Source organism: Patella vulgata, chromosome 9, assembly GCF_932274485.2.
Source record: "Patella vulgata chromosome 9, xgPatVulg1.2, whole genome shotgun sequence".
In the NCBI taxonomy this organism is placed as follows: Eukaryota; Metazoa; Mollusca; class Gastropoda; family Patellidae; genus Patella; species Patella vulgata.
Genome location: NC_065887.2, coordinates 27156043 through 27228131, shown reverse-complemented (window position 1 = coordinate 27228131; position 72089 = coordinate 27156043). Strand labels below are relative to the sequence as shown.

Genomic DNA, 72089 nt, shown 5'->3' with positions numbered 1-72089 from the left:
GTTAAATATGGAGTAAAGACTAGGATCTACGTAATTGAGACTACACATCCTTTCTAAGACCAGCGCATATGTAATCAAGAATTATATCAATATAAATTTTTCGGAATAAAAAGTTCAATGAAATCTCAATATTTAAACATCCCTACTAGTTATGTCAAATTTCTCAACTAAGCCACAGGATTTTTAAAGCTAAGTCGGTTATTGTGAAACTTCGATTTGGTTCTTTATCATTAAAATGTATCATACTTGTTCTTATTGATACAATTTAATCAACTTATATAATTACTTTCCCCAAAGAGTGACGGGGGTTTCGAATATGGAAACAACAAAGGTATAACATAGAAGAAAGTATTTCTTACGAACAATTTACCTATTTTACTTTTGCATTATGCCGATTTAGTTTGATGTTACTAAAAGCCAAATGACCCTGGATAATCTGTGCGATGTATATAGTGTATATTTCAATAACCCCTCTGATGAACGCAGGTTTTTAGCAGAACAGATCAGACATTTTGAAAAATATTACTTCCGATCTAGCAACTTGCCCTGTACTTGAATTGGTATAGGTATTCTTGGTGTAATGAACTGAAACTAAATAAAGTGGGCCCACAGACTCGACTCACTAGTCTGGGTCTGGCTACAATAATATATAGAATGACTTTAAGAGTAGATGTTTGACTAATTAGTACTATAAATTTAAAGGTTGTACCAGATTAGAGACATCTAATAAATCTCTTTTTACTATTTACTGCGGTTGTGGAGTAGTGAGTAGTGGTATAAAATGGAGTTGGTCACGACCACGTTATAATGATAACCTTTATTTGTTTTTGTTTTCGAAAACAACGCCAGACTCGACTTTAATTTTAACCCTATTTGATTTAGTTTCAATCCGTATAAGGAATGTCCTTCCCCACCTCCCCTTACTGAAGTAATTTGTCATATTTAGGCATATATAAAAGCAGTCAAGGGATCGAATATAACACGAAGGACGAAAACCAGCTTAATATAAATAAGAACACAAACAGAGTAATCGGCAATCTTAAAAATAGTTAATCTAGGAACTTTACTTATAGTGGGCATATTGTCGACAGTAACGCCCATCACCAGTCCAGTTACAGCTATTGTATGGATTATATGTGCTAAAGCTTGTGGTTGATTATACAGAACAGAGTTGTTTTGCAAATCGGTGGTGTACGTGATGCAGGTCATATTTAATGAATTTATTTCCACAGTTATGCTTAACCTTTAAAGCTTGTGAACCCAGACTGGAAAAATGTTTTAATCCTGATAAGATTGTGGTAAGAATTAAGTAGCGATACATTGACATAGGTTTTAGGCAGAGGTGGAATTAGACTCGAGTCCGAATTAAGTCGCATCAAAGTCCCGACTCGCGACTCGACTTGGACTCGTCAGTCGTGACAACTCGCAACTTTAAAGAGCTAAGGACTCGAGTTGCGTCGAGTGGACATAACTCTAAAATTATTGGCCAGGAATTGCGGACTCATTTGATGAACTTCCGATCTGAACGGGTTTGACTTATGATTTGTGAAGATTTGGGACTCGACTAGGACTCGGGGTGTGGCGACCTGCTCCCACCTCTGGTTTGGGGTTCTAAAGGGGGTCAGCAATCTCATTTTGTTTGTATTGGTCTATGATTCATTAGAACCAGAAACTATTTATCCCTCATTATCCAATATTTGTTCGTTTGAAGACTTCAGGTAATGCTTATTTATTGCTGCATGGCAATGAAAGAATCTTGTACATGCCGACCACTATCCAAAAGGACACAAGGTAAATGCCTACAACTGGCTAACCACGAGCAAAGATATTTTCTGTCCGGAACCAATTTTCAAAAGTATAAAACTACTCCATGTCTTTCTTGGTTCTTTGTTTTTATCTGTTCAATACAGTGATTGATGAGCTATCTAGCATATTACTTGTGTTGATGAGGACATGAATAGCGATAGAATACTTGTAATTAACTTTATCTGATCTCTCTTATAGCATCAGTCAACCCATGTCTTCAATAAACGCATTTCGCCATTAATCGTTCAATACCACATAATGAAATTCAGCTAACTCTTATTTCACAGAAGAAAACCGATTCGCTGCTAGGTACACCTTGTTCATTTTACTTAGATACATTTTTTTCTTGACGTTACTTAATTTACTTTTTTATGGTTTTTGACTTCAAGAGAAATTTTAAGGATCGTCACTGCATCAATATAAATTTTTTGCTATCTTGATTTTGTCGAGTTTAACGCTTCGTGATTATATTTATATATTAATATTTTCAATTTGAACGGCGTCCTTTTTTTAAATTATTCCCTAATGAAAAATAGCTCATTTGTATCATGGTGACAAATTATTCAGTATCATAAGCACGTTGTTAACTGTAACAATAAATGACCCTTTCTTGTGTATTAAATTACATTTTATGGCTAATGGTAGAAGATATTGCGAAAATTAATTACCCTTTGTGTATAGAAAGATATATTTGACAAACAAAACAGAAGAAATACCTAAGTAACCTGTGCGCCTTTCTTGCTTTCCTTCAACAATAAATAAGGGAATAAAAACCGTTACAATCTTTAAACCTTTATTTAAAAGTCTGGTTATAATTTAAAGAGTAACATTTTCAGTTGGATGAAATCTTCTGTATAATACCCAGGAACAGTTAGTTACCTTTAAGAATATATGTGGAATTCTTAAAGTCAAACACTGGGCAATGCAGGGAACAATGATAACAAAATCACAAATGTTTACTTGCAGGTAGTCGGTTCGGATCATGCACCCGATTATCATTCACACAATCAAACAGTCATGGCGACCTACCGCCCAACACAAGTATCCTTTTAATCAAAATCTATATGACCAGCAACTCCAATATATACAAGTAAAACTAATACAAAGCAGTTTGACATGTCGGGTTAACAGGATTATGATTTCTGGAAACCTTTTAAATGTAAGTCCCTGTACGGCATTTTATTCTTCAATAAGAAGAAAATACTTAGGATGGATTGAATCCCGAGATAAATAATTGAAGTAAAGGGGTTTCCTTTTGTTTGTGCTTATACAATCGGTATGTCTATGAAAACAAGGTTAGATTAAATGTAAATACGATGTTTTATCATTATGTACTTAATTAAAACTCCATAGATCAACCCACGTTCTGTCAACTATCTAGAAAGTAAGAGATAATGCTAATTCTGTTGTCAGCAACACCTTCCTACCATCGCATGTTTTTGAAAGCAACACAAACGGCCATTGATCCAGATTTGTGTGTGGAAGTTGTAGTATTTTGTCTTCTTTTCATTTGTTTGTTCTGCAGAAATAAGTGAGCCAAACTAAATATATTAATTGCTAATAAAAACGTGGTTTACCCCATCTATGGCTCAGCGTGTTCGATCCCTACATCGGCCGAGAAAGTTCATCGGGATTTTCCCGCGTGGTTCCCCCTTGCCAGTGGTGCAGGACAAAAGGCCTGGCAAGGGACAACGTTTAGTCGTTCGGATGGGACGAACACCCGACGTCTCGTGTACATATTGGCGTGCACGTAAAAGATCGCTTGGCAGTTGAAATTCGATATAAGAGTAGGCCGTAGTGCCGCTGTTCGAGCAAAATTTCCCTCATAGCACACCGTATGGCGTATTCCCGTCTTTATTAGCCCAGTCGGAATAGAACAGTAGACGTTAAACCACATTTCATTTACGGAATCTACTTCTTTCCGTTCAAATCTCTTAAACGCTAAGAAGCAACGCCATATAATTTATCGCCATCGATTTATTTTGGATTAATAGTATTTATTTGTTCATAAACATAAATGTATTTGTCCTGGACTTTGTATCTCATCCTGTACAAATTGGTTCAGATAACTTATGTATGTAAGGTTGTATCTTCCCTGAGAAATAGTATACCCTTTTCTCCGAATGACCTACCTTGAACGTGCTCTGCAGTCAAACATAAAAACAATTGACTTTCTGACTGTTACTTCATAACGGAACCTTGAATATGGCACAAACTATGATTGTTTTTAAATATTTGCGTTTGCGTTCAATATCTCTTCGCAATTGTACCTAGACCTCAGATCAATATTCGATTTGAAGATATCCAAATCAAACTACCCAATGTTCCACATACGGACGTCAACTCTCTTTGCAATGCGCAATGCAACAATATATGTGAACTTCCGTCTCCAAGCAAGGGCGGGTAATTCAAACTTATAGCATATTTATTTACTAAGCACATATATGACCCGAGGCCTATGTTTGAACGTCCGTTTCTATGCAGTAGGTGTCGGTCATTTTAACCCTAATTTTGTCTCTCTTTATTTTTTTGCAGTAAAGAAAGTCATTGAAAGCAATATGTGTGTATAGAATTAGGTTGGTGGGGGTGTATTTAGAGATTTTGTTTTATTTTCGTTTTCTACTTGTGATCCATCTTGGTTGATGAAGCCAGTATTAAGAATGATGTCAAGGTATATATTCCCAGACAGCGATATCACGACAGCTAAGTAATTATAAGATTTCATATCTCTGCCAATTAGAATTTACTTCTTGCCTTGTAGCCTTTGGGCTCAGTCATCAAACTAGTATGAGTACTAAATTAGCAAATGATCATGTAGATATGTCAAGTTGTAGCGGTGAAAACTTGTTTTTATCCAACAAAGAAAAAGAAATGAGAAACAAAGGCAAACCAGGTATTGCACAGAAAGTGGTACATTCGGCGCCTTGTATTCAAACGTTGAGTGAATAGAGTTCAGCAGTAATTCAAATTAAACAAACCAGTCCGAAAACAACGGTAAGATATTGGTTCAATATAGACCTACAGGAAATCGATCCATGACCTCTCAGGAATACCAATGCAAAGATTTAGAATTTTGCTGTAGCTATGTTCACAAAACTCATTTATAGATTTGTGGTAGACATAATATCGTTATAATAAATATATTTAAAAAAAAAGAGTCGATGCCGTCGACTTTTAACATAAATAAATTAACCAAACATTTTGACCATAAATCTTGAAAACGTCTAGACAAACCGTTTTACTCAAAAACTTGTTTGTTCTTTATCAAAGTTTCCCAAAGTATTTTCCGGAAACTGATGCTGATTAACATCAATATTCCGGATAAACGACATAAAGCGTTTAGGAATATAGAAAGAAACTAGGATTCATCATTTGCGATCTGCATGAACAGGTTTTCATTTAATCGTTAATTGACCAAAACTAATATTAAGCTGCTCGTTTTCATGTCTTTGAAACTTTTCTTGAATACAGAATTGTCAAAAGAATGTTCGTCTTTGCCAAGTGTAACTCATCAATACTTAAACTTTTTTGTGTGTTTATGAAAAGATTTTTCGGGTCAATTTATTGATAAAGGATATTAGAATTATACGTTGGAAATCATTTGAAAATGAAACACCAACATATTTAACTGCAAGCAGTTATTATTTAATAAGACAAGGCGCAATTTCCTTAGTTTGACGAGACACTCGGAAGTCGTTTTTTAATCGAATGGAATTTTCTTCACCCTTGTATCAAAGCACTGAAAAAGCTACATCCTGTATTAGTTTCACCCTAAAAATCAGATAATGCCAATCTATGATCTATGTTTAAACACCCATTTTTAATTAAATAATAACTCTTTTTTGTGGTAAAATGACTGAAAGGAATATTTGTGTAAGAAATTTGACTTTTTGGAGTATTAAGTGATTGTATATTTTATATTATATGAATCTATCATTAAACGTATCGTCACCTGAGGTATACATTTTTTTATTATTTTCAGACAGCGATATAACGACAGTTATGTTATTTTAAGCGTTCATGTTTTGATAGTTTATTATTTTAATTAAAGCGTAAGAAGTGAAAGGAATGCAATACAATTCTGACAAATAAAAATTAATTTTACTTCTTGCCTTGTAACCCTTTAAGCAACTTAATATTCGCTCATTCATCTAAATTTCTCAGTCAAGCACAAAAAGTCATCATTTCTGTGTATTGAACTAGTATGATTACTAAATTAGCAAGTGATTTTGTAGATGAGGCAAGGGTATACAAGGGTGGGGTGTTTTCGATGGCGCAGGACGATCACAGTCTAAATTCCCAACCACGCCAGGTCAGCAGCCCGCGGTTGTCAGTAATATTATATAATGACACGCGTTTTGTAAGAAGTGGCCTACGAACTGAACGGTTATGAGACACAACTGTGGTCAATGAATCTGCACGACATACAACAGTTGAATTCAAGACGCCATGGTATTACCATTGGGTTATGTCTTGCTTCGATTCAACCACGCCGTTCTTGAGACAAAATGTTCGTGATATATTTTAGTTATCACTACGGACAATCAAACCTCTACATTATAAGAAAGGTCAAAAATTCTTTCTAGTAATGTTATAAATAAGAAAGGAACATCCCCCTAATCTTCATATGAAAGGAGCGTCAACGTATGCGTCTGTCTGAGCTTAGAATATTTGTAACGTAACACTTTTTTCATGAACCTTCGACGGCGTCTCAGATATCAAGCCGTATAAAAAGACTGAAATGGTAAAGAAATATTTAATTCCAGTTAATCGATAGCCCAATCCATTCGCTTTTGTTAGAAGTAATGTAAAGTTGGTATTTGATTGCTGGGCTGAAAATACGTGACAGACAATATTTCTGCAAATCAAGGGATTTTGTAGTGAAAATCTCAAACGCGAAAAGACCACGCATTAACGTAATAGGCCTTACTGATATTCGGTTTAGCAGAAAGCACGGACATGTTTATTTTTTGCCCTCAGTTGTTTGTATTTGATCATTAAAGTGATTCGTTTCTACACTGAACCAGTTTACAAGAAGATCATAGAAACCCTGGATATAAAAAAAAATGTTTAATATCTAAAATCGTGTTGCTTGTATAAATATTATTAATTGTTTTATCAAGATCAATATCATGTTCTTCCCGTTATATCTCGACTTGTAGTTTAAGATTATAATAGTTGCATTTCTAGCTTGCGCGTCCAAGTTTCAATTTCTATTAATATTATTTCATTTTTATCTAGGATTATTAAGTATGGAATAAACACACTGACATGTAACAGTTTATAGATGTGGGACAGCCGGAGGACGCCTTGGCTCAGTGAGTAAGGCACTTTCTCACTTGCTGTCCAGGGAAACATTTCCTGCAGAACAATACAGAAAAGTAGAATGTTAAAACTCAATTTCAATCATAATATATTATAGATGTAGCTACTATTAAATACACCGTGATTGTGGGTGCATTCATAGTCCTAATATCCTACTGTTAATACCTTTGCCGTTTAGAAACTAAAAATAAACGATACTTTTATGAAAATTTTCGGGGAAAACCATTTAAAATGTTTTTTTAACACTTTGAAATTTTAAAAAAGTTACTACGAATGTAATACAAGAGACTATATTTAGCCATTAAACATGAAATCGCAAATCATGAATAGCATAGTGATTGATTTGGGATACAAGATTTTAATAACAACTATCTTAAACCTTTTAATACTTTTTCGGTTTCAATGTGGCATTGGCTAAAGTTTTCTAAACTTTAGTGCCTGCAACATTTCACTCATAGCACACTGCATGGCGTATGCCCGTCTTCATTAGCCCAGTATAGGAGCAGAACAGTATGGCGTTAAATCCCATTTCATTTCATTTATCTTCTTATCACAGTTGTAATGAATGGTATGACTTTATTAGCACTATGTCTTGAAGGCGTTGGGTCGTTATACATGAATTAGAAAGAACAGTCGAGTTTAATGATAAATGGGGGCTCGTTCCTTTACGCTCATTCAACAGACATTTTTTATTCAGTGATAAACGGTTTGGGTCGATCTTATGTCAAAGATTGCATACCGAGTCGTTACTATTGGCATTATATTTCAACGGCGTGCTCAAGTGCGGATTATATTGCTTGAATATCATCAAATTGTGAAGAGGCGCATTAAGCTGGAATTATATTCGAGTGTCTCACTAAATTCTTAAAGCTGTCGATAGTTTTTCCTTGAATAGAATGATGGATGTATAATGTGCTTGTAGTTTTTGAATTGGCGAAATGTAACAGAACGGAAGTTATATTACTTTACAAATAGTTGTTAGCACACAATTTTTTAGGTCAAAGTTTAAAAGATGGCGATATTCCGGACTGTCGGCATCATAATTACTTTAGCTTAAAGGGCATTGCCGAATTTGTTGACCCCATTCAGACTGGGCAAGTGGTACCAAATTTTCCGGAAAACAGAATATATATAGCTTTCCTTACTCGAAACAGTGTATATTACAGGAATATAATATGTTCTTCGTTCTTCTGCAGCGAGTTGGTGTTCCTTTGTGCCACGGAAATAGAAACCAAAGCCACGATGATAAAAGCACAGTAACGATGTCACAGGGTATCAGATAAAATCGGCTCTTAAGTATGTGCCCAATTACCACGCTTGGATGATTCATATCTACATATCCAGCCATTCGACTGTTGTTGTCAGGGGTTCTTAATAGATTTGCAACGTATTTAAGGGATTGCATTGCTTAATTGTATAATTGACTGGGTAATCATGACAACCAGTTATCACAAAGCCTGGAATTTGATAAATTATCGCCAAACACTCAAAGAAACTAAAAGACCCAATCTCTTCGAAAACTTAAAACAGTACTCTCTGATATTTAGACAGGGTGAATGTTTGTAAACATCTTACACACAGAATAAACAACAGAATTAAGCAGTTTTATTTGATAAAAAAATAATCGAGACTGCTCCTTTAAAGAATATTTAACATGATGGATAGCAAGTGAATATAAATATACATTTGGATTAAAACAAAATGATATCATTTGGAGTTTTAGAGTTAAATCAAAATTGCTATTATTATTATTATCTATGATATGCCGACTGTAGAATATGTTTATCAATATTTTCCAGTCTAAAAACTGAATGTTTATTTAACCTTTACTAAAAAGATCGGTTCTGAAGAATTTATATATTTTACTTCATGCCCTGGACCCTATGTTATACACTAATTATAAATCAAAACACATGCTTATCAATTATTGTTATATCATATATCCATTACAAGACCCGAAAACATAAAAGTTCAGGTTGAAAAAGTGTGCTAAATAATTGATTCTTAATGATTCTCGACCTCATCCAAAAGTCAAAAGGTGCAGTTCATGTTTTGAATAAGTTCTGTAATGGAACAACCCAATGGATGAAATTTGAGACGATCTAAGTAGCTTGATCCAAGCTAATATATATCATGTGGTTTTTGTTAAACAATAAATCTGGTTTAAGTGGGTTGAACATGAATAATAAATCAGATTTTCCATAGACCAATGTAGCCTGATCTTTTCAGATAGGATCTTTTAGAAGTTAATGTTAAGGTCGGAGATTGCTAAGTGATCCTCGCCTCGAGGTACTCACAGTCTAAATTGGCTATTTTTAATTGAAAGGGATTGCACGGCTGCTAGCTGCTTAGGGAAATACCAAACGTTTACCTTTATTGATATTCTACATAGATACTAATATTCTCTAGTTTATTTTGTGGACATATCATGTCGTAATGTTAGATTAAGTACATAAAGTGCGCTTCCATTTCTAATTTAAACTAGATTGTTTTCCAACAAGCTAAGTGGTCAAGGTTGCTGTTTGTTGCTGTCCGTACTGGTCGTGTTTTACATCCATACTGACCGTACAATTTTAGTAAAATCAAAAGTAACAAACCGTAATAACCAGTTGCGTTACTCCTAGTTGCACTGGTAGAGTTTATTTCCATTTCTGTAATGTCCACAATAACCTAATACACATAATGGTCAATTAAACTAATTAAACTATTAAAACAACTGTCTTTTCGTCTATTGAGTGCCTCGTGGATAACTTCCATTACCCAATATTGCAAAATGGACCCCCCCCCCCTCTGACATTTAGTCAATAATTATTAATTGTTAATTCAACATTAACACCAAAATACAAAATAGCACCATTACCTTTCTTGTAAAAAATGATTATTGTGAATCTATTACAAAATTTATAATTTCAACCGTTTGGTTTCTTATACAGAACACACAAATAACGAAAGAAACATATATAAAGACTTAATGGAATACAAAGCTTTGATTAATAAAAGATTGCTCCTCAATTCCATTTACACCTTCTGAAAAACATATATCAATGGGAAATTATTTTTCAGCTAATGTATAATCTTTACTATGAAGATGCATCCATCAATCATATTAATTTGATTTTAATCTGATTATATGACCTATCTTTAACGGGCATTTCAACGCTGTTTCTTACTGTCATGCGCAGAGATGCCTATATAGTTAGATGTTACAGAATTGGTATTAGTAGATCAGAGTCTGTATCGGGTAATTGATTAGAATATGGTAGATTACGAATTGAAAAACATTCGCCCATAATATCTAAGTGAGGCAATGGTTAATGAGCTAATAATATTCGTTGCCTCGTTAATGCGCATGTGAAATGTCATGCTAGAGTGGGGATCGGTGTTGGGGATGGGGAGATATGTCTAGGGGAGGCAGTGGGGGCGCTATCTATTCTTACTTTCGCTAACTTGTGTGATTAAAGAGTATCAATATAGGTATACTACTGCGTCTTAGCCAAGATCATTATTTTGTCAATTTAATGGAACTACGAATCACTTTGTCTGACCGACCTGTACCGAAAAACTACTTAAATATTGTTTATTTCATTTGAATATTGAACTATAGGATAAGCCTGCTAGATAACCTCTACTGGAGAAATAACATATTAAACAGTCAGACATATAAATGGGTTTAGGTTCCATATAATATGATCTTAATGATGAACCTTACACATTGTGCTAAATTATTTACTTTATGTATTGAACGTCAAAAGAAATGCCTCAGATTTACGATATAGCCCCGAGCTCCGTGTAATGATTTCGTGTGTATGCAAAGTTATGTACACTTCGTACAAAACAACCGTGTCCAATAAATAATGTTCAAAATCATATGACTTCTAGGTTGTTGTGACAACTACTGATCTTCGTTCAGTTTACCCAGTGACCTGTAGCTTAAGATAACCTAGATCACTGACCTATTGCTTTGTAAGTTTCAAAACAACATAAGGTCAGTATGGTGGCTGTTAGCGGCCTTTAAATTGTCATCTAAAATCGTCATCTAGGTCGACAGTACGACAAAATCAACAAGACAGCACGACAAAATAACCCGACAATAATGTTGCATTGTCTATTTGTCGCCTTCAGCTTGTTCACAATATTGTCGACATGTCGCCTTCTACTTATTCACAGCCGACAGGTCGACATAACGACATAATACAATAGATGACATTTGAATGGCCTTATGTTGTTTTGAAAATTACCGAACAATCCTTATTAAACCGAATGGTTAGCGCATGCGCGATGCATCATAGGGTCTTTGATTTCCCGGTTGTACGTGACAAGGAGTAGGGTCGCCTGTCCAACCTTGTGGGTTTTCTCCGGGTCCTCTGGTTTCCCCCCACTGCTAAAGACCCCTATGCTCAAGCGAAATATTGAAATAAAATTGAACCATATGTAAGTCCCGAAATGACCTAGTTTGTGTCGAATGGACGTTAAAACATATTTATTTCTCTCTTAAACCGAGTCCCGTTACACAAAGCGCACATAAGCCTTGCGTGCATCACGTGGACTATTCACACGTGATACGAAATCGGTTCAATGAGCGGCTTGCCTTTTGTCGCTCGGGGGGTATACTGTAAAGCTATTAAAGTGATTCATTGACACATTTAAGCATTTATGTTTGAACAAACTCATTTAACAGTTGCATGTTTTTTAAAGGTCTTGAAAAGGATAATTCATCAGTGAATGGCCTAAACATTTCAATCAGCGGCGGCTCATTAGATAACGATTTTAATCCAGAAAATGGTTTTGCAATCAAACTGTAAAACCAATGTAATTGGTTCACAATTTTCAGGATTTTTGAGTGCATGTTTGTTTTGCAAGAATACCGGGACATTGCTGTCATGGACTATACAATAGTGAACACCCTTACCAACAATTATGGCATTTTTATTAATGAAAATTTATCGTCATTTCATCTGTTACAGAAATATAGTTGTCGATAAGAATTGACACGAAATAAAAGTTTTCAAAAGAATTTCTCCCAAATACCAGAAAGTTTGGAAAAAACCGCAAGCAAGGAAAATTTTACTTTGATAACGAGGTTTCGATAACAAGAGCTATAACTCCTACATAACTAATTTGAAATTCCGAATTTTAATGAACATTTTATAATCAGTGCATGCGTAGTGTATTCTGTGGTTTTGGGCGCCATTTGCAATGAACAAGGAAACATATCCTACAAGAGAATGCGGAAAGTAATGGCTGATTCACAAACGACAAAATAATAATGAAAAAGGTGTAGAATGGACTAAGCAGGCGTAAACAGCTGTCGTTCAATTTGGACTCTTCGCGTTTTTCACCGAACATAATAGATTAGAAATTACAATACTTTTTTACAAATTGAATATAAATCACTTTATATACATTTTATACATTGTCAGATACGTCACGTCGTGTATACTGGAGTTAAAACGGAAGTAAGGCACTGGCAACATTCACCATTTGTCAAGAAATAACGTCGAATATAATACTGCAATTAGAACGGAAGTGAGGCAGTGGAAACATTAACTAAAGTTAACAGATAGTCTCTATCATTTAGACAAATATTCTATGAATATTAGTCTGGATGGGTTGTCAACATTTGGGAATAACTAGGTTATTGCTATTTTATCCGGTACGTTAGCATGTACAAAATCTACCTTTTCACTCAAAGGGAGGTAAATAGCCCTAAAACAAGATGTCGATGCCCATGAAATTAATTTAAGAATTGTCATTTCAGAAAAATCTCTTCAATACCCAACAATATCTGTCAAATTTCTCTCTTCAATGTTCTTACCTATGGTTTTTATTAAACACAATTCGTCTTCACTATTCACGTTTGTTTATAATACTGCATCAATTATAGGGTTTATTACGGGAAGGGACGCAACCATTTCTTGACTTTACATAAAAAGTTCCATTACCCATGCGTAACCGGGAATGTTTTTAATGTGGTTGATTATCTATCAAAATTGTGTCAAATGTGGACAACTGAAGACTAGGAAGTTCTGAGTCTCCGAGACTAAAAGACAGGCGGAGATAGGTGACAACGGTGACGAACGACTACATACCACTTTTTTATGTGGGCGTATAATTATATTCGAAACTTGATGCTTAAATCTGTATTGAATACATAATTGTTATCATCGTACAGGACCGGCGGAAGCAATTCTTGATGGTTGGGGCTACCATTCTAGGACTTAGGTGGGTCTAGATCGCCAGAGGCGCTTTCTGAGCAATTTCTGGCTAATGAAGTGAGATTTTATTTCTTTTCTAAATCCCTTACCATGCAAACAGATTCGATGGCCGTTTCCTGTGATGCTGAACTTGACCAATATATGCATAATAATACCAACGTTGTGGACGCTGTAGAGGTCACAATTTTTGTACAATTTTGATGAAACTGACAATGTATGTTTATTATAACCGAAAGATCTCGACAAAACCGTCTAGACCTCACAGTTTTTATTTGATTGGCAAAACCGTTCTAATATATCACCGTTACACTATAATTACACCATAATTTCCCGAGGCGACAATTTTTGTCCGATTCATGCGATGAAACTTAAACTATGTGTTGAGGATCAAAAGTTCTTGGATGAGTTCGACGTTGTTACGCATTCTAGAGCTAAAGCCCCTGCTTTTTGAGGGGTTGGGTGGCCGAATGGTTAGCACGCGCGCGCTGTATCATACGGTCTGTCATTGAGTCAACTGGCGGGGTTTCGATTTCCCTGTTGTACGTGACAAGGTGTAGGGTCGCCTGTCCAACCTCGTGCGTTTTCTCCGGGTCCTCCGGTTTCCTCCCACTGCTAAAGACCCCTACGCGCAGGCGAATTATTGAAATAAAATTGAACAAAGTGTTAGTCCCGAAATGACCTGTCGAGTGGACGTTAAACCCCATTTCTCTCCCCCCCCCCCTGCTTTTTACGCAAAATGTGAAATACCTATGAAGTTTTAGGCCCTCCAGGGGAGCTACATTTGTTGTCCCATTCTGATGAAAGGATGAGACCTATTGATTTTACCTCTTCCCAATACATTCCTTGAAAAATGTGGGCATATTTTACATGGCAACCGCTTGTTTTAACAACGGAAGTGAGATGGGGTTGAAATAAAGATCGACCGTTCAGTTAACTAATCGTGTCCCTCACGTCTATGTTAAAATCAGATCACATTTTATCTAACGGCATAATTACTTGCGTGCAATAACCTGGGGAAAGGAGTGTCAGCGGCCAATTTATTTGGGTGGGCTTGTGTGAGTCATATGGTACCTTTGTTTTCCGAAGCGCATCATACTACCACGCCATGGCAACGCCCGTTACTTTGGCATATTGCCTTATCTTACTTTATTGTAATTTTGACTTTGAGTCTGATTCCACCCCTCGGATCAAAATATCTTATTTTTATTTCATATGAAACTAGGCTATGCAAGTCAAAAAGTCGTGAAATATCAGATCGTTCAAAAGGCTGTCATGTTGTTAATTTGATTACTCAAACGATATTTAAACTACAACAAAGAGCTTCAAAACGAATAGAAGCGTTAGGGTCAGCATCCGTGTTCCAACTTTTTGAATTTTTGTTGATGCTGTAAATAATTTCTTGGACGAACAAATAATCGTTTTGTTTGTTAGAATATCTGCTCTTTCTACTGATAAAATAAATGGGATTTCATATATCTTGTAAATTCACTATCGATCTACCCAGGAATCCGAACGATTTGTATAAAAGTAATCAAGGACATTACATTTTAGATCATATAATATTTGACCTTGTTTCAAGACGGAAATCACCGTTTAATAGATCTAGGCCAGATTAGTCAAGAAACCAAAGACTTAGTCATCAAATACCATAAATGCCTTCTTTATAGACTTGATATCCAGTGCCCTTATATAATAAATACTTGGCAAAGTCAACGAATCTTGTATTAAAGATTTGTTGGGTTTCCCACTCCAGCCTTCTTAACAACGTCACGTTATACAATCAAGTGTTCGTGACCTAAACGACAACAATTAATTACTCAACAACCACTCACAATCACATCCTATATTTTTGGAATTAAAGATGGCCGTAGCTGTCAGTGTTCATTGGCACCTCTCTTTATGTGTGAAATCTAACATATTTGAAACATTTTAAACTTTCTGTTATCTCGCAGTGTTAAGTAAATTAACTGAGGAAGTAGCAACATATTTTGTGAACTTCCTGTCCTTATTTATAGCAACTGAACCTCAGTGTAAGAAGGAAATTGCCAATTGAAGAAGACGATTGATTTAACGAATTTAAAAATCTCACACTCACTAAAAAGAATTGGGGTATTTTGTTAAAGAGGTATACTATATGATTTGGATAAATAGCCGGCTGTTCATTCTATAATATACTCTTCAAAAAAAAAGAAACGCATAGGGACATTTCGTCGTCGGTATACCCTCGCTCTACCATCGCCTCATTGCAACAGGAACCGCGACTCGTCGCTGAACCAAACTGTTCTCCAGCGTTGCTGTGGACAAACCATGTGTGTCTGAACCCACTGAAGTCGGATTTGACGGTGTCGGCTTATTTCAAAACAATAGCTCTGGCTCGTAATACGGTTTCACGTAGGCGTCTATGGATTGTGTGGTCTGAGATTCTACGCCGTCCAGGAATTGCTTCTGCAGAAGAGGTCGCTGTTGAGAACCGTTTCCACAAATAACGTAACCGGATGTGACGATCAAGGGCAGGCGGGGTCACTCTTGTTTGGCCTGAGCTTAGGCGGTCACATGTTGAACGTCGCTGTCGGTACCTATCCCAAAGGCGAGAAATGGTACACTGGGAAACATTCAGCAGCCTGGCTACATCAGTCTGGTATTCACCTGCTTGTAACCGACCGATAGCATTGTTGCGTTGATCTTCATTCAGATGTGGCATAACTTGGTTCGTTGAGTGTTTACATGTGCAAATAATTTTGAAACAGAGAACCCGGAATTTTAAAGGCCTTAGATTTGGGTTTCATGCGAAAAACTCGCGAAGTTGTTAAACCCATGTGTCTTGGTACAAACAAACGAAAATAAATTTCGGCAAAAAGTATGACGAATCACAATTAGTGACCCTACATTGAAAACCAATAATGACGTTCTTTTATCCTTCTATAATGACATTAAAAACAAGCAAGATTTATGGAAACAATGACCCCGTTCAAATAACAAAATGATGAAAAATGGCATGTGCGTTTCTTTTTTTGAAGAGTATAGTTTAAAAACAGATAATAAAAAATGAACATCTTGAAAGTAGCCTAAATTGTCTCGATTGTCAAGTACCATTGCCACGACTATATACGAAGTCTCGATTTCCATGCCTTCAAACAGCAGTCTCCGTGAGTGGCGTCCATATGAACGTTTAACGAACATTGTGGTGGACATTGTCTAATCCACTCAATATCTTAATCATCCAACGGTCAAGAAAGTTGATTATCGGCGTGCCATGGTTATAAATACCTAAATAATAATTTATATACCATTGAAGCCAGAAAAAAGACCTGCTGTAGGCAGATTTAACTCTTGCATAATGCCTCTTTTGATTAAAATATAGGCGCAATTGAAATATTGACACCGTGGATAAAAGATAACCTTTAGCTGCATGTCCCTTTAACCACGCCGATACCAGTCCAGTTTACACGGCCATGTCGAACTGGCAACTTGGCAGATTAAAGAACATTACAGTTTCGTTATGTTTGATATTGTTTAACATTTATAGATGTTTCCTTTTTTATTGCTTCCTGTTCAGTTAGAAACTAAGCGATCAATCGGGATTGCCGACTTTTTGAATTACGACACAGAGTAATCTACCTTTTAGAAGTTAAAAGTGAAAAGGGGAAAAATAAAGTCGATTTTTCTTGAGGGTGATTTAATTGCAGACATTATCGACACCGTATTTGCGTATTTTGTTCCAGTGAGTGACGTAGTTTCAAACAGTTATCGAATTTACAATCAGATAGCTCCACTGACCTTAAAATTTATTTACCTATTCGATATCTTTAATGTGGAGTCCTGACTTTGATGTGTAATGTCCACAGATAAAATCGGCAAAGGGATTTTACATTTTGTAAAATTGCTAATTGTTATATTGTCATGTACATTTTCGCCATTCATTTCAGTAAGTAGACGATTTTTAATGCATACCAATGTCAAGATGAATTTTAACAATTTATAGGTTAAGTTTATTTTGCTGGCAACCTCTGGTTTCATCATTATGATTATTTAATAGGATCAACATTTACTATGGGACTGAAGCTCATGATCAGTCCAATGGCGCGGTCATCCTCGGAGTATACGGTCGTTCCTAGAGACTAGAGAAAATGCATTATTCAGCGGAGAGTGCGAGTAGAAACAGTTTTTTCGCGGAGGGTTTGGATTATGGTTGGAAACACTAAAAATATTTTCCTGATCTCAGACTAACATTCTGTCCATAATAAAGTGGGCACATTTACGTATTCCGCTAGCCCAGAAGCGTAGTAAGCAAGCAGTGTTGTGCGCTCAGAGCAAAAATATCAAATTGTTATTTTGTACTTACCAATGACTGAACCGGCCATGATATAAATATGCCTTTTCTCAGTTGATCATGGAATTTTAACTGACTACTTATACCATAAACCTTGGAATTTTACATTAAGAAATGGAAGTATGTAGTGTATGTCGTAGTGTATGACGCAGATGTAATATTGATTGAGTTAGCTAATACACCGAACAATACAACATAAGCTACCATTGACACTGGATTGACTGAACCCAAGTTCCAACATATACTTGTTATAGAAAGTAATGAAATCTATTTACACGTCAAGATGTATATTATAATATTAATAATCTTTTGTCTTGAAGCGGAAGTTTGGACCTGCGTATTAAAGAGATAACGGAGGCTATGTTATTTCGGAAGTAACTAAATTTATTTTTGTATCAGTTGATCACGTTTAACAACGGGGTTCTATATGGTATTAATGGTTTAAAGTAATGAAATGGCCGCAGGGGTTCAGTGAAATATGCTACTACAATGAAACAGGTGAAGACATTATTGCATATACTTTTTCAGAGCCAGTGTGTGTACAGACAGAGGCGAAGGGCGCAAACAGATTTATATCACAAAAATATATAGAAATGTTTCATGTGGGACGCCGCGGAGCAGATTAACGTTTGTGCCAAGTAACTGGTATTTCCACAGAGCTGAAGCTAGTCCAAATAATATATTATATTAATGTTCAATATTCTTTAATAATTTACTAAATCATTAATAAAACTGGAGGGCTTGAAGTCTATTTTGATAGGGTTTTTTTTTATCTCAAAGTCGTCTTTTATCAGGAAACCTTATACAAAAATCAACCCACATCAAATTTGATTGGACAAATAAAATTATTGTGTATTCGTCTTATTATAGTTTTATATTATTTACAGACTAGAGAAACAAAATACCTAAAGCTAACAAATACTTGGCCATTTTAGAGGATGTTACAAGACTCTTTGGCTTTTAATTTGTTTTTAGTATTTGATCTTGCTGTCTATCAAATAGTCGACCAGAATGTTATTAAGGTGGAAGGTGTTTGTTTATTCTTTGTTTTATAACATATGTTTTACATATACTCTATCTGTTTATGTTAAAGAAACAGTCCCAGCCAATATTTACCGACGAAACTGTTTAAGTATGCGTGAAAGTCTCTTAGTAGCGTGGAACTGTCTGAATAGCTGTAATGCGTTTTCAAAAAAAAAATGTTAATGGCCTGTAATCATGCGTGGTTGTCGACCAGTGTTCACTCATTACAATATATGTCTGGGTAAACAAATCAAAAACACGAGGGTGTGTTAAGAAGAGTTTTATTATCAGATAGGTCATACGCAATCGTGGCGAAGGTCTTATAATTCGTAACCCCTTACATCAATTTCTGTAAACAGTTCATTATTTCTGTACATTTAGCACTAACGCGACTTGTATCAAGGTGTACTCTGAGATATTTGGCACATTTCCTTTAAAGAGGAAGAGAATGTGAAAGTAAATGGCTATCTAATGTTACACCTTCTTAGTCTTAACAACAAACATCGTTTAAATATAATAAACTAATTACTTGCCATAACACTACGGCTAAAACATCAATAAATTACTTGATGGGTCGCCCAAAACTCCTGAATGACCTGGCGCAAAGAACCATGTTCCATAGATATTTACAGAAGAAGGGGATGGGGGATAATTCATGTTAAAATATTTTTTACTTAAATTTCTATTATTTTATGTCCTTGGAAAGAAAATGTGCTGAGGTTTGCATTATGAACATAAAATTGGTTCAAAACCCTTGTCTTAAGAACTCAGTCTTCAACTATAATATAAATCAGATAGATGAATTGAATAATTACATACTATTGACTGGTAATAGTGGTATGTGACGCTTATTGTAACCTCAATAAATACTTTTCGGTGGACGTTATATCAGGGAATATTATTTGAATTAGGAATAATACAATAACGTATCTTTTCAGTGATACCCATGTTACACAGGGCATAATTTCTGCTATGAAAATACTTCCTTTCTGTGATAAAATTACAGTATTTTCATCGATTCCATAAGGGTATTAATCGACTCTTTCTCCTTCAATCATGTTCTGACTGATATCCATGTCAAAATATAAATTACAGACATGCGGGCTCATTAAATAATTGCAACAGTTAGCACTTTCCAATTAGTTTACATTTATGCGAACAAAATTAAAAACAGTATTTTTCATCAACCTGCTATGGGAATTGATATCGATGAAATTTCGGACGGCATCTAATTATCACGAGATTCGTCCAATGTTTTCGTTCAACCTCATGTGTTTTCTCCGGGTCCTCCGCCCCCCCCCCCCCCACTGCTAAAGACTCATACACACAAGCGAATTATTGAAATATAAACAGAAGTCCATATCAAATGTTCGCCAAAAAATGATGTTTTGGGCTGTTTTTAGAAAGGACATTGGCCGAAGGTCCTAAAATGAACATAAAAATTAAAATTTGAGTAGATTAAATTCCCTTGATGTAATGACCATATAATAAATTAATATAAATCTTTGAGAATGTTAAATACTCTTGTTTTATGTTCGTCACTCATGCATAATAGAAGAAATCGTAAGCCAGATGTAGTAATATGGAGGGAAAGAATTTGTGTTTTGAAACATCTATGTAAAATAATATTAGGGTTGTGATTAATTATTCTCCATTGTCAAAATATTAGCTATGGTATAAGTTAATTCTGAAACGCAAATTAAAATTGGTTATGAATATTGTGACAATAACAAGAAATGGGGTCTAAAGACAAGAATGTAGAAATATGATGGCTAGAACAATAGCGTTATCCTTCATATTATTGATTCTAACTTCATATAACCACAAATATAGAAAGTATATGCTGGTTATGGTGATACGTTAACTTAGCTGTAGATAAATGAGCATGTTGGTCATATACATTTTTCTATGTTATAAAATGTATATCATATTTGTTGACCAGATAAGGTAACAATCCCTGGCGATGTTCAGTTTGAGGTGAATGTCCTTTCCATATTTAGAACTTAGTTGTTATCAGTCTTTAGATTAACACCTCAAACAAAGGAATAGGCACCTATAAAATAGGGTGGGGAAATAGCATTCGGCAGAACTCACTCCTCCCATCATACCAGCCATTTAGTTATTTGAGACTAGGAAGAATTGTAACACTTCCAGTTTGTAGAAATAAAGTATTTTAAGAAAAGAACCTGAACTGTAGTTGCTTGAATACACTATTTTGCCTATAACGTTTTTTAGGACTTCGAATTCTGTCTTATGGTTTGGATTGTTCGTACTTGGTTTTATTTTATTCGTCACGTAAGAAAACACAGCGTGAAGATTGAATATTGAAGATTGACCATCTGATAGTACTACTACACAGATCACATTGATTGATATTTATTTTTTGGTGCATATAATTGTGATCGGTGTCGCGTACAAGGTAGGAAATGCTTATTCTTTCTGGAACAGTTGTGGGCTAGGAAAGCAAATTCCTTGTTGGGAGGTACACGTAGTTATTAATTTGGTACTTCTGGGATACACTGAGCTGTTGGTCGATTAAGGAACAATGTTATAGTGGTGGAGGGGTATGGTTAGTCTTCCAGAACATCGGGTACTACTTCGCTACTAGGGTATCTGCGATACATACTAACTGTACCGCATGAAAATCACAGACAAACATTACTTTGAAAACATCTTTACGGAATCAACCATTTTACACGACCTAATTCAGGGGCCAGAAGCGGTGACACAAATAATACCTTCTATTATCCATTAGTACAGTATCCGCCGTTAAAGAGGGTTGTAACTGGTTTTATTAAACACTCCAAAAATACACAAACCTCAATCAAATTGTGCTCCAGTTTTTCACCCCCATTAAGACATATTAGTCATGCGGCTTCCGGCGATAGCACGTGTAGAGTTGACATTAATGAAGTGAAAATGATGATGCGCAATTGTATAAGAGTGAATTATTTGGCTTCATTGGGCTAAAAAGTTAATAATATGACACATATACAGTAACCCAGACATGGCTTAAGAGTCGACATCGAGGAAAGAGATCAACATTACTCCAGCGAACTAATCTAAAAACTATATTAACGTGTAATCTTACTGATTGACACGCGAGCTGTCAGCTGTTGTCCGTTTAAGTAACCAATCATGGTTGATTATTTGACAGTGACCAGTTGTATAGACGTAGCTTGAAGGTGGAGACATCAAGTAATGATAATATAACCAGTGCTACCACGTCAATTATTATCTTTTTCATCTCACTCTTCCAGACTATGGTTAGCTCTTATATTGTCTTCGACGCTCTAATCTTCAGATGTCTATTACAACAAACCCCCTCTTTAACAATCGCTACAATCTAACCATGTGTATGTACTGTCGTGAGTGTGTGGGAATCATGTACCCAATAGACCTATCTAACAATTTAGACAGCTGAAGTGGAAGAGTGGTTAATCAGTCGGATCAAACACAAATATTGTCTTAGGTAACCAGTAAATTAGTACATATTTAGCTATATAAATTCAGAAGGTAAATTGAATCAGATGGTGTTGAAGGCGTGAGCCTTGTACGCCACCCTTTACCAGTTGTGTAATAATACCGGGATTGTATTGCCGAGTAGAAGTGAATGTCATATGCAGCATCACCAGCCAAGTTTAAATTATACACAACGACCCATGTTAGCTTTGTCAACCAAATGTCATAATAAGTACTATTCGGTGTTATTATGAAAGACATTTCCAATTCCAAAGCACCTCTAACCTAACGGATTGTAGTCAAATAAAATTTTGCAATTCATCTACCCTTTTAGCTATTGCCTCGATTTAAAATGAAAGCAATTACATCCTGTGAACAGTTTATAAATCATTAAGAAAATAGTAAAAAAAAAGAGATTTCCTGTATGTTTGACTTTAATTTTCTTTGTTTATCCAAGATACAAATTTAAGATGTAAAATTGAGTATCTGGGATTAAGTAACAATTTCCAGTATCAACAGTTAATGTTTGCTTTTAACGACGCGTACTGTTGACAAAACGTACCACAGCAGTTGCCATTTAGCAGTCGATTAAAGCGATCGCCTAGCTAATATTTTCACATGGTGTTTTTTGATACCTTCTCGTCTGTTTTTATTTCTTTGTTTTGTCTGATGCACGTAGAATCAAAGTTTCCACGGGGTATCCACTTGGAAGATATGAAGCATCTCTGAATGTAAGTGCAAGCAGATACCATATTTTGTCAGTAAAAATAAACTGTACACGATGAATCCTCCATTCGATGCGATAAACGATGTAAAATAATAAAAAGTGTTAAGTATAACGTGGGATTGGGCTGGCGGAGTAGAAGTGTGGGGAAGGGTTGGTAACAACACCCAATGCCCAATTACACCCACCCCTCTTTCCCCTTTAAAATCGCGGTAGATGAGTAGTTAGGACAAGTGTGAGAAGTTTTGAGAAGTGTGCAGTAATGTTTGACGAATTCCAAGGCAAGTTTGTTGATTTCCAGTTGATATCCAATGAATTAATGAAATGAGGTTTTTTTGCACCGGGGTGAAGAAGGCGGTTATACGCCATATAGTGTGCTATGAGGGAAATTTTGCCATAAAGAAATTGAATTCTAACAGTTAAAGGAGCTAAATCGCTAATATTTTGGATCTAGAAATTGACAGAAATGGGTCGCAACGCATATAATAATGTAATATGAATGTATAATAACTAATTTAATTCAATCATTTCTGTTTTACTATAATTTCTAATCAGTTATGTTGGGCGAAATACGCCAGAAATCTCAATCGGATGGCAATCTTTAGCGTCTGGTTATTCCAATGTAAACCGACAGTATTTATTGCGCATGCTCTTCTGATAGGAATATGGCGTCGCCGTTTGACATGACTTGTAGAATATGCCTGACCTCGTTCATCGAGTCCCTTGTTACAAATGGCGCTGAAACGCATTATGGTACACGATTCATGTACCAATGATAAAATGTTTATTTTGAGTTAAATATTGGATATCAGAAGCCCATCTTTTCCCGGTAAGATCTCAACATCAATGTTGATTTGAATTGAAATATAATTCTTGTTTGCAATGTCGAAGAATTTGGATGATACTGAGTTAGAGACTTATCTTTTAAGGCTTCTTCTACGTGCATGCCGGGGGGGTGGATGGTTGAATGGTTAGCGTGCGCGCGCTGTATCATAAAGTCTGTCATTGAGTCGACTGGCGTGGTTTCGAATCCCCGGTTGTACGTGGCAAGGAGTAGGGTCGCCTGTCCAACCTCGTGGGTTTTCTCCGAGTCCTCCGGTTTCCTCCCACTGCTAAAGACCCCTACGCGCAAGCGAATTATGTAAATAAAATTAAACCATATGTTAGTCCCGAAATGACCTAGTTTGTGTCGAGTGAACGTTAAACCCCATTTCTCTCTCGCTCTCTACGTGCATGCCAATGTATACACCGTACCTCTAGATGCTGTTCCTTGCCAGATCCTTCGCACTAACCATGCCGGAAAATCCCTAGGAACGTTCTAGGCCAGCACATAGATCGAACACGGAACACCCTGTACCTCACTCACTTCGCGGCTCTTGGGTTCTCTAGTGTGCCTTTAAATATATGTAAACAATGAGGCGATTGACCACATGAATCACGACCGCCTTGTAACATGGTAATCATACAGATTGTTGTCGAAAGGCTAACACGTGGTTGTGAAAGATAATAATTTTCGCTAACAGAAGATGGATTTTCTCAACGAATATGAGATGCGGTATACAGGGACAAATCGATTCTAATTTGAAGTTTTATTAAATTCTAAATTAATAACGTTTAGCCTTTTTTTTTATCTTTTCAGAAAATTGAGTTAGGCCATTGATTTCATTTTCTGCACAACCAATTCATGCAATCAAAGAACTCTTTTGCCTGTAAAGTCCGAAATATAGTCACTGTCTGTGGAGATTTTTGATCGTTCGAAGGATAAAATGATATCCTTTCGCTCCCACGCCCGCGACAAAATATTCTTAGAATAACCCAAACGTATCATTTCACTACGTCATTTCCGTGTTTGCCGATTGAAAGAAGCTGATGCTCAAAGCTGTTTACTGTACAAAAACTATATGGATTTTGCGACTGAACGAATTTTACTTTATGGTGACATACACAATGCGTAGAAATTGTATGACAGAATTTTATTTATCTTAGCTTTCTGAATGTTTACCAAATCTCCGTATTTCAGGTACAGTTGGGACTAGAAATCCCCCGATACCTTAAGGGTCTGAATTTCCCACAATACATTGTATAGTGTTTCTGACTCAAGTCGAGGCGGACACGTGTTAACAGATAGCTAAGTCTGCATTGTATGATCTGTTATCGTTACTGACCGTTTGTTAACATGCAACAGAAGGTTGAAGCGAGTTACGTTGACCATCAGAAACTCTCCATGTGTGTGGCCATTGACGACATATTAAATAACACGATAATAGAACCAATAGCAACATGTGGTTCTGGTGTAATATCCAATATGTGGAAGTACTATCAACCTGAACTGAATAATGATCTAGAGCGACTGAGAACACAATTTGTTCGGTTTCACATTTTAGGACCTTTGTTTTCAGAATCTTAATTGTTCCTGCACTCTTAACCAACACGAACATTTATTTCGGTTTGTGCACGCCGGAAATTTCATTGCATAAACTTAAACTACAAGTCGAGATATAACGGAAAGAACATGATAGTGATCTTGATAAAACAATTAATACTATTTATACAAACAACACGATTTAGATATTAAACATTTTTTTATATCCAGGTTTCTATGATCTTCGTGCAAACTAATTCAGTATAGAAACGATTCACTTTAATGAAATACAAACAGCTAGCGCCAAAATGCAACAGAATGCCAGCGATCAGGAACAAAGAAAAATAGTTGCAGCTGTGGGTTTGCTTTTAATCTTACGCCGTATGAGTAGAAAGAGGTGGGAAAATAAGAGTGACTGAGCGAAATCGGGATTCGTCGCCGAGACACACAGGTTCTTTTTAACAATCTCGTTCCAGAATTATTAACGTCATGAAGCCGTGATAGTCGTCATTTTGTCTTCAAGCGGTAATTGGTTAATGAATTCTACAATCGGGCGAATGCTTTGGCGAACCGGATACGCGTCTAGGCGAATATAGACTTGGCGAATGATAATTCGGCCGAAAATATCAAACATGTTCGGCCAAATACAAATTCAGCATCCGGACTGTAAACACATGATTTGGCTAGTGTGTCCCCGGTTTAGGACACATTACCTCATTGCGCGATCGCTTCATGTTTGGAGTTTTCTCTAACAAATGCCAGAATTTCGGCCAATAATACTTGTTTTGTATGTGATGTATTTTCAACCTAGCAACCAAATATCAACTTTACATTTCTTCGAACAAAAGCAATTGACTGAGATCACATATCTTTGACCAATTCTATCTTTTTATTTAGAGTTCATGAAAAGAGTGGTAAAAATAGAAGGCCGCTCACAAGTTAAACGGTAGACACCACCTGGAGAACATATTTCATTCTAGGGTACAGATAGTAAAATCGGAGAGTTTAAAATCCAAGCCTAAGCACATTATGTTTTTGATATAAAACAGGATGCTGGTTAGTTTGAAAAGTTGGGGAGGGGTAATTAACGGTAATTTGAAATAAAACCGGACTGTTTTTTTAGGTGAAAATCGGTTTTACTTTTGAGGTTTGAATAACGAATTTTATTCTCAACGTTGGTAAGAGGAGATATCACGTGTTCACAAAAACATAACAAAGGCATCCCCATGTTTTTCTCTAAATAAAGGATTTGGACAATTACCTTCATAGATATATACCTTCCTAATAACCCGCAAGTATCTAGTAATCAGTAAGTTATAATATGAATTTAAATATATTTTAATAGATAAATCAGTGTTATGTCTGTTTTAAACCTGTAAATGATATGCACAATATTCACAGATTGCAGTAAATCTTTCTTGATTTATTTTGTTTTATATCTCAACTACCGTATTATTCTACCGTCATCAACAAATTGACCCTTTAAATCTTTTCATATGCACACAAAAAGGTTCAAGTATTAAAGAATTACAGTTGGCAAAGACGAACATTCTTTTGACAATTCTGTATTCAAGAATACAAACAAACAGCTTAATATTCGTTTTGGTCAATTAATGATTAAATGAAAACCTGTCCAAGCAGATCGCAAATGATGAATCCTATGTTCTGTCTATATTCCTTAAAGGCTTTATATCGTCACATCCGGAATATCAATGTTGATCAGAATTAGTGTCCAGGAAACTGTCCTACTAGAAATATTTTCAGATAAAGAAAAACAACTTTTTATTTCTGAAGTATAACAGTTCGTCTAGACCTTTTCAACAGTTTTATGGTCAAAATGCTTGATTCCGCCCCCGTGTTAATATTTCATTTAAAAATTCGAAGAAATGGTATTTTTAGATAAATGTGTTATAAAGAGATGATGTCTGCTACAAATTTATAAATGAGTTTTTGCGAGTATAGCAACAGTGAAAATCTTGAATTTCTCGTATTGGTTTTTGAATCAAAATTAGTTCTGAGAGTCGCTGGATTGATTTTACATAGGTCTTTGGCACATATTCAATATCGTTTTATATGGCATTGGTTTTTTTTAGCATTTTGGTTTGTTTTAGATATAGAATTTGATTCATCTAAAATATTGGAGATTGTGACGTAAAGTGGACCTACTCGGGATAAGTAGGTTGAAAAGAATAGATTAAAAACGTGCCGTGCATAATAGGTATACTTTAGAGGCGTTGCAGAATTGATTAATAGTCTTGTCAGTTTTTTATTCAGTGTTTAAAACATTTTGAGACACATTTGAAGTTAGTAGTATTTTAAAAAGCCCGTGCGATTGATCATAGGTCTGCATAAGATTACATAGCCTGTCAAATTGTCCCCGACGTTTTGTACACTGTCTGGACAATCCGTCACCCCCAAACCGCATCATTAAAATCTTAGGAATATTTCCCTACATGTACCGGTAGTTTACTCCTCTGGGTCTAAGGGCATTTCTTTATGGGGAATGTTATTAGTGTATGTGGGTTATCCTGATCGGCGTGTGTAAGCACTGCTTTCGTCAAAATAAAAAAAATACGCAACAAGTGATTTCCCTTGGTTGTCTATCCCATGAGGGTCTACGATACTCGGATGCTGACGACCCAGGTCACAGGAAGACCCCTTTCCATCATTTTACTTTCTTTGTAGAGAAACTTGAGATTATTCTTAAAATATATTTCCTCTTGGAAATTAGGTCATCTATTTGACCGGCTAAATAATTTGTTTTCTGAAGAGATATGTGTAATTACCAAAAGAATCAAATTATATAAATTCAACTTCTTGTGTGTGAGCTGCATGACGATGGATATGTTATTTTGTGTAATAAATATATATTTGCCGGTAGTTAGTTTTCCAATCGATGGTAAGTGTTTATGGTTTAAAGCAACTCTCATCCAACTAGAAAAATCAAACAAAAATATTAAAAAACACAAATGTTAGTTGCAGTAATTACTCGCCATCCATATATTTATGGTGCCTGCTATAATCTATTGTAATCGCCGTCTATGCTTTGCACATTTGGTGTTTCACACTATCTGCATGCCCTTGGTGTTTCGGTTAACTCACCCTAATTAGGGTTAAGAGTTGAAAGGAACGGCATGTTCAGATATAGATCAGTTAATTAAACTTCGAAGCAAACAGCATATATATATATATATATATATATATATATATATATATATATATATAGAAATTAGCTTATTAAAGATACATTATGGGAGATTTGATAAAGAGTTGGCAGTTCTCACTATAATAGTTAAAAACTAGATAATGGAAAGGAAATTTGCTGAAAATTTCAGTCGAATTGATCCACTCTGGACAGAGATTTTAGCGATCATCATTACTAAAGTCGGTACGATAAAAAAGTAGTCCCGATTATCCATTTCATGATTAAATCATGAATGAAAGTATAGCAGCAAATCGGGTCCTAATCCAATAAATATCGCAGGCTAGCGTTGACATCGAGAGTTGATTATGGTCTGGATAAGTTAATTACTGTCTAATTAATAATTTAGATAACATTTCAGGCCTAACAAAAGACCTGCAATGGGCAGATTTAGCTCTTGCATAATGTATGTTTAATATATAGTTAACAAACACATAAAAACTGAAGACAAAGCACAACAACATCAACACACAAATCTGGATCAGTGGCTGTTTTGTGTTGGTATCAAACAAACACCGCAATGAAGTTGTTGCTGACAACATAATAAGCATTATCTCTTACTTTCTAGATAGTTGACAGAACGTGGGTTGATCTATGGAGTTTTAATTAAGTACATAATGATAAAACATCATATTTACATTTAATCTAACCCAGTTTTCATAGACATACCGATTGTATAAGCACAAACAAAAGCGGGCTCAAAGATTGATTTCTCGGCTTAAACCCTTTCTTCATATAAGAATACAATAACGTAGAGTGACTTACTTTGCAGTGTATCTATAATTCATAACCTTATTGAAGTTAATGTGGTAATGTCGTATACGATGTTACAGTGAGGAGCTTTTGTCCCCCCCGTCTGTCTGTCGCCTTGACCGTTGCACATTTTGGAACACAATTACTTTGTTTCCAATTGAACCAGGCTAAACATAAGCAACATGATTGAATAATACTGTTGAACACAAAAACACGGGTTCTAATTAAGAGCGGGCGCGTGTGTGTGTTGGGGGGGGGGGGGGGCGGGGTAATATTTAATTGGACAATAAAAAATTTCTATACTATTTAGGAGTGTAAGAATATATCGTCCATGGAGCACAATCAGATATGTAAATACAGAACGACAAATAAGCGCAACGATGTGGATGAGAATCCATATACTTCGAGCTTTATGCTTTTCTGTTTACCAGACATGTAGAAAATTAACTCGTTAATAAAGCGAAGAATGAAATGTGTAAGTAAAGAAAAAAATAAATATCGAACCGACAATAAACAAACTTACTGCCTCTGCTTCTTGCACACGCAACCTGTTGACTGATATTTGCTACAAATAATACATAATTTACTTTCTTGATTTGAACTAAAGTTCCAAACAGTTATAATGCCCACACTTCTTTACGTCATTTTATTTATCAGATACTCTTACCATTAAAAGCATTTCCTATTTTTAGATGCATTAACCTATGTTTATTTTTAAAATCAAAATCATTACAGATCTAACGTATCACTGGATGTAAAGTTTAATACTCCAGCAACAAACTAAAAACTACCATAACATGAAAATAATCTCCTAGCAACGCCATTATTGAAGGGTAATTTTCTCAGTAAAACCAGACTGTCGCCGACCGGAAACCACTCAGTTGCTATCGGGAGTCTTTGATCTTGATTTTGTCAGGGCATGACCTTGGTACCACACATTTGACTATTGAGTTAATCATAGGTAGTAATTTCCAAAACACCAGTTTTAAAGCGATCCATCAATAAATTCGTGTTTCTAAACAGCAAACTCTCCTTTAAACGCGTGCAATTAAAATTTATTAGATAAAGAAACACATATCTTAGTAAACATCAGTGTTTTTGCTATATTCCAACATTTTGCTCATTTTCGAAGATTATGCAATCTTTCTTCCAATTGTAGAATTTTGATTGAAATGGTTGAGTATTTTGGTAAACATGTAAATGACACAATGACGTAACCAGGAAACCCATTTAAAGGAAAAATCGTAGTTAGTTCGTAAAATCTGACATCGCTGTATTACGTTGTGTTAGGCCGTTGGCAATTGGAATTTGAAGAAGAGTAGGTGCAAAGATATCACCCATCCCAATGCGCAATGTAACCAAGGACAAAAAGTCATTACTTAACACACTATTCCTTTACATTTTTCAATGAAATTTACAAAACCAATCTTAATTAATAAGGCCGTACACAAATGCCGAGTATTTTCTTCTACAATAATGTGAGAATTTATCTATTTTGCATATTGAATTTCACTTGCTACTTGGAGCATCATTAATGTATAGGACAATAGGTTTACGCTAACTGATTAACAACAAAACCATGTTTAGGAAATGTTTGCCAAATGTAATTATATATCTTTACTTCTGAGCCTTTAACCCTGTAGAAAATTTGTCAATTAAATTAAAGCACGATGTGTTAAAAGGCATGATTAATACCTTCAATTCCCAATCCTCCTTGTTTACGAAGCAAAAGGTTATGAGCAACAGCTAATGAAGAAATGCAAATTTAAAAGACTATCTTAGATATGTAAATAAGTGATCATGGGAAGCAAGGAAATCGATTAGTGACATTTAAGACGATATGCACATACGAATAATTATCTATGTTAGTGAAAGGTTTGATATTTAAAGGGTCATGGGTGCAGCATGTCTCCTTTACATCCATTAATTTCAAGGGGGCCACGGCTGTCCCCTTGGCCGTGGTATCCGGACATAATTCCCTTCACTTCATGGAGTACGTCCGTCTTCATTAGGACACACGGTTGGTGTAGATAAGTAAGACTAAGACGTTAGTTTTCTGCACCTACCATGCTAAGTAAAGCGGATGTATTCAGGAACGCGTCTGTATGAAAGAATATAACTTCCCTTCCGTTATATTTAGACATTACGAAGGAATCGCCAATTCTTTAATCTTCCTATCGCCGTTATGGTGATTATGCTAAACTGAAATACTGAATCATTTCGCAAGAACTCATTTTAAACAGTAATATCTCGACTATTTTGTCATTTAGGAGCTTGAATTTAGTCATGTTGGCGATACGAATGAATATGTAAGGTGTTACAACGTCTCGTCGCCATTTTGTCACATCCAACTTGAGGCTGCCCCCTTTCATATTAACTTATGAGGTCTAGTATATAATACTAGTCGATTGACCTACGCCTGATAGCACCCAAGACAGCAGACCAGTTGGAGCTTGCATAGACACGGATGTGGACCAACGCTGTCTTTGCACAGATTTAAAGTATTAGTCTGATTTAACCATACCTCCAGTTTACAGTAATTTAATTCTCGTCTGCAATGCAATGACCTGTCGATTGATCCGCACATCTTAATACATGACACCCTTTCGGTTTCATGCAAAATATAAGATGGACTTACATGTTTAAACGTTTAAAAATACTCATTTTGTAGCGTTTTTTGGTATAACTAATTAATTTATTTGTAAACGGAAAGATCTATTTCCCAATAACATGTACATTGGTCATGTAATGGGGCCATGTTCTAATAAGATGATAAAACGTTGTACCAGGACAAGCAGTAGCTCGAACGTCACGATGGCCTTTGATAATGTAATCTGATCTAATCATTCCATTTTTAACACCACAATCGATCAACTGTTTTAAGGCATTGATGGCTGCAGCATTCGGAACTCTGTTAGTGAAATCTCCGATTACACAAAATCCTAAAACAATACCAAATATCAATCAACTTGCACAGGACAATAAAATTCATTGGTTATAACTACTCATTTGAAATGGCTATTTTTACCATGGACCACTGGAAGTAATTCAGTAGAAAAATAAGGAAATAATGATCACCCTCAATCAATCTCAGTTGTAATTATTTTACAGCGCGGGGCTAGAGGATGGGGAAATTGACAGCATTCAGATTGCAGTATAGACGTGAAAATGTAAAGCTGGTGGGAGTTACTGTTAAATCTCTTCTGTTTATAAGAGTTGATAATTATTATGATGAAAGACCATGTCCTACTGCAATTCGTGGTTAGGGTTTTGCCCATCTAGTCTCTTTTGAAAGAAAGCAACGAAGACAGACGTTTGTTTTGGGGAGCTTTTGAAGTAAAGGGAAGTAACTACGGTTTACGTCCTCATATTCTAGGCATTGTACACGTCATTAATCTCAGTCCAATTCATAGGGCAGTAAATAAATAAATATTTTGTGTATATGTATCCTACCAAGAAAGCGTGATTTGCTATTCAAATTGAGCCACTGTATGAACGCCGGGGGAACTCTTTACACCAGGCCACTGAGCAGATCATACTAAGTGAAACGTACCTAATCCATCTGTATTATGATTCAATGTGTGAGCACCAATCCTTCCCCATCCATGACCCTCATACACATTGCCATCTTCACCAATCATAAACGTATAACCAAGATCAGACCAACCTATTTTAAAATCATTCTGATAAATTGACAGCTAAGAGATGTACAAAAGTATACACTTATTAATTGTATGATTTATAATTGACATAATATAATTTTATGTATCGTTTTTCAATAACTAATAAAGATAACTATGACCGAATAGTTGAACGATTTTCAACTGTATAAAGGCATAAACGACGCAAGCCTGAATCAAGAGGTTTGGGATGGCCAAGTGGTCTAGAGTGTTTACTCCGGGTAACTTGTCTGCGATATCACCCTTGGTGGAAGCGGAGGTTAAACACTAAAAACAACAAGAAGCCTCAATCATTGGGCCTGTACTATGTGAATTAAGTTCTACTCGTGTGGCCCACGGTAACATAAATTAACAAAGATGGAATACAGTATACCGATACGCAACGACACGGGCCTGCTGGTTTAACTGGAAGGGGTGTGTGCGTTGTATCATAAAGTCTGTCATTGAGTCAACTGGCGTGGTTTGGATTCCACGGTTGTACGTGACAATGAATAGGGTTTACTCTGGTTCCTCCGGTTACCTCTCACTGCTAAAGACCCCTACGCGCAAACGAATTATTGAGATAAAATTGAACCATATGTTAGTCCCGAAATGACCTAGTTTGTGTCGAGAGAACGTTAAACTCTCTCTCTCTCTCTCTCTCTCTCTCTCTCTCTCTCTCTCTCGTTTGACTGGAAGTGCTGTCGAGACATAAAGCAGCTGAAATGTGATTTTTGGCATGAGTGTAGGCTTGACATTTACCGAAATTCCAGGGAGGCCGTAACAATGCAGGGCTCAAGGTGTAAGTCAGTAGCGTGTGGGTGTGTGTACATGTGTGTGTCCACCACTACCACATGGTTGTGTTCTTACCATGACCGTCCATGTAGTAATTCTGAGCTCCGCGAACTAATCTGGCACAATCTGCTGTATGTGTGCACGGTGGAGAGGCACTATGGTGGACATACACAAACTGTGGTACAGCTGGCATTGGTTTGTCGGCATGTTTTGGTGCCCTCGCTCCCCATTGTGCCCGAGGAACAATGTGCGGACAGCCAGGTAGTTGTTGGGATGAATGTACCGAAGGCCTATTCGTGGTTGGGTTGTTCCCTGGAATGAAATAGGTTTTTAGAAAAAAAGTTACGTACATTAATATCATTATCAATGTCGTCGATTACAGATATTAGATGGAAAAAGCAGCCAACTTTGGTTTTGTGTTGTGTTTCATAAGAAATAATATAAGTTGATTCAAAATAAAGATCCAAAACAAAACCAAGAGTGTAAAATTAATGTATTTAGTAGGGTGTCGCTTTTCATTGCAAGAAGAACACACTACCCCCGAACGTTCAGATGCAAATCTGATTATAGTCAGATGTCCGTTATATATCTTTTTAAAGCGATTTTATTTTTGTAATTAGAATGCCATACATATACAAATACGAAACCAATTAAGCAACCCTCATACCATCCAATACTGAATAGTTTATAGTTTACAATTAGCAACCATTAAATAATAAACATTTGCCAATTGTTAAACACTACTAACTGGCAATTATTAAATCCCGAATTGGTGACACAGTAACGATAATAAAGACTCATGTTATATAAAGGATCATAAGAAGTGCTCCTTTTAAGTTTAAGTTTTATAAATGTGTGCGTATAACTGCCAATAGGGAACTTTGGTCATAAGGGTCTGTTTGGACCTTACCTGTTGTGCCGGTTGAACAAGAATCTTTAAATGTAAGCCATTTAGTAGCTGCCCAGCCGCTCTGTAATAATACAAATATTGCTAGTAATATTGATTTAATTATTTGCTAGACCTCGTCTGGAAATTGTTTATGCCGAAAATAGGTTGTGGGCGGTGTGATTGTTGGTATGTCTAGGTGCGCCAGCTAGATTGCTCCCGGCTTAGCTGTCTCGAGTTTATATATAATTCCCAATGACTTACTTGTTGTGAACTTCCCTTGGCTCAATCGGTAAAGGTGTATTAAGTCCCTGATTTGGTTTGCGGGATTAAACTTATTGATTAATTAGACTAATATTCCGTTTTCCCTTTAAAAAAAATGCTTACTGCATGGTCATAATCTACATGAGCCCATTCCAAACCACCACTAGTTGTTTTATCTCCACGATAAGGAAGACAGAAACCTGGTGATAAAGTTCCCAGAAGATGATGACCTGTTCCTGCTCCACTTCTGACATGAACACTCGTTGTAGCACACACACATCCGCTTGTTACTATAATACAAATATGAAACAAAATACTGTTATCTACGTAAACCCTTTCAAATACATTGCTTATTAAATATTCATTTGATACTTAGAAAGGGCATATTCCCTTTATGTTTAAGCACAATAATATAATTTTTGATTATTACTGTTGGGGATGCATATTTATTAAAATGAGAAGTAAGATTATAAACCTGTGCATGCTTTAAATTCAATCCATTTTGTAGCTGCCCAACCATCCTTTAAAAAACGAAAAAGAAGTTTTAAAGCACTTCTGAAAGAACACCGCGTGTTCATTGAAATCCTTTTATAATCAAGTGATGTTTTTGAACCATGGCTATACAATTGATTAATTTAGCTTAGAAAACAAGTTCTATAGGACCTCTGTATCCCATCAGATTCTGGCCCAGGAAGAAGACCTCGAACGCTACTCTTCTTGCTCTTCGTCTTGGGGACGACGCTCTTCGAAAAAAGCAAAAGGTTCCGCCAATTCATTTACTATCATCATGAAACTCGCTATGCCTGTTCATTAGACGATTGCGCATCGCTTACGTCACTATTCCAAGATGGCAGAAATGCGGTCATACTGGCTCGTACGTGTTTAAATAAAAGACATTTGCGATTGTGTTCTTGGCCAGTACTATTATCTCTGAACAAAATATTACAATATAATTATATATATTACCTGTCCGTTATATGTTACATGAGCCCATTCATAGCCATCTGCTGATAACTTGTTACCTCTGTATGTTAGACATTTAGTTTTCCTTAAACTACCCAGTATAGGATATTTCGTACCTGCTCCTGATCGTACATGTACATCAAGCGTTGCACATGCACAATTGGCAGCATAAGTAGGTTCAAAGTTTAAAAATATACTTCCGCAAAACAAAACAAATGTTAAAACCAACATTATGGCACTTGTTCTGTATAGTTGCTATCTTATCTATGGATATCTATCTAGAAAATCAGGTCTTATCAGTGGCAGGTGTGGTTTGAGACAGAACACATCCAAAGTCACATAATTACGTCAAGCTTGACAGAATCGTGAGCTGAACATGACAGCAAGCGAAAATTTCGAAGATATGCCGGTTCCTGCGAACTTGAAATTTCGCATTATTTGACGGGTTTCAAAATGGCGACCTTATTTATACACAACATAGACCTCGTTTTTTTCAGGTTTTTTACGGGCAACGGGCATTTTACGTCTCGCTTATCGCCAGTTGTTTGTTTAAAAGTCAATTCGCAAGGAAACAATTTGCTATAGTTTATCATGAGGTTAAGTGGTGTGGGGAAAGAATCGCTGATTTTGTACGACAAAAGTCAAATTTATCACGATTCGGAGATGAGGACTTTTATCCACTGAACTATCAATTTCCACGAAGTTACAATTTCCCTTTTAGTTTCCAGTTTGAATGCATCTTATAGTATTGGGAACTATGAACAAGTTTAACTTGATGTGTATATCAGGAACCAATCACATTTAAGTTTTAAACCAATTTATTTTTAATGTGCCTTATAATGTGGCCAGGTTTGAATAAGATCATAGAATTTTTGTCCAGGACAAGCAGTAGCTCGAACGTCACGATGGCCTTTGATGATGTAATCTGATGTAATCTTTCCATTTTTAACACCACAATCGATCAACTGTTTCACCGCATTTATAGCAGCAGCATTTGGTACTCGACTGGTAAAATCACCGATCACACAGAATCCTACAAAAACAAAAATGATTATGCTTACAGAAGCAATACTAATAGTAAGTACAAATGAACCACATCACTCATAAACAAACAGAAACTCAGAAGACAAACCGGCGGACAAGACGCATACTACACATACTAATTTGCAAGCAATAAAAGTATTAACAAATCAATTGAATGGATCTGGTGGCCCACCGTGAACTTCCCCGGCACGGTACTGTCCAAGGCATTCAGTAATACAGATTTCACTCAAAATGAAAATAAACGCACAACAGGGAGACGATCTACGAAATATTGTATTAAATTCTCAAACAACGTATTATTCTAACGCAACCTATGCCATGATCGGCATGATATTTTAACGGATTGTTTAGAATTAAAACCGATCAGTTCATAGAAAAGAGACAAAATACAATGTTCAAAATATACACTTGGATTTAATTACCGTTTCGGTTCTTTTATCCAAATTATAAAGGTATTTAAATAAAGTTTTTGGTATATTTTCATTTGACTCCAGTACAGAATGGATGGGAACCCCATTCACTTGTTATTTAATCGCAAAATGAACAGCTTCACGTTAATTTGAAAGGCTAATTTGTAAAATTATCCATACCATAAATACAAGTTACTTAAACATACCTAAACCATCTGAGTTATGGTGAAGTGTATGAGTTCCTATCTTTCCCCAACCATGTCCTTCATATACATTTCCATCTTCACCAATAACAAATGTATAACCAAGATCTGGCCAACCTATAAATAACATTATAATAACAGCATTAACACATTTACATTGAAAGACTAGGGGCGTCCTTTATATACTAGTACTTTACTACGATATTTAGTTTCAAGAAGTTATTTTACTGAATTATAATTGTTAAATGCAAGTGTAACAAATCGGTAAGATTCATACCCGAAGGGATACTTTTGAGCTTCTTGATTGCGCAATCAATAAACACCCGATCAACAGAATTCAACACGTTATTTTGACCTAAGTTAAAAAGGCTTAACGCCTTTACCTGCTTAAACAGTTCAAGTGTCTGGCAATTGTTTTACAAAATAACACGAGTTGGTGATATTGTTTTTAGTATACTTTACCATGTCCGTCCATGTGGTAATTTTGGTATTGTTTGACAATTGCGGTGCATCGTGTCTTTGTGGTACAAGCTGCTGAAGCACCATGGTGGATATAGACATTCTGTGGAACATGAGGCAGAGGCTGATCTGGATGCTTTGGAGCTCGTGCACCCCATTCAGCACGTGATACTATGTGAGGACATCCTGGTAGTTGCTGAACAGATGTTGAGCCAGTATGTGAACCTGTATATAAATGTAACTATTTAATTCTAAATATCTTGTAATGAAAGAATATTGGTAAATAAGAAACTTCTACTTGTTGAAAATAGCTAGTATAGATATATATGTGTATACCTGTGCCAGTAGTTGAGCAAGAGTCTTTAAAGGCTAACCAATTAGACGCAACCCATCCATCCTATAACATTTAACATTTTATGAAATAAACCATACAATAGGCTATATGAAAATCATGTATTCGATTAAACAAGATATATCTTCGATTTTTGAGCCCATACATGAAATGAAACGGGGTTTCGCGTCCTACTGTTCTGCACAGTCTGGGCCATTAAAGACAGGCGTATTCCATACAATGTGCTTTGAGGGGCATTCCCGCCTTAAAAACTAAGCCCCGTCCTTGCATGACACCCCATCATGCACCACTGGCAAGGGGGATACCGCGCCGGAAAATCCCGAGGAAATTTCTCGGCGAACAACGGGAGCGAATCCGAGACCTCTCAGTTAGCGAGCTAGCGCCGTACTCGCTGAGGCACCGTCCCCGTCCCCACCATAATAGACTCCGTTAAGAACGATAGTAAAAGCTTCATTGTTTAGTGTCACTGCGCAGCACCCCGTGTTTTATTTCGCGCACCATATAAATATATTATTACATTTCATTAAAATACAACATTTATAGCTTAATCTGTAACAAAAAGTCATACCGCGTGATCATAATCTACATGAGCCCAGCTCAAACCACCAACTGTCGAACGGTCTCCTTTAAAAGGGAGACAACTGCCAATAGCCATGGTTCCCAGAATGCCATGGCTTGTCCCAGCGCCACTTCTTACATGTACGTTACCTGTAGCGCATGCACATTTACTGGTCACTGTAGAAAAATGGCAAAAAGAAAGTAGTCATATATACGGTAACGGTATTACGAAATCTACTTTAATAATATGATAATTGTTTCTACCCTATAATGTAACGAAGTGCCATGGGGATGTTAGAATTCTATTGTTTTTAGTTCAACGGGCCAACTGGTTATCTCTTTAGTATTGTGTTGTTGGTTTTGGTCGCCGTTTGTAGTGGTTTATTTGCGTTTTTGGAGCTGTTCTATTGTGTTTAGTTCAATGGGCTGACTGGTTATCTCTTTAGTATTGTGTTTTGGGTTTTGGTCGCCGTTTGTAGTGGTTTATTTGCTTATTTGGGTTATATTATTGTATTTTTTACTTACATGTACAGGGTTGAAAAGTAAGCCAATTACTGGCAATCCAAGCATCCTTGAATATAAATAATATAATGCTTATCCTTCAATCAAATAAATATTGGCTGATCGCTATAACACAAAAACTGTCAGTATTATCGTCAGCCTGCAGTAACTTCTAGACACAAATCTGTCAGTATTGTCGTGTGCTCGCAGTAACCTTCAGACAGTGCCGGACTTACCCATAGGCTTGACTGGCTGGGGCACCGTAATCTTAAACATCCGTCATCAGTTTTGCTCAGCAGTGTTAAAAAAACCCACACTTTTATCTTTCCCTTAGTCCTGAGGATGGGGGTTGGGGGGGTAGGGGTAGCATAAGTATAATAGTCTAGGGCCTCTCTTGATCTAAATACGGCACTTCTACCTGACGCAAAACTGCCAGTAGTAACGTATGTTCGCTCAGGTGAGCTAACAAGTAGTTATGTATTTTGTTTTTCATTGGCTTGTGATTAGAATAAGCTCTATACGGTTACATTGCTAACATTGGTTTCTTTCGAAAGAGTAAGCGCAAGTCGGAATGTTTACAAATCTGTATACACATTCAGTTATATCCAAACATTGCTTTAACAGAAGGCATGTCGTCATCTCCAAAGTTTTAACTGCAATGACATGAATTGGGGTTAGGTCTCCTACTGTTCTACTCCGAACTGGGATAATGAAGACGGTCAAAGTTTTAACATATCAACACATAACATGCAATGAAATCTACAATTTTATTTTCGTATCAAATCAAAGAGCTCTAGACGACACATGTGATTGACCCGGAAGTAATATAACTACGTGTTCAGAAAATGACCTACCTGCCCATTATATGTAACGTGCGCCCATTGGAGACCCCCTGCTGCAACCTGATTCCCTTTGTAGGCCACACAATGTGATTTTGTAAGAGTTCCTAGAACGCTATGTGTGGTACCAGCACCGTCTCTAGCATGAACATCGCCTGTAGCACAAGCACAGTTTTCCCCCACTGATATACCAACACATAATGCCGATATTACAACCACCAAAATCATACTATTAAAACCATATAATAGAATATATTAATAGAGCTTAGTTTATATTTTAGAGTAATGTGTAGAGGATGTGAATTCATGGTGTATGGTAACAATAGATCGAGGATTGTTGTATTTTACTGTCATATTTGCATATAATGTCCAATATTTAATTTTGTCTCCAATAAACAGCCACTTGTGGAATGATTTGTTTAGAATAACTGACACCGAATTTTTCTGTGTGGTTTCCCCTTGACAGTGGTGTTGGACAGAGGGCCTGGCAAAGGACCAATGTTTTTTCGTTCGGTTGGGACGAAACACCTAGGTTCTGTATACACGTTGGCGTGCACGTAAAAGAACCCTTGACAGGAAATAAGAGTAGGCCGTAGTGCCGCTATCCGGGCAAAATTTCCATCAAACCACACTGCTTGACCCGTGCCAATAGTCATGCAGAAAAGTGGTACGTTAAATCTCATTTTTTCATTTCATTTGTCACACATCAATAATAATAATGATTGTTTTGGAAGAAACACTGTCTTATACAACAGATCTCACTTCAAAAAAACCTCGTATCTGGACATAACCCACACAACAATTCGTGGACATTGGCAATTAAAGATTTTCGGTTTGCTTTTTGCTTTTTGCGGGGTTTTTTTATGCAAAGATAAATAAACTTACCTTTAATCTAGACTTTCTTGGACAGAACAAAAGAAAGTAGATCAGTTATTCCCTGATTATCTTATCACTTTACCTATCCTGGGTTTCATGACCACGTGACTAGGCAACATTGAAATTTAACAGTGATGACGTGAACAACTTCTAAGAAATAGAACAGAGGTTATTGATAAATAATTTTATCTAAAGGTTATCTCTGCTCAGATAATGCATGTGTCATGAACGACACACAGGCTTCCTCATACCACTTGTCGTTGTAATATTGGTATTAAACCAATAGGCTGGCAACTCCTCTGGTGGCCTTTGGCCTTAGTGTCATCTTAAACCGGATAGCTTCGGCATCTCAAATTCTGGTCCTGGTTGTGACTAGTCTCATGCACACCTTCTGTACAAACCCCTTTGTGCACTTACGTTTATAATTGTGTTTTACGGCCCCGGAATATGCCCGCCGTCTTCATCAGCCTGGTTGGAGCGGGAAGTCGGACGTTAACCCCATTTCATTCGTTAATATACCCTCAACTGAAACAAGTATGTCTTCAGATTCAATTTCGATTATCTCAATCCTTCATTTCGATATGATCGATAGATACTACTATTCATTGTATATCAACTCGTGAAATTTCAAAATATTAATAGAATATATCAGTCAATATGAAAAGGCAAAACAATTTCGTAATGTCTCATTACTAAGGTATTTTCTTGCATAGTTGCTGCCTGTGAGCTCATACTCCAAGATAAGTTCCCACCCAATACAATAAACCGCTGACTAAAGGGAATTCAATTTTCTTTGAATACGCAGTCGAAATAATAATTAAAACTAAATATCAGTCCAAATAGTTTTTTTTTATTAATGTTGTTATTATTATGAATGAACAGTTGTCAGACCCCAGGAATCCATTACAGAGAGTCATCCGATCAAAGCATGGAATTGAAAATATAAATTATCATTGTTAATATTGTTGTACAAACTGGCATATTTAAAATGGCCTAGTTGGAGGAGAGACGTAGGACATTAAACACCATTTCATATTTAAAATGTCTTTTGTCTTCAAAGTTCCCAGTACTACGCCCTGTGCTTGATTCATTCTTGGGGCATATAATCAAGGAGTTGGTCAGGGCATCGCTAAAACTCTGCGCACTCTTAATCCAAAGTAAAATGACTGAGTTTAATAATAACCACGTTTCAACAATGGCATATTCGGGACCCATAGAATCACTTAATACATTTGATTAAGTTTTAATAAGTTTTAAAATGTTGTTTCTTATATTGTATTTGGGCAGCATCATGTTATGTATAGTAAATTATTGTTTAACAACCAGCCGAGCAGCGAAGACTCAACAGCACTAATAGAAAAAAAAACATCCGAGGTCGTAGAATTCATTTTATTAGAAAAATATGTTGTCGAACATCAAAACATGCACCCCACCCTGCAGCTTAGTTGCTCGACTGTTGTCGTCACTTTAATGTTTTGAAAACATTGACTTTCATTACATGTGATCGATGACAAAGGCAATAACTCTAAAATCAATTGATAAGCGAAGCTGAAATTGGAGAGGATTCATCATCCACAGAACTGGTCCAGAAGTTTGACGGCCCAACAGATGTGGGTAACGACAATGTACGACAGCATTAACACATGTACATACAAAAGAAATAAACCATGGTATAAAAATATGTTAAAGACAAAATAAAGCATTAATGGTAATATCAATATTGTAAGAATTCCAAATTTGAGCAATACAAATGTATGCAAAGCTGAATTTGGAGACGATTCATCATTCATAGAACTGGTCCAGAAGTTTGATGGCCCGACAGACGTGGGTAACGACAATGTACGACAGCATTAACACATGTACATGCATACAAAAGAAATAAACTATGGTATAAAAATATGTTAAAGACAAAATAAAGCAGTACAGGTAATAATATCAATATTGTAAAAATTCCAAATTTGAGCCATAAAAATGTTCCATCTCACAGAGTGATAAACATGATAACCTATCTTTTTAGATCTGGTGGATTGTATATGTTTACAGAATCAAGATTATAACAAGTATTGTAGTATAATATACACACTATAGATATACACGTATACACAAAATATAGATGATATACAATAAAATAAATACTGGTATATAAAGCTCCAGAATTCGAAAACTGTGGTTAAATATATACACAACCAAGAGCACTTATATTAAAAAAGATTATTTAAAAATTACAGCTGTAATAATTTTCGCTATCATTTTCATCCAAGCTAGCATACTGGCTAGCATATTCTACACTTATTAAATTTACGAAAGCTGCAAATAAACAGATATTTTGGACAGACTTCTGCTGTTCTTGTTATTTTAATAAAGTCTGATAACAAATGATGCCACCAGTACTAACATTACACTGGACTCCTCTGCAAAAGGAAAAAAAAGGCATACAATTTAGCTGTTTTGAAACACCAAACATAAAGTATTAATTCAACGAATTATACAACGATGTATACGATTTTCACGTTGATCAATTGCATTCTACCATATATTTGAATCAAGCCAAGTTAATCACAATTCTTTGGAATTTTACAGACTTAGTATACTCACTAAATTAAAGAGAGAGAGAGAGAGAAATGGGGTTTAACGTCCACTCGACACAAACTAGGTCATTTCGGGACTAACATATGGCTTAACTTTATTTACATAATTCGCTTGCGCGTAGGGGTCTTTAGCAGTGGGAGGAAACCGGAGGCCCCGGAGAAAACCCACGAGGTTGGACAGGCGACCCTACTCCTTGCCACGTACAACCGGGGATTCGAAACCACGCCAGTCGACTCAATGACAGACTTTATGATACAGCGCGCGCACGCTAACCATTCAGCCACCCCCCCCCCCCAAAAAAAAAATTAAACAAATATTAAATAAATATCAGAAGATAATGGCTATACCGTAACACCTTTCAATAATTCAGTTTTGGTAAGCTCCTTAATTTATATGGATGAATGTCATCTGAATTCCACCAATCGCAGCCGAACGCGCACTTAAATACTCAAACTAAACCATCTATTTGCCAATAAAATATCTGTATTAAATTGTAAGTGTATTACCTGAAATGGCTGTATTATTTCCTTCAGTGGTTACAACTGTTGTTGTTTCTTCAAAACCACCTTGATCTATAAAATAATTAAACAAATCAGATTTGTTTCTTAAATATATATAAAAAAAAACAATAAAATAAAATGTACCCGTTTATTCCTTACGTTTCATTTGCAACAAAAAAAGCCGTTTTAACGGGGGTAATTTCACATGATATAATATTTTAGAACAATACAATTATTGAATTGAAATAAGGTAGGTTTAAATGTTTGCTGCAAATCAATATTCATATTATACAAATGTATTACCTGGACAGTGAACTTTAACCTGGTTGAGCAAATTGGTTAGAGTTTGGGTCACAGTAGCTGTTTGGTTACAGGTTTGACTAAATGCTGTCGTGCATTTCAGTATTAATTTAAGTGAGCTGAAATGAGTGTCAAATATTAAGTCATGTAATATTTTCAAAATACAAATCTTTTTTATATCACGCGATAAAAAGTCGGATGACTGCACACGTTTACATAGTTTGCGATTCATATAAATCACACTAAAAGTACATTTTGAATATTAATATTATTTTTGTACAAAAAAAACAGTTAGTCACCGGCTACATTCACACAATGAACTGAAGTTTATACACCAATAAAACTATAAATTCGACATGTAACTCAACGGCTGTAGTCATCCTCTAATCTGTTTCTGCTAAGGGATATATAATTATTTAACTGATAAATAGTACCGCTCTGTTTTCAACATAATGAATGTGCACAGTAATTGCAACAAAAGGGAGAATTCGGCGCATTAAAAGATATTAAATTGTTTTTAGAAAGTTCTTAACGCAAACGTAGCTTTTTGAAAGTTCTTATAGTTTGGATAGAACAAAATTGGTAATACAATGAATTTCTATTCTTTTTGCCCTCTGGCACGATCTTGTAAGGATTTTGTAAAAGAAACCAATATTTTAATCCATTTCTATATCGCTAATAATAAACTACATACTTGCACCAGTATGTTTGGTCGGAGATTTTGTCCGTGACCTCGGCAATACCCGAGGGTAGGTTAATCTCCATACAGATTGATGTTTGCTGGCAGCCCGCAAAATTTGGAAACACTACAAATAAATTATGATAAGAAAATTCATGTAGTCATGAACAAAGATTTATATTTATTCAAGAAAATAATAATAATAATACCAACGTTAATAATAAAACAAAACTATGATATAAAAACAATAATTCCCAAAAGTTATACAAAAAAAATGTTCGAATGAAGTCTCTTCGCTGAAAGTTATTGGACTAACATTATAATGTGCTCTATGACCTTATTGAGCTTGCTGTATCATAAGGCCTGTCATTGAGTCAACTGGCGTGGTTTCGAATCCCCGGTTGTACGTGACAAGGAGTAGGGTTGCCTGTCCAACCTCGTGGGTTTTCTCCGGGTCCTCCGGTTTCCTCCCACTGCTAAAGACCCCTACGCGCAAGCGAATTATTGAAATAAAATTAAAACCATATGTTAGTCCCGAAATGACCTAGTTTGTGTCGAGTGGACTTAAACCCCATTTTTCTCTCTCTCTCCTTATTGAGCTGTTATTATTATATTTAGAAAGATTATATATACCTTCTGAACAATATGTCAAAGGAAATGGACGCACGCTAATGTTAAATGTTAATCAAAAAGGTGTAATAATAACATACCTGTACAAGATTGGGTAAACAGAGTTTGAATATCAGTTAAACTATAACTGGCTTTCACTTTACTGGATTCGCCACAGGTGTCTAAAGCTGCAGTAACGCATGTTACAAAGGCCGGAATATTACTTTAAGAAAAATGAGAATGTAAATAAGTATTTTAAAGCTATAGCCCCAAACACATGGTTCAAAAATCGTAATTAAAGCTTTAGTAACAAATTCCGGAATGGTAACATATTATGTTCAAAATGCCGGACTTTTATTGCGACTATTGAGAAGAAAAATCAGGTTTATAGCTACACGAAAGTCTTAATTATATTGTAACATCCAATTATCACATTGAATCATCACTCTTAGAGAACAAATTCCAAAACATTCAGACTGCTGTTATAGGTATGACGAAGGGACAGACATAAATTAATATGTGTTTACTCACGGACATGATTGGATCACGGACCGGTCTGATCCCAACGTGGACAAACATGCTGCTACTCCTGGGCATGGATTTCTAACTGAATAACATAATACCACGATACATTGATCATAATTGTATTATTTCAAAAAAAAAAAACCATGAATTTTATTCACCAACCGAAACTAAACGATGGACCAACAGATGTTATTGTGACACAAAAAACAAACAAACAGACACATGCTAGGTACAATAAGAGGGTTATTCTAAAACTATTTCAAGATGATGCTGGAAATCAAATCTAAGTCTCCAGTCAAAAGTCATTTTTCTGGAAACTGGGTTAATACTGTCCAGTCTGATTATAATTATACTGACATTGTATTCCTTTTTATTTTTCCTTTGCTTATTCCACTATATCTCGGCTTAAATACATGTCGATATCGGGCTTGTGTCCGCTTTTGACGAATTCCTTTTACGTGCATCCCCATGTGTAATCCCATAATCCTCGATTTTCCGTACAAATCGCACCTCTCCCCCCAAATTCTTAAACCTAACCCTGGACCTAGCCCCAATGCTTACCCTAAATAGATATTTTATTCACTATAAATGATGTGAGATCGATAAAAAGGCACAATGACGTTGCCAAACCCCTATCCATTTAAACTTATGAATAATTGGAGGAATTCTATTACTTTTTACATAAAACACTCACCGCCATTACAAATTGTATCAGTCGTTGTCTTTATAGAGGCTGCATCTGCAACGCTATTCCCTCCTAGCTTACAAGGTGTAGGTGCAGCAGATACACAGTTAGATATACCTTTAGCCATTCTAGTAAAACACAATATAAACAGAGAATACTTAGGTACAGGATACAAATTTAAGTCAAAATAAAAAAAAAATACCTGTGTTTACAGTTAACCGACCGACACTATTTTTTTTAGCCGTAATCTATGATCTTAAACCGTTTTCTCATTTCCCAAGCCCTATAAATCGTTATTCCAACAGCGAGATTTCTGTATTATTTTCAAGAACCTTACCCAGTAAGTAAGCTAGAAATGCCAGGAAACAGATAATACGAACCCCAGGAAAACAAAAAATCATAATTTGTTTTAAAATTCCGACCGCCCAACCCTCTTTTTGTGGCCTAGTAACTGTAAACACAGCTATTTTTTGCTTGTCTTAGCACGATTACGGAAAAGATATGAAATAGCGAGACTGGCTTATACGAAAGCATACTTATGATTTCTATATTTCTCTAAGACAGATAAAGATGGCGATTTGAAATCCTAGAAACCAACAGAAATTTTAAATGGCCACAAGTTAGACGGTATATATAATCTTTGGGCCAACGATTCATTCATAAACATATACTTTGGTAAGCCTTGGGGAGCAAGGAATCGTTACATTTGCCTGTCTTTAGCTTGGGATTTCTCATAGAAAAGATCAATTTTATACCTTAAAAACAAAAATAACCAGGCCCGTAGCCAGCTTGCTGGCGCAGGGGGGGGGGGCAGCCCCGGCGATAGGGGGGTCCGGGGGGGGGCTCTCCCCCCGGGAAGCAGGGGTCCGGAAAATTTTGAAAATTGAGCAGCTGTAAACGAGTTTCTAAGCATAGAAATCGACAATTATATGTTCTAAGAACGAACTATTCTGAGCGTTTTTCAAGAAATATATTCAAATCATACATAGGTAATTTATAAATATGGTCGACAACTTTTTGTCAGGGGGGGCAAGATTATTTCCAGGGGGGGGGGGGCCTTGGCTACGGGCCTGAAAATAACGTGATTAAAAACACGTATACATTTTACATTATTAATATAATACTCGAGATAGTAATTTGTGAACAGGAAAGCCAAAATTGACCCCCAATAATTGTCTTGTAGAAATCGTATTCTATTTCCAATATATTGATATTTTCATAGAAAAGATCCATTTTATACGTTAAAATCAAATACGACGTGGATAAAAAAACTTAGTACATTATTGACACAATACTCGGGATAGTAATTTGAACCATGGCAACGCCAATCCCATCTCCCATTGATCTACATTGTTTTGTAGAAATCGTGTTCTATACTGGACATCTAGAGAAAGAGCTTAAACGATTTTCAATATATTGATATTTAATAAATAATAAAAACTGTTTTCTCTCTTACTTGCACCAGTGTTCAGGGTTGCCAACAGCAGAGATTGACTTGAGTGTTACTGGTTCGGGTATTAAAGCAGAGACGCCATTCCGTGTACACGTACCAAATGTCGGACAGGTACCTATGGCTGGGTAGGCACTCAAACCTGTGAAATTAATTAGTAACTATACAGTAAGGGTATAAATATATCTGGAATAAATTACGACTTATAGTTTCAACAGTCTGTTCCTTCTTACTTATTCTTTTTATTTACAAATACGACTCATAACTGTGCAATGATACTTGTGCGAGTTGATCTCAAAAAGGAATATCTGTTCAAAATTGTTCAATTCCGTGCTGATATAATATGAAAAATTGAAAGTTTTTCAGCATATAAACAAGTCAGCTCAACTCATAAGTAATATCGTATACTGGGCCTCTTTTGAATCCAATTGAATTCACGCCGGGAGAGTGTCTATCGTCTATAAATTGTTTTTTCTTTTGTTCTTAATTGGATGTTAAATAATCAATTTTTGAGTACATTTTAGCACGGATTTAGGAATGAAAAGTAATAAATTGTCCGAAAAATGTAAATGATGATTCGCGGCTTCATTAATTTCTTACCAGTGCATATTTGTTGATATAGAGGCATAATTTGCGTAAGTGTCAGATCTCCAACTTTTGGTTTATCTTTACAAGCTGTATTCACACACGTCATAAAACTGTCGATTTGGCTGTTGGGATAAATAAAAGTCTTATAGCTCACAATTTTATGCCAATGAAATAAAATAAATGAATGAAAATATCCAATAAAAAGAATAAACGATAGGAATTTGTGACTAATGTGGGGCGAGAGTAGTAAAATTTACACCGTGACGACACGAAAGTTTGCATGTACTGTAAAACTACCAACCAGACTACAAACAGATTGTTTCCCCAAATCATAACAGATAAATATCAGGTCGAATTTGATCCATGTTTCTCTAATGGAAACTGTAATATAAGTTCACTATTTGAAGTTAATTTTAGATGGGAAGTATGGCGTTTGGTTCCCTATTCTTAGAAATTTGCTTCGTGCAGATACTTTAGTAAACAATACATAAAGTAAATAACATGAATACAAACAAACATGGATGAATTGGTGGCTGGAATTAATCGAAACTATAAAAAATATACATACGAGCAGACTGTGATTAAATCTCGGTTTGCACCGAAAGGGCTTAAACAAGCACTGAGGCCAGGGCAATACTCTGAAATTAGAAATAAGTTGTAAAATGCCATGGATCGTAACCCTAATGTGCTGTAAATATGTCAATCCACTCTATTATATTTTTAAATAATATATTAATTCAGGATATCTGATTGGAATTGGCGAATAGCATTATCCCAATTAAAACCCACTCTATTTATAGAAATATTTTATACTAAAGTTATTTGATACTGAATCAGTCTTTAAAAAAATTGGACTATCTAAGGTAAGGAGCCTTGTGAGCACTTATTTATTTTAATACAATTAAACATATTTTATGAAATAGTTAAACGGTTAGCAAGCAATTTTATTTCAATACCTTGGTATCCAGAACATTGCATCTCCAAAGCAAGTTCAAATTGTTGGGTATCCCCGAACACTGGCACCTGCGTGCACTGATTTCTTTTAAAGCAATTAGACATCTCAAGGGAAACACTTGAAGGATAGAAAGAACAATTGGAAGATACAATAAAAAAATTAAAAAAATTGATATGTACATGTAAATTTTAAAAAAAAACCATGAATGTCTACTCAGTTAACCTCTTTTTTTCGATGTCTTGGCGTTGTACTATTTGGATCGTGGAATAGATAACAATAGGGTTTTGTGTTAGTTTTTGTGTTAGATGGACCGAAACTTCGAGGGTGTTCTCAAGTGTAATTATTTAATACAATGCAACTTTATGGATATCATTCACTAAGTTTATATTTTTGTAGAAGCCTTTATGATCGGAATCATCCCTATATTTATCTATGTACAGTTAAACACCTTATTAGATAGCCAATGCAAATTGTCACATGCGTTATAAAGGCGTTTCGTATACCAGTCAGTAGAGATTTCATGGCGCTAAAAGTGTTTCAAGTATTACAAAACTCGTTTAAAGTAGTTTACACTACCTCCTATTTTCCCGTAGATTTATGGACACGTCTCGTCTTAACACCAGAGATAATCTTGTTCACCCTAAGGTAATTTGACTTCACATTACGGATCTGTAAATACTCGATAACATCGGACCGAAGTTAATCTACGCTTGACAATGATAGGTGGTAACCGAGATGACAATCTGAGTTGATTAGCGATAACCTGACAGTGTACATGTATGTTCATATTGGCATCTTGTACCCAGTTTATAAATATTACCGTATTTCCCATAGCACAGCCAGTTTTATATGTAAAAAATAATAAGTCATGGATAAGACTTACCCACAACATCTATATGTACTCTCATAATCGTCCTGGGAGGTATTTTGACAGCCAGCAGCCATAAACGGCGTGACACATCCCATACAGTTTCCTCCTATATGGAAAAGGTTATAGAATTAACCAAAACACTTGCCATAGTAAAGGTCGGTCAATAAAATATATCTAAGCTATTATCAAGGCCCGGAAAACTTTTGTTGAAATCCAAATCCGGTGCCAAATGTTAGTTTAATATCTATTCATAGCATTCAAATCAATTAGGGATTATTTTGAATATATAGGCTGTCGATTGAACTGGATATACATGTACAATTGATTTAATTTCTTTGTGCTTTCTCTACATCATTACGTCATAATCATAAAGTTTTCTTGAACTCTACCCGGGCCATTAAGCTATGCTTATATTACTGGAAAATATTCTTTCTTTTTAAAACGTTTATAGGAACAATGCAGTTTTAGATCATGTCTCTTATTGTTAAAATCCCATAATTTATTTGCAGGCAGTATACTGAAAACATTCAGTTGATTTCGAAATTTGACATCGTTATGATGTACACCCTTTCCGTATATACAATCAACTAATGGTTATGAGCGCATTGGACGCTTACGGCTAGTCCCCCGGATCACTTGATCTGATATATACGTTTGTTGTTTGAGGTGTCTATGTATATTGTGTCCTGTCCGTAGGTTTTTCTTTATATGTGGTGCGACCTCATGCATTAAAAATGCATTATGTAAGATTCAAATAGAGATCTGATCGTTAAAATAAAAAATGACAAATGAATAAATTGAAATATTCAGTCAAATTACTTTATTCTGAATGAATTTTGAAGTGTGGATAAGAAGTAGCTTAAATAGTTTCGATTGCCGAGTACCATTCTACGATAATAAACTTTGTCTCCATTTTCTTCCTTAACGAAGATATGGCAGACAAGTTCTAAACCTCTTAATATGCCAGCCATCCAGTGACCGAGAATGTTGGTTATGTGAATAAAATATAACATATAACATTTGAAGACAAAAAAAAAACAAAAAAAAAAACAATACCCGTAATAGCTAGATTTAGCTCTTACAGAATGCATCTTTAATAATGAAGATCATCTTTGAAAAATGAGCCAGTCAGAACTCTCTTTAGTGGGTGATATAGTTTATGTCCTTTTCATATTGAGAAATAATTTCATACCTGCTCCACACATTTGGTCAATCATTGGTTTGAGAGCATCTAAGGGTGATGTAGCGTTCGCGGGTATAAAAGTTGGACACTCTTGTGTTAACTGATTATAACATGTAGTTAAGTTCGGCATTGTACTGAAAAATATACATTATTAGTGATAACCATTATAAGTCATAAGTCATGATCAAGGAACATAATATTGGAAAACTTTCTCACCGTCAACAAATTCTAATGGAGACGCCGTTATTACACTTACAAGACGTGTAAGTGATGCTTGTGCTAAGATAGCAAAAAATAAAATCAAGCTCCGTGTTTGACACCGTATAAATAATTAACGTAAGCAACCTTTTCTTTTTAGACAGATATTAGTTTAGATCTTCGAACTGTTGACCAAATTGTGCTACATGGAACTTAATAAAGGATAGATGAGGATCCCCGCATGCTAGGTTGAACGTTTCTTTAATACATTCGGTAGACTAACATCAACAGCTTAAGAAATGAAATGAAATGAAATGGGGTTTAACGTCCTACTGTTCTGCTCCTGACCTGGGCTGATGAAGACGGGCATACGCCATACAGTGTGCTATGAGGGAAATTTTGCCTGCATCACTGACAAGGGGAAACCACGCCGGAAAATCTGAATGAACTTTCCAGGCTAGCGAGCCAGCATCTTACCCACTTAGCCACCAACAGCTTAAGAAACACAAGCAACACCATTATTACCAAAAATCTTATCAAGTACATCTCAGTAGACTGTTTCTCTAACAAAAATATCTTATTTCAGCATCTAAATTACTATCTAATCACTTCCTATTTTTGTTTAAAAATTAAACAAATAATAAATGAGATCACATCTATCAACTCCCAAATAAAATCAAAAATTAAACTTACGAGCAAATCATGGGCGCTAAGTTTTGTATTGCTGACATATCGGTAAAATCGACGGAAAATATATTACGTGAAATGGTACTACACTCCATAGATTTCTGTAGACAACCACCTTGCATGCCTGAAACATTTAAATTGAAGTAAAGTTCCAAATGTGAAGGGGCAGTTAGTATTGTGTGCTTTATTGCATCACTATCACCAGGCTTCTGAAATCTGTGTTTAAAGCAACTAAGTCTCTAACTTAATATTTTCCATATTATTCGAAATTAAAAACACGAATTAGAATTCAATATTGATCAATTTCAATCAATATTGATGTTGTTATCGTGCCGTGAAAGACATGGTTTCGGGTGTTATTTTGTAATGAACAAATTAAATAAAAACACAAATAAAAACATACCCTACAACACAATGTGGAAGTAATTAGTAAAGGCTGATTCACAAACGATAAAATAATAATTTAAAAAAGCGAAAAAAACCCAAACGTGTAGACTGCAGTAAGCCGACGTAAACGACTGTCGTTCAATTTGAACTGTTTACGTATTTTACCGAACATAATTGATTAGAAATTACAATATTATTTTCAAATATTGAATATATATATATCATGTTATAAACATTCATATTACATTAATATGTGTTTTTAGAATCATATTTGTCTATTTTAAGGTTTAAAAAATAGTGCCATACGCCCTTTAATAAAGTATCAAAATGTTTTTCAAATTGAGTGCAACATTCTGTTTGACTGATTTGGGATTGTACATCCACAACTATCCATCCTACACTAACCTGGAGCCTACCCGCATATCATCCTGAGAACTTTCATAATGAATATTAAATACCTGGCTCGGAATAGACCACTTTATCGACATTGTGATTACAGTAACGGTTCAATTTTATTTCAATAATTCGCTTGCGCGTAGGGGTCTTTAGCAGTGGGAGGAAACCGGTGGACCCGGAGAAAACACACGAGGTAGGACAGGCGACCCTCATCCTTGTCGCGTACAAGCGGGGGATCGAATCAACGCCAGTTGACTCAGTAAAAGGCCTTATGATACATCGCGCACGCGCTAACCATTCGGCCATCCAACCCGCATTGGACCAAACACTCAAGCGATCTGACTTGGGCTATACATTTTAAAGTGGTACTTATAACGAAAACTACACACTCAGATCTTTCTTTATCCGGCTTTAATCTTATGGAAATGAAATGAGGTTTAACAGTCCACTATTTTGCAACGACTGGGCTAATGACGACGGATACACACCACACCGTGGGTTATAAGGGAAACTCTGCCCAGAATTTGGAACCTCGGTTTTTCGTCCTACCCGAAGGTTAAAACGTTGTGCCTTGCTAGACCATCCGTCCTTCACCACTATTATCTTACTACAGTGTATTTGCCATAAAAAATCCCTTGGGTTTATACTGTTTAAATCATATTCATACCTGTATCGTTTCCACAAAGTTGTGCAATCAAGGGTCTAACATCATCTAAGCTAGATGTTGCATTCGCGAAAGCTGGATTGGTACATGTAAGTGTTAGTTCACTGTAGCATCCTGTAATCTTACCAAATGCACTGAAAGACATAATATATAGTAATCGTTGATATTCCAACTTGGCTATCTTAGATTTATTTAAACTATCGTTGAACTCTATATATATGCAGCTACTGATATACATTTATAATTAAAATTGGTTCGGACCAGCTCAAAACAAACATACCGAATGTAAAGACCGCTTTCCATGAAATCATACATTAATTTGAATGACAATTATTCTGACATTTTGATATGTTAGAAATAAGGTCTGTTTCAAAGATAATCAGGTTGATATTATTCCCGTAGTGATAAATATCAAGATGTTAACATATTACATTTAAGATTAATGGTGACTTTTGATAGGTGCCAATCTATTCACATTGGTATCTACTTTTCTGTTTTGAACTCAATTTTAATTTTAATATCATAGTATCAAGCGGTGTTGAAACAAATCATAAACCTATACAATTTTAGTATCAGATTGTATTGAAACAGATCATATACCTACACAATTTGGAAAGAAAAATGATATTAACGTATCATGTTCTTAATAATTAAGAACATGATACCTGTTCATATTGAGAAAAATGATATTAACGTATCATGTTCTTAATAATTAAGAACATGATACCTGTTCATATTGAGAGAGAGAGAGAGAGGGGGGGGGGGGGGAGAGAGAGAGATGGGGTGGTTGTTTTAATATCCACAAACTAGGTCATTTCGGGACTAACATTATTATTCAATTTCATTTGGATAATTCACTAGCGTGCATTACCCCCCCCCACCCCACCCACGTTCATATTGCAATTCCCTGTTGATATGCTGAGATTATATCAAACAAGTAGAAACTTACGGGCACATTGTTGAAGAAATACTTTGTAGAGTAGACACATCTGTGAAATTTATGTTAAGTATATCATTTGCAAGCTCGGTTGAATAGTTTGCACACTCTAAAACTTTCTGAAAACAGCTGTTTGCTGCAAGTTGAAAGAAAAATAGTTATGAAATAACGGATCACTAATAAAGCTAATTTAGATATAAAAAACATAGAAAGGTTTATATCTACAAAGCGCATTTAATCCAGGCGTGAGCCTGTTCCTCAATGCCATTCAGATATCCTGAATAAAAATATTCATAAATGGGATACAAGAAATCATTTCACCTGTTTATATCCCCAAAAAAACCCAAAAAAGCATTCTATTCAAAAATTTGATCTGCATGTGTTTCCATTTTCAATTCAGGTTGCCCTGTACTACACTGAGAACTAACCACGTCTTGATCAATTCTTTATTGTCTCTGAAGTCTAACTATAGACACTCTGATTGATACAATAAATAATGCCCAAGTGACATGCCGCCTTAAAAAGATATTAATAATGTAACTATAGAATCCGCGTAATGTCCCTTGTTATACAGGGTGGCCCAGTGATTAAGGCATTGGCCCACTAACCTCAAGGTCAGATGCTCGACCCTGGTGTTGCCTAGAAAGAGTTCATTGAGATTTTCCGGCCTGGCTCCATTTTGTCAGTGATTCAGGGCAGAGGACATATCAAGGAAAGAGCCTAGTGGTTAGGGTGGGACGAAATACCGAGGTCCCGTGTACACGTTGGCATACATGTACAGGAACCCTTGACAGTTGGAATTCAATTGTTGTCGGTTCAAAATGTCCCACAAAACTCCATTTCATCCAATTATTTACTCCTAGTCATAAACCCAAAGTACAACTCAAAATGAGCAGTAGTTTCACCCAAAAATATATTCCAATAAACTTATTAAAAATGAATTTAATGTTGCTAATTATTGTATGTATTTGGTGCAGTATATAACGCGGACACCGATAACTAATAATTATTGCTTTAATATAAATGTTATAATAATGGAGATAAAGTATTTACGTCCAACCAAGAATAAAGTACAGTATAACAATCCCTGGCAATTAGTTTCCAGAAATGGTTCATATTAGGAATATCTTCTTGTATGGGATTCAAGAGGCTATAGAGTGATAAACATACATCCTATTCCATCAGCCAGTTTCGCAGCCACCAATAATGATTTTACTCAACCAACTAAAGGTTGGGCAGACTGGTAATAATATGAGTCGTATGTTGCCAGCATAAAAACAATTACTTACATATTCCACAACCCATAACTGTGGTGTTTATTGTCGTTTTAATCTGGGTAAATTCTGGGGGTACAGCAGTTCCTAGAGGACAGTCAGCTGCGTCAGTATCTAAACAGATCGTGGCCGTTGTCGCTGCTCTGTAAAAATAATTGATATCTGAACATTACATTATCGGAAATAGAAGGGCAAAACAAATTTTAAATGCTTTTCGAGAAACGTCGGATAATGGATAGTAAAGCATGTATAAAAGCCCCTTTAAGTCTAAAGCAGAAAGCATGAATAAAATGGGGTTAGACGTCCTACTTTTCTGTACCGAAATGGCCAATGAATTCTGACATAAGCCATACAATGTGCTATAAAGGAAACAATACAAATGCAATAGAGAGGCGATGGTTCCTAGCACTAACAGGGTGACAAATCCACAGTTAAATTGGTGGAAGAAATAGAATCATTGTGAACAGTAGAATCGAATCTATACACAGAGAAATACACATTAAAGGATTAAATATTAAATGTGTACGTTTTAGAACTAATACAAGCATTCATCCAATATAAAAAGGGTGAATATGAATTGAAATGAATCGCCACACTGAATAATGTAAATCTATAATCAATGTTGTGGTAAAACGCACCCACAGATCTGCTGTTGCGTCAATGGTGGATTACTGCTACCTGTTGCAGTAACATACTGTTGTTGGCAGTTGTTGTAATTAGTATAACATCCATCACATGACAAAACCAGTAGTATCACTGAAATGTACATACAACGGATAGTGAAACAGTGTTATTTATATTAACCGTTGCAATTAGTATAACATCAATCACGTGATAAATACCAGTAGTATCTCCGATAGTGAAATAGTGTTGATGATAGTTGTTGATAGTACAACACCCATCACATGACAAAACAGAAAGTTTCACTGACATAAATGCATTTACAACGAATAGAGTGTTTAATGTCCACCTCAACAATAGCTAGGTCATTTCGGGACTAACATAATGCGCGTAGGAGGACTTGGAGGAAACCAGAGGACTTGGAGAAAACCCACAAGGTTGGAGAAGAGCGAGCTATCGATGGGCATTAAGAGCTTAAAAACTTACCGAGTTGGACGGGTTAGTGCAGGGGCGGGGGTGGGGGTGGGGATCACGCCTCCCCCTCCCTTTTCTGTTGCAATGTTTTTGTTGGCGTCGGGTGCTAGTGCTTGGGGGAGGGGGGGGTATGCCTTCACACTCAACAGGCTAATAAAGTAGGGACGGAAATTGTACACGGTCTACTCTTATTTTAAGGGGGAACAGCAATTAGAATGTCACAAACTATTTAAGTGCACTTTTAATCCTCTTTACTTCTCGGAAAAATTGTAAGAGAACAACAATCTAGTTTGCATCCCCTCCCCTTCCCTTTTCTAAGATTCTGTATTCGCACCTGCAAATTATTTATTTAACGACTATTTATTTTGCTGAAACTACGTGAGAGCACTGACGTGTGAAACCATAATTTACAATGATAAGAAGAAGTACTTATTATTGTTATTACATACCTTTTACTGTATAGCGTGATCCCAAGAATACAATATATCAAGGTCATATAATGTCGCAATTCTATTTAAGAGTACAATTCAATTCAATTTAACCACCCAAACGTGTAGTGAGTATATAGTTTATTGCAAACCAGGGTTTGTAAGCTATAAGGTAACATATACTGTTCCAGAAACATGAACCCTTAAAGTAACAAGTAACAATGCGTGCACACTTAAAGATATCTTGTGTGTGTTTTGGGTTTTTTGGGGGTTTTTTTTGTTGTTGTTTTATTTTTATTTTTATTTATTTATTTATTTTTTTTTGGGGGGGGGGGGTATGAACGGTATTGAAAGATTTTTGGACACTCTATTTCATTTCATTCCCTATAAGAAATATAACTTGTATTTAAATTGCTAGGAATTCATAGCTTAAATCGCGTCCATTTGAAACGTTCAAATAAATTCGGTATATCATAAGTTTTTCAACAATGGCGCGTAGAGAAATGGATTATTTTTAGAAACTGTGTTGTGACAAGGTAACAAAATACATTTTTTTTTCATATTTAATATATAGAAATCTGATATTATATAATAATACATGTATGAAACAATAAACAAAATGTTAATACCAAATGGAGACGTTTAAATTGAATAGTTATACATAACAGATTTCTGTTGTTTCCAATTTATACCTTCGTATGTTTGTAAATGGGTTTAGACAAGTAGCCACCACATTTTTAGAATTTGTAGATTGGCGTCTTTTTATAGTTCAGTCTATTTAAGGGAACAGTACCCTTTGCTAGAACTGCGTTTAAGTTTGAAATAGTGGGAAATTATTGGAATAGTCAGCGAAACATGTGAAATCTGAAAGTTTAAATAATCTGCGAAGAGAACAACATAGTTTCAGATAGTATAGAATTAGGGAAAGGTTTCTTTCATATGTCGAAAGGATGTCAAATGTTGCGAAATTCCCCATCATTTATGTACTGTTATTCTTTTCAGAGATTCACCTTTCGCAATGTTTTAGTTTGCAAGGGATTCAACATCCATCAAATTGCGATCTTACAAATGTGACTTTAGGTTAATGGGATGGACTTGGAGCGAAATAGATTGGTAAAAAGGAAAAAAAGAAGCTGCGTACTATCGCGCATGATTGATTACATACAATGTGGTCTTACAACTGTAACTAAAGTAAATGGGATGAGTTTGTAGCGAAAACAAAAAAGCTGCGTGCTATCACGCATGACTGATTACATACAATTGGAAAGGACAACAATAAATGCCTGTTATTTCACGTAAAGATATTTAATTTCATAATTCAAAAACATACCTGACAATAAGCTCTAGTCGTGGCTTTCATAACAGCAAATCGCGTGTTTATAGTTTGCAAGATCATAATTTCGCAATGTTTATACATTCCACCAAGTTACATTTAGAACAAACAAGTCGCCATAAATCAAAACCATATTATTAACCAAATTATATTTATTGATTTATTTAACATTCTGTTGTCTGTTTTACACCTTGAACACATGCCGCCATTTTAAGTGAGAAACTCACATTTTACAATTACAGGCAAAAATCTTGTCGACACTTAAAATTGGACATATAAAACTCTAGGCAACAATCTATTTTGCATCCCTTTCCCTTTTCTAAGATCCCGTATCCGCACCTGCAAATTATTAATTTAGCGACTATTTATTTTTGTTACATGGACTGGAATAGTGTCAGGTTTATCCTAATTGATTATTTTGCTGAAACTATGTGAGAGCACTGACGTGTGAAACCATAATTTACAATGATAAGAAGAAGTACTTATTATTGTTATTACATACCTTTTACCGTATAGCGTGATCCCAAGAATACAATATATCAAGGCCATAATGTCGCAATTCCATTTAAGAGTACAATTCAATTCAATTTACCCACCCAAATGTGCAGTGTGTATATAGTTTATTGCAAACCAGGGTTTGTAAGCTATAAAGGTAACATGTACTGTTAGAGAAACGATACATGAATCCTTAAAGTAACTATGCGTGAAGACTTAATACATATCTCGAGTCTTTGGAAAAAGCAACAGTATAATAATACCGTGCTTTAGGGCTTGGCTTGGGTCAAGGACACCGATTTATTTTTCAATCTTCGAGAGTATAACACTTGACACTCTTTGAACAATACATTTGTGTAAACTCATTTTATAGTGAATTGCGCAATACGTTTAAATGTTGTGACACCAAACGTCAATATCGATCAATGACGGTGAATAAACCATCAATGCCCAAACGTACTAGATACACTGCTTGGTTACAAAACCACGAATAATATTTAATAAAATACAATGTCAGAGAAATACAATCAAATAACAAACGGTCTTCTCAACAACATTTGCAGATAATCGGAGTCCTCCGAGAAACAACCTAAAATAAATTTGAAGGGCATTTCTATTTGCTATAATTGGTTTAACAATGTTTAATATTATCATCAATGTCATCAAGCTTCATCTATTGGATTAATAACTTAGTATGTTCAGTATTGCATGGATTGATCATCGTCTCATAAGGAAAACCCGTATCTTTGGGATGTAAATTGTGTAGTTGTACCCCGTGTTACACAATTTGGACAAATATCAATGTACAATTTAATTACCAAAGCCTTGAAACGAAATGGAGTTTATCATGCTTCTGTTCTTCACCAAAAGTGTACCAATAGAGAAATTTAGACAGGAAAGAGGCGTTTCCGTGTACTCTTTGTCAAGTTCAAGCTGTCAATGGTTTTTTACGTGCACATCTACATTGAATGAAACCTTGGTTTTACTCTCATCCGAACTAGTAACAGATGCTCATTGCTATGCTCCCCCATCTGTTTTTCTGACACTATTTATTCAATAAATATTTACATATTATAAAAGTACACTATATGATTGTGGGATTTGAAAACACGCCGGGGCTTATATAAATTCATCTCCCCAGGAATATAATAAAGTACATTGTATAAGATTGTAATTATAAATAATATACTGGAATAAAATTACAAGGCAAATGCGTTTTTTCTCATTTAATTGATCAAAAAGTTATATTGGATATAATATAAATTAGTTAAAATATAGAATGTAGTAGAAATGTAGCGTGGTTGGCGAAACGATTTTATGATGTTCACAGTACGGAAAGAGTATGCGAAAATCGAGTTGTGGAAAGAGGAGAAAGGAACTAGTATCGGAATGGGAGGTATACTTTCGATGACCTCCACTACACGAAGATCTGACCAGTTGTAGTGGGGGGTCGCGCCAGGGGCCATACGAGCGGCTTTTGGCCTAAGACGTCGTACATGTGATTAACCAATTATCGTTGATGTTTCTAGTAGGATACCCACAGTTCCGTGCATCACACGTCAAGAACTCACTGTAACAGACCATTTCTTAAAGATATCATAAATGAGGGTGCCTGAGCAGTGGATTCACATGCCACCCGGTGACTGAATAGGTATCATTCGAGAATTCTGATCAGTGGTGGATCATGCTGACAAGAGAAGGTCGGATTTTTATTAGCAACATACTTGAGGTTGTGAATGTGAACCACGTTAGTAAAAGTACAAAACTTACCTGCGGCGGCATAATACGCCGCTGGTTTGGTTATATACATCATCTTGTATAATCTGTAGTTTACCTGTCGATAAATATTCCTTAATGGTAGTAATGAATGTGATTACGGCGCGATCAATAATTATAGTCACTGTGTAAACTTGAAACCGATGACAACTAATTTATATAGCTGCGTCATTATCGTACGCTCGAATGAAATTACGGTCGAACTGAATGTGGCTTTCATAGGATAACGGGCCCGCAGTGGACCGATTGGCTGTGTCAATCCCTGTCGACATACAGATAAAGTCCTTTGTCCTCAAGCACAATATACATAGAGGATATTTGTCGTTTTAGAGTGAATAACATATTTTATTTCATCGAATGCGTAGCATGAGTGGAAATATAAACGTTTTCTTGCTTAGAGATGAAATAAAACATGTTATTCACGACAAAACGACAAAATAAATGTTCTATTTATTTTATGATTTTACAATCATTTTAGGTAAAACCAACATGGACTACTGCTAGCCAGTGGAATAACACTTTTATTTCACTGATAAAACGCGGTATTCCACTACTGATCATACAATAAATATACATACACACGCACAAATACAAACACACCCACATACACCGAACGGTAGAGTGGTTCAGGGTCAGAAGAAAATCCAACCGACAAACAATATTTGGGGTTTATTTTAAAGGAGAATGCTATAGTAAAACTTTAATTCTATCATTTACTTAGTCCATTGTGTAAAGCATTTCAGATTTTTTTTTTTTTTTTTTAAAGTTTTAGTAACAAATAACGTTAAAAAACACTTTCAGATTTCCGCAATTACGGAAACCTCCGACAATTAATGAGCTGAAGCTACATCACGTGACATGACGTAAGAGTGGACACTCCTATTGCAGTCGATTTCAATGTGGCATCGGCAGAAAGTGACAGCTTGTCAGGAATGTTCTTCCCTATCAATACGAGCCAGTTAGAAATGCGAGGAACAACGGTGACGATGATGGTTCGGAACATTCTACCATTTCTAGCCACGAAGAATGATAAATAGGTACTAAAAACAGCGTAGGCTACACACCCTTTCTTATCATCAGTCCTTCAAGAGAGAGAGAAATTGGGTTTAACGTCCACTCGACACAAACTAGGTCATTTCTGGACTAACATATGGTTTAATTTTATTTCAATAATTCGCTTGCGCGTAGGGTATCTTTAGCAGTGGGAGAAAACCGGAGGACCTGGAGAAAACCCACGAGGTTGGACAGACGACCCTACTCCTTATCACGTACAACCGAGATCAGTCCTTCGATTCTCGATAAGTTTTCGCTTCATTTAGGCCCTATTGATGTTCACGCTTCATCGCAGAAAATATGTCAGAGAAAAACTATAATTTACGGTATTATATGACCTACACTAGCTACGGGAACGTAGCTAAAACGGGGCCCTAGACTAGCTACGAGAACGTAGCTAAACACGGGGCACATCACAGTACTATCATCGGATTCGGAGAAGGTCCCTTTTGCTGAAAAATCTTTTTTATCACTATCAGTATCACGCTCATTTCTTACATCTAGGCTTATCTATGATCGACTGCAAAATCATCGACATAGGCCTACACCTACCATTGACGCGGAAGACGCTTGGAAAAGAGGATATTGATTTACATTAGTATTTAGGCTAGGCCTCTACTTTAGTCTAGCTGTGTTGTTTACATTTCGTTGCTCTGGTTACATCAGTCATTTCTATTGTTAGATTTCGAAAGCGTGTCGGTTTCGCCATAGAATGCACAGTTTTAACATAAAAAGAAAACATAACTGTTATATCTTGATTTTGAGATTAAGTCTGAATATCGAAAAACGAGTAGCTCGATTTTCGAAATCGATTTTCTGCTTTTTTTTTAGATTCAAGTCTGAATATCGAAAACCGAGTAGCTCGTATCAATAAACAATGAGAAACTGCAGTTTTTATGCGAATTCAATCCTCGGGCATCCTCATTTATGATATCTTTATGAAACGGTCTGTTACGGAGAGGCCTTGGCGTGCGATGCACGGAACTGTGGATCCTACTAGAAACATCAACGATGATTGGTTAATCGAATATCTGACGTTATAGGGCCAAAAGCCTCTCGTATGACCCCTGACGCGACCTCCCACTACAACTGGTAAGATCATCGTGTAGTAAAGGTCACGGAAAGTATAAAAACGAAACGAAATATAGATCTATATTTAAATTAGATTGCTTTTCTCGGTATCTGTTGCAGAAATGTATCGTTTCAAGCCCCTTCTATAGATGGCGGCTGATAGTTTTGTTCGTTTGATGTGAAGATGCAGACTATCGTTGTTTGGTGGCAGGCATATATCAGAAATAATTCCATACCGGAAACAGTTGTATCGTACATTATCTACCAGGCCCGTAGGTGGCAAAGGCTTCTGGGTGCGCCGATGGAGATTCTGGGAGTGCCGACGTACCTACACTTGACGACCCACGGCGACGAACGGTACCGTGGATACCCTCCCTTCGGAGAAGTGTCTAGGGTGCTCTACCCCCAGAAAATTTTGGAAAATAGGGTTTACACGGAAAATGATGGAAAATTTTAATTTTGAGGCTGAATTTGCGATATTGACGTCCCCCTTGACCCCCCCCCCCCCCCCGACGCTAGCTACGGGCCTAAGTCTGCGTTTATATCATCTTTCCGCCCATACATATCACAAACAAACATTTACATATCTTGAATAGTAACGTCCGACACAACCCATTGTTGACCTAATGTCACAAAGGAGAGGAGCAATATATGTCGGTTTGATATTTGACCTGCTGCCCATTGGCTAAAAATGAAGACATGAGTGTCCACGGTGCGGATAATTATATCAGTCTGGGATGAAAAACTATTACTTACATGAAGGGCGTGAATAAACATCCCTGTGTCAGCTTCAACGTGGTCAGAATGTAGATCTGGTAGATCTTCTGATAATCAAATTCCCTCTTCAGAAATTGCCAGCTTCCTACAACTCTGATTATATGTGACATAAATTTCTGATCCTTGGAAAAGGTATGGTGGACTTGTATCCAATTCATTTTTCAACAATGAATGTTATTAGTCTTTGTTTGTTGGCTCCACAAGACAAGTATTTCTTCATTTGCATGGGCATTTTTTCTTCTGACCTCTGAGTTCGAACTTTTATCCCCCCTTGCATAGCTCCCTTTTTTTGTTCATGTTGTTTTATAGACACATTAGGGTACCTTCCACTATGAAGTCAACCCTCTTTGCATGGTATTTCAATGACATGTTCACAACATTTTCTAAAATACATTTCGGGAATATTCCGCTGTTGCTGAATTAATGCCATAGCAATCAAGATAAGAACGGCGGTAGTAGACTTGTTTTTTCTATCTCATGAATAAGAATGGATTTGGTTGTTTTGGCCATGGTTCCACCTGAATTGGCTATTGATAATGGAACTGAATTCAGTGGATAAGAAAAGGGCGTCTCTAAGATCAAGATCTTTTCCCTGAGCAACAATTAGCAGTTTTGATAACATTTGTTTATCTTCTCGTACTGTGGCAACTGTTTTTGTAACGGACAAGCCGAGAGTAGGCCTGAACTTACTGCTTCTGACGCCATCCCAGTAGAAATATGGAACAGTTCACTGTTGGATTGGACAGATTGTTCATCATTACTCATTCTTGTAGAGTTTAGCTCTTTTTGAGAAGACATCTAATTTGTGCAGGTAGTTGACACGGAGAATCACATGTTAGCAACCGCAGTCCAGGGCCTCACAGTGCCTTTGTTTAAAGTAATTCCAATTATCCCTCCTTTTGTTTTAGAGTCATGGTTTAAGGCCTGTCCAATTACTTGGTCGCATGCGGTCATGGAAAACACAAGTTTGTCTGGCGCTTCAAAGCAAAACTTAAGTTTTGGTGTGCATAAGGGTGTGAAGAATTAAACATGCATTATGCAAGAGCTAAATCAGCATATTTTAAGTCTTTATTTAGGCTTCAGATGTCATAGAAATTATAAATTAGATTTTTATTTACACACCAAGCCCAAAATCAACTCTGTAGACCCACGGATGGCTTGGATTCGGCTTGGATTTAAACAGGATTTCATTGAATGATTAAATTTTTAAATGGCGTCGTAAGCGGAGATTAACCGTTACGTACTCCCGGACATTTTCCATAAAAGGCAGTAATAAACGAGGCTAAATGATAGAGCGTACGACGCGAGGCCGCTGTTGAGCGAGGCCGCAATGTCAGTCAATTTGATTGAAAGTTCGATATACGGCCTTGATATTTATTTGTGGTTAAAATGAGAGTTTGGATGTCGGTATTATACGCTTTTTTGTCACTTGCGTTTTCAGAAAAATTATGGAAATTGATAAACATCGCAGCTAACATCACCCCAGTTGAATTGCAGTCGCATTGGATCACTGTTTCCTATTTGTCCGCTTCGGGAGTCACGTAGGCCTAACAGTTACAGTACAAGAGTACACGCAGGCTAACAAGAAGTCGGCTATAATTATGTACAATGCTGCCTCGTTGATTTGGTTCATTCCGTTTAAACTTTCGCTTCTTATCTATATATTAAATCTTGTATTTTTAATTTGTAGTAAAAATAAATGTGATACGAATTGAATTGCAACCCCGTCTCAAACCGATTAGGCTAACGGTACCACAGCCAATGAAAACGTTACTTGATAATCGAGATTATGTAGGTGGAGTTAACGCCTGTCAATCAAACGATCGACCATTCTCGGAGACGAGAAGATAGAGTTGATAACAATGGTAATAACTTTGTTCAGAATAAAGTAATTTCATCATCCTTTTTTGAACTGTTATAGCCGGATTGGCCAACTCTCTATTACAATCTACCTTAATGTATCTTTAAGACATGTCATCTCAAGAAAGTAAACTGACAGGTAACGAGAATAAATGATTTTAGTATATGCGAAAAACCATAGAATCATTTGAAGTACTGCTAATAGGTGAAGATCCCAGTTGCGCTCAGGGACAGAAAGAGGAGTTCCATTATTTCCAAATATGATGACCAGAAGCTGTACATTGCGTTTTCTCCGCTGCGTTTTTCCACATGGTTCTTGTAGTCATTGAGGAATTTCTGTAGAGTTTCGTTTTGAAGAGATCTTGAAAAGTTTTCTTCAAAGTTTTCTGTAGTCATCTGCATAAGATTAGTGATTTCGTATGTATCTTGTTTATCCATATACTCTTGCAATCTCAATCGGTGGAATGCTTCAGTTATTATCTTGTGACATCTTAAACTTCTATTAAAATTATGGCCATTCATAACACCAGTCATACAGTCATAGATCCCTCTATTCCGGACTCGATGGCAACATCTTTCAATCCTGAATGTTCCAACCGCTTAACAACTGCTCCTAAGAAAGTCATGCAGGTATGAAATTCTCCAAGTTGTATCACAAGTTATTCTCTGAACTCAGGTCTATCTTGCCACCAGATTTCTTGTGCCTTAGCATAGATAGATTGGTCCATGACTGGTAAAAGGATGGTAGGCTACATCCAAGTTCTTTTCAAGAATATCAAGAACTGTCGCTCTTTCCGTTGGACTTGCATCAATGACAGGCAGATAAGTGTGGGATGATCAGGTGTTCTACAGAGTTGTGTTCAGACTCAAGCTTGTCGATCCCCAATCGCGAACGGTCGTACATCTGTTGGGTGTACGCCTTGTTAGCGTGAAAACTTACAGGTTCAGAGCTCGTAGCCTCGATCGCACTTTGCAAGCTCCCCATCCCTCACCCCTATGCCAGCCTACAACAGCCTATTTATATATTTTTACCCATCTTACACCATGGATAATAAGGGATTTTAAAGGTAATAATACAATATTTATATACACAGGACGTTTTGACAAGATTTCAATAGCCGTTATCAAGCATACATAATTTACAAATTGCAGAGATGCGAAAGCTTTATTATAATTATCATTATTATAATTTCATTTTAACGCGCTGTACATTATAACAAGTTATTTCTCATGCTGGCATTACACAATGATTTCTCTGTGTTACATCATCTATACAGAAAATCAACTATACAGAAGATCATCTAATCTAATCAACTTTATGAATATCGTCTTCCTCAATATTACGATGTTATAATCGATTTGATAAATAGTCAATTTTCACCTAAGCATTCAATACAACCTCATAAAGTACGTAAGAAAAAAACTGATGTGTTATGTAAAATCCGTTTTACAGATAAACATTACAAGACATTGGATTGAATAGAATCTTTAGAGACCGATCAGTAATTAAATCTATACCAGATACTATTCCTAAAATTCCATCTACAGTCGTATACAAATTTTTTCTGCGATTCTTAATAAAATATTTAACTCCCATGAAACTATTGAAAACCTTAACGTACAAGAATTTGATTGACAATTACGATAACACAACATGTCAAAGAGAATCAAATATACTCAGCCAAATTAAAAACTTGACACTGATGAATTTCAATAAAAAAAAATTCTGTTAAGTCAAATAAATTTTAAAGTGTTTCTAACGATAGTAAGTAGTAAGAAGCCTTTAATTTCATAAAATTGTAAAGTCACGTGGATCACGTGACTTTTGAGCATATAAAGATGAAAAACCTGAAAAACACGTGCAAACACAAACTCGTGAGGTCAATCGATGGAATTTTGCTTAAACTGAACACGCACACGTAACTTGAACTGGAAAAACAAATTAAAATTGTTATTTTCATCTTTGTTAGAAAATGACGCGCCTTTCAAATGTAGAACGTCTACGTGCTATAGGTAGGCTCTATGCTGGTCAGTCGTTGGTCACTGTTGCAAGAGCCTTTAATTGTTCACGCCAGACAATAATTAATCTTAGAATGAGAGTGCTTCAAACTGGAACTACTGCCCACCGCCCAAGGGCGGGAGCGCCACGTGTGACGTCACTCCAGGAAGATCAAGCAATACGATTACGTCATCTTAGAAACAGATTTGTCACTGCAACCTCCACAAGTAGAGAGATGTTTGGTGAAAGGGTAACTGCACAAACTGTCCGAAATCGCTGGCAGGCTGCTGGTCTTCGAGCTCGGAGGCCCTATAATGGACCAATATTGACACCTCTTCATCGCCGTAACCGACTTGTGTGGGCCACAAGACACGTAAGATTTACTCAAAGACAGTGGAATTCGGTTGTCTTTAGTGACGAATCTCGATTCACTTTGAGATTTGCCGATGGCAGGGTCTAAGTGTACCGCAGACGAGGTGAACGTTACGCTCAAGTATGCGTCAGAGAAGTTGACCGATTTGGTGGCGGCAGCGTCGTGGTTTGGGGTTCTTTTTGTGCACATGGACGTTCTCCTCTTGTTGTTGTCCAAGGGAACTTAAATGCTGTCCAGTACAGGGATCAGATTTTGCAACCTGTTCTTCTTCCGTTTATGCAGAGACATGGGCCTGGACTAACGTTTCAACAAGACAATGCTCGACTCCATACAGCAATTGCTACCCAGAATTTTTTAAGAAATGCCGGTGTCCAAGTCCTGGATTGGCCGTCGCTTAGCCCCGACCTTAATCCTATTGAACACATCTGGGGCGAACTGGGTCGACGTGTTCGTCAGCAAGTGAATCCACCAATGACGTTGCAGGACCTTCAACATGTTCTTGCTCAGCAGTGGCGACGTCTTCCTCGGGTAGTGTTTACTAATGTTCTGAGATTCATGAGAAGACGTTGTGTGGCAGTACGAGACGCTAGAGGAGGTCACAACCGTTACTAAACACTTTATTCCGATTGTTCTCCAAGTCTGTGAATTTCATTTTGGGGGGTACTGTGACATCACGAACGTTATCAATGTCAAGGACTTTCGGCGAGACGTATTCTTGCTTTCTGTTGATCTCAAGGTCGTCTGTGCACAACATAACACTAAAATAGTTGCCTTAAACCAAATATTAAAAATCTAGTCCCAAAAATCCCGAGTGTCAAGTTTTTAATTTGGCTGAGTATATATAAAACAAAACCCAAGACGCCCCAAACCCGAGGTCTTAAATAACACATCTGCAGTTGAATGTCTTGCTACTCTTAAAGAGAGATTTGTTTTACCGCCTGTCGATAAGGCTAGCAACAATATTGCTTTTACCTGCACTATCTTAGAAATATTCTTACTGAAGTTGGACTTTGGCCAAATACTAAAAATGCCACTTATAAATGCATTACGGATTTAACTAAACTAGATATTTTACATAATCAATATACTTTCAACTGGAGTAATGATATTAAAGACATTGTCAAAATAGATGCACTCCCTTACATTTATTCTATACCTAAATTCTATAAAACCCCAGTAAAATTCAGGTACATAATATCCTCCAGCATCTGTCAAACAAAACCTTTAGCTAAAACAATTACCAAACGACTTAAATTATGCCAAATCCAACATGCCATTTGGTGCAAAACACTTCGTGGTTATACTGGAATTAATAGTTTTTTTCATAATTGATAAAAATAAACCCATAGTAGATACTTTAGATAAAATCAATCAAAAACTTAATGCAAAAAAATAGAAACGTTCGATTTTTCTACTTTGTATACTATGCTTCAACATTCAGATCTTAAAAATAATTTGGATTGGTTTGTCGATAAAGCTTTTAATGGAGCCTTTGTAACAAAGAACTCTATAACTTTTATCAAACTGAACTTGTCGACCTTCAGCTGTTTTGATAATATATATAATATTGACCTTTTAATTCTGTATGCACTGTTCTTAAGTCACGATTGTCTGTGTTGTAGTTAAACATGTAATTAATTCAATATTCCATTTACGGGCTGCACATGATCTGTATGAAACGCTCGGCAGGACTTCAAAGGAATATGCACTGGTCAGTAAGCATGCCATGACGAGATAAAAGAGACAATTGCATGTATGACCATGCATGTGTCTTATCTATTCTCCGGCGCTATATAATGAGGAGTTCACTGACAATTAAAGAAGACAACTAAAGACGGCTAGACAGAGCAGAGAGAGACGGAGAGACCAGCGTATGGACTCACCTGAGTTCAGCCGCTGCCTTGGCAGAGGGGCAGAATGGTGGATTTAACATAGTTATATGTGTTACTGTCGTAGTCTAGTACCTGTATATTAGTTTAGGTTCCTGTATTGTTTTGTATGTAGATGTGTTATATACCTGATGTAAATAAATCATCCATTTACTAAACTGATCTCTGTTATCACAAAGATAGTGCGGGAAAGGCTGAAACTTGACGGCCATTTACCCAGAAGATGCTAAATGGATTATAAAACGTCGCAATGCCAACACTGTAGTTTTTGATAAAGAAAAGTTTCAAAACATCATACATTTTCTCATTGACAATACCGTATTTGAGGTTGTGGGTCAAATAATACAGCAAACTATTGGTTTACCAATGGGAACTGACCCCGCCCCATTTATGGCAAATGCACATTTATATAAATATGAATTCTGCTTTCAGGATCATTAACGAAAAATTGATTACAAAGTAGCTAAAAGTCTAAACTATACCTTCGGATACATTGATGACATAACACCCAATCATGATAACGGAACTTTCAACAAATATAAAAGTGAAATATATCCCCCAGAGCTAAATATTAAATAAAGAAAATTCTGGCACTATAAATGCATCTGTTCTTGACCGGGTATTAATATTATCTATCTATATATATATTTTTGACTGTCGTTTGTCTGTCTGTCTGTCTGTCTGTTCGGGGTTGGCGGCTACACTAGGTCTGCCCCGAGTCTGAAATTTGGGGTATAGGGGTAGCTCGGACCGGGGAGTAACATAGGCCAGGTTGCGTTAGTCTACCACTTCCGGTTTCGGAGTTATGACCCCCGAGCGAAGCCGGTCTGTTCGGGGTTGGCGGCTACATAGGTCTGCCCCGAGTCTGAAATTTGGGGTATAGGGGAAGCTCGGACCGGGGAGTAACATAGGCCAGGTGGCGTTAGTCTACCACTTCCGGTTTCGGAGTTTTGACCCCCGAGCGAAGCCGGTCTGTTCGGGGTTGGCGGCTACACTAGGTCTGCCCCGAGTCTGAAATTTGGGGTATAGGGGTGGCTCGGACCGGGGAGTAACATAGGCCAGGTGGCGTTAGTCTACCTCTTCCGGTTTCGGAGTTATAACCCCCGAGCGAAGCCGGTCTGTTCGGGGTTGGCGGCTACATAGGTCTGCCCCGAGTCTGAAATTAGGAGTATAGGGGTAGCTCGGACCGGGGAGTAACATAGGCCAGGTGGCGTTAGTCTACCACTTCCGGTTTCGGAGTTATGACCCCCGAGCGAAGCCGGTCTGTTCGGGGTTGGCGGCTACACTAGGTATGCCCCGAGTCTGAAATTTGGGGTATAGGGGTAGCTCGGACCGGGGAGTAACATAGGCCAGGTGGCGTTAGTCTACCACTTCCGGTTTCGGAGTTATGACCCCCGAGCGAAGCCGGTCTGTTCGGGGTTGGCGGCTACACTAGGTCTGTCCCGAGTCTGA

At 36.4% G+C, this 72089-nt stretch overlaps 3 protein-coding genes across 3 annotated transcripts; all 3 read right to left on the bottom strand.

Moving 5' to 3' along the window:
• Positions 1–31917: 31917 nt before the first annotated feature.
• On the bottom strand, positions 31918–36000 carry LOC126807670 (uncharacterized). Its single transcript, XM_050532419.1, has 7 exons — positions 35773–36000; positions 35282–35327; positions 34930–35096; positions 34567–34627; positions 33732–33968; positions 32756–32869; positions 31918–32144 (listed from the first exon to the last, which is right to left on the bottom strand). The coding sequence occupies exons 1-7, from the start codon at positions 35998–36000 to the stop codon at positions 31918–31920; spliced, it is 1080 nt and encodes a 359-aa protein (XP_050388376.1).
• A 569-nt stretch (positions 36001–36569) lies between these two features.
• On the bottom strand, positions 36570–41103 carry LOC126831725 (peptidoglycan-recognition protein LB). The gene is made up of 8 exons (XM_050562375.1): positions 41021–41103; positions 40151–40364; positions 39321–39366; positions 38806–38972; positions 38222–38282; positions 37889–38110; positions 37430–37543; positions 36570–36802 (listed from the first exon to the last, which is right to left on the bottom strand). The coding sequence occupies exons 2-8, from the start codon at positions 40361–40363 to the stop codon at positions 36594–36596; spliced, it is 1032 nt and encodes a 343-aa protein (XP_050418332.1). The 5' UTR covers position 40364; positions 41021–41103; the 3' UTR covers positions 36570–36593.
• Positions 41104–42385: 1282 nt separating this feature from the next.
• Positions 42386–61935, bottom strand: LOC126832119 (uncharacterized). The gene is made up of 19 exons (XM_050562813.2): positions 61610–61935; positions 57127–57244; positions 56504–56631; positions 55227–55350; positions 54281–54411; positions 52837–52954; positions 51955–52079; positions 50775–50868; positions 49893–50008; positions 49505–49574; positions 48949–49058; positions 48355–48490; positions 46908–47026; positions 46220–46295; positions 45790–45911; positions 45095–45206; positions 44404–44519; positions 44107–44172; positions 42386–43422 (listed from the first exon to the last, which is right to left on the bottom strand). Exons 1-19 carry the CDS (start codon positions 61650–61652, stop codon positions 43367–43369), a joined length of 1980 nt encoding a protein of 659 aa, XP_050418770.1. The 5' UTR covers positions 61653–61935; the 3' UTR covers positions 42386–43366.
• Positions 61936–72089: the final 10154 nt, after the last annotated feature.

What these genes read in the sequence shown, in the direction of transcription:
- LOC126807670 (XM_050532419.1), bottom strand. Translation starts at nt 36,000, where the DNA reads ATGTTGGTTTTAACATTTGTTTTGTTTTGCGGAAGTATATTTTTAAAC. An exon ending in TGAATTTAAAGCATGCACAG is followed by an intron (nt 35,097 to 35,281) that starts GTTTATAATCTT and finishes TTTGTATTATAG; the next exon opens with TAACAAGCGGATGTGTGTGT. An exon ending in ATGTAGATTATGACCATGCA is followed by an intron (nt 34,628 to 34,929) that starts GTAAGCATTTTT and finishes GTATTATTACAG; the next exon opens with AGCGGCTGGGCAGCTACTAA.
- LOC126831725 (XM_050562375.1), bottom strand. Translation starts at nt 40,363, where the DNA reads ATGATTTTGGTGGTTGTAATATCGGCATTATGTGTTGGTATATCAGTG. An exon ending in ACGTTACATATAATGGGCAG is followed by an intron (nt 39,367 to 40,150) that starts GTAGGTCATTTT and finishes TTTATATTCAAG; the next exon opens with GATGCTTGGATTGCCAGTAA. An exon ending in TTGCTCAACTACTGGCACAG is followed by an intron (nt 38,111 to 38,221) that starts GTATACACATAT and finishes ATTTATATACAG; the next exon opens with GTTCACATACTGGCTCAACA.
- LOC126832119 (XM_050562813.2), bottom strand. Translation starts at nt 61,652, where the DNA reads ATGATGTATATAACCAAACCAGCGGCGTATTATGCCGCCGCAG. An exon ending in GGCGTATTATGCCGCCGCAG is followed by an intron (nt 57,245 to 61,609) that starts GTAAGTTTTGTA and finishes TGTACATTTCAG; the next exon opens with TGATACTACTGGTTTTGTCA. An exon ending in AGTTATGGGTTGTGGAATAT is followed by an intron (nt 55,351 to 56,503) that starts GTAAGTAATTGT and finishes TTCAACTTGCAG; the next exon opens with CAAACAGCTGTTTTCAGAAA.